Here is a 72089-nt window from a genome sequence, read left to right as displayed (position 1 = left end):
AATAAGAACTCTTCACCTATACTTCCAGCAATTATCAGTACTGTCCAGGCTGACTGCAAGGACAGTCCTTCAAGCCTTGGAGTTCATGGCATCTTGCATTCTGGTACTTCCCAATGCCAAACTGCATATGAGGAAGCTACAATGGTATCTCAAAAGTGTATGGACTCAACACTGCCACAATTTGGACACTGTCATTCAGATAATACCTTGCATCCAGAAGGAATTCTTGTGGTGGGCACAGGAATGTCACCTAAACAAGGGACTCTCTGTGACCCGACCACAGGCGAGTCAGATCTTAACGATGGATGCCTCAGACCTGGCTTGGGGAGCACACTTCAATGGGCAATGGATTCAAGACACGTGGCCTCCCAGACTACAGCATTTGCATATCAACATGAAGGAGATGTTAGCAGTCCAGTTTGCCCTGATGGCTTTCAAGGGCTTACTTCAACCAGGACAGGTGTTGATACAAACAGACAACACTACAGTCATGTGGTACATCAACAAGCAGGGGGGAACCCATTCTTACCCTCTTTGCAGACAAGCTATGATATTGTGGGAGACTGCTCTGAGTTTGCACATCACTCTTCAAGCACGGTTTCTGCCAGGAGCACAGAACTCCCTAGCAGATGTACTGAGCAGACAAATTGTGGACCCCCACGAGTGGAAATTGGATCCTCAGGTATTCCAACAGTTGACAGTGGCTTGGGGAACTCCAGACATAGATCTGTTCGCTTCTCCTCTAAATTTCCAACTACCAAAATTTTGCACAAAGATGTTTCACCCAAAAGCTTGGAAAGTGGATGCTCTATCTTTCAGTTGGAACAACCTTCACGTCTATGCTTTTCCTCCTCTGCCTCTCCTTGCCAAGGTACTCTTGAAAGTCAGGCGGGACAAGCCTTGCATGATTTTAATAGCACCAGATTGGCCACGACAGCACTGGTATCCTCTGCTGAGGAGTTTAATTCAGGAGCCTCCTTGGCCTTTGCCACAGCTTCCTCACTTGTTGTCCCAGTCAAGCAGTCATTTGCTCAATGTCAGGGTGCAGTCCCTGCATCTAACGGCCTGGCGTATTCTGTTTTAGAGCCTGTGGGTTCTCAGCTTCCTCAACAGGTTTTAGATGTCATTTTGGAAGCTAGGGCCCAGCACTAGAAAAGTTTATGCTGATAAATGGAAGAGATTTTTTCTTTGGAGCACAACAAAGGACTTTGATGTCTCGGTACCTAATTTGAGTTTTACACTGCAGTACCTTACTGAATTACTAGACAAGGGTTTGTCATTTTCCTCTGTGAAGGTTCATGCTGCAGCCATTTCTGCTCACTATGATTGTGACCCTCCTTTATTTTCTCACCCTTTGTTTAAGCAATTTCTTAGAGGGCAAAAATATAAGACCCCACGTAGAGCTCCTACTCCTTCCTGGGATCTCAATTTTGTGTTGGAGAAGCTTACTTTGCCTCCTTTTGAACCTGCAGCTACGTCTGAATTGAAGTTTTTGTCTTGGAAGACTGCCTTTTTGTTGGCCATTACTTCTGCTAGAAGGGTATCTGAATTGCAGGCTCTCATGGCAGTTGAACCCTTTCTGATATTCCATAAGGATAGAGTTTCTTTGCGTACTAACCCTACTTTCATGCCAAAAGTGATTTCTAATGTGGCCTTGAACCAGTCTATCCATTTGCCTACCTTTTATGCTGATCCCCAAAATAAGGGGGGAAAAAATCTTGCATTCTTTGGATATACACAGGCAGTTACGTTACTATTTGAGCAGAACTAAGGAGTTCAGACAGACTCAACAGTTATTTGTTTCTTTTGCTTTGAGTTCACAAGGGAAAGCTGTTTCAAAGCAGACTATTTCAAAGTGGATTGGTAATTGTATTGCTTTTTGTTATTCTCATCATGGGAAGAATGTTCCTGCTGGGATTAGACCTCATTCCACTAGGGCTACTGCCACATCTACTGCCTTTTTAAGGGGTGTAGCTACTAAGGATATTTTGGAAGCAGCTACTTGGAGATCAGTTCACACTTTTACTAAGCATTACCATCTCCCTCTTTATTCCAAGTCCAGGGCTGGGTTTGCCACTGCAGTCTTACAGGGCATGTTAGCAGCCCCTAATGCTTTTTAGTTTGCCAGCCTCCCTTTTCCTTTGCTTTGGGATTCTACCCACAGGTTATGACTGCAGCAATGTGAGACGAAGAACATAGTACAGTTTTGTACCTACCATAAATGAAGATGTTCGAGGATCCACATTGCTGCAGTCCTATTTTCCCTCCCTCCTTCCCCTCTATGGTTTGGGGTTGTTGTTGTTGTTCCTTGGGGATAATTGTTATTTTCTCCTTTGTGGCTCTGGCCTTTCCTTTTTTAAGGCCTTCTGACATCTGGGGCAAGAAAGACTGAGGATATGGCGTCGGTCATGTGCTTAAGTACTACTACGTACTGACGTCAGCTCCGGGCGCCCATGACCGACGCCAGCCTAACTCTTTGGTATTCGGGCCGACCGAGGACAGCGGACTACCCACAGGTTATGACTGCAGCAATGTGGATCCTCGAACATCTACATTTATGGTAGGTACAAAACTGTACTTTTTGCTAAATGAAAGCTGTCTGTGTATTTCTGTCATGGATATTTGCAGTCATTGCAGTTGTGTTGGTGACTGTGTCCATAGAACATATTTGTAATAGTGTATTGGCATATACTCTTCATATGTTATGTTCATATTGTTTGGAGGGGGGGGCAGAATGTGTGATTGCTATGGTGCATGTTTTACTCAGATATGAACACTTTGGATGCTGTCTACACACATGTATGTGTGTGTGTTTGTGTGCATATATATATATATATATATATATATATATATATATATATATATATATATATATATATATATATATATATATATATATATGTATGTATGTATGTGTGTGTATGTATATAGATATACTATATAATATATATGATTGCATACATTTATCTGTACCTCCATAGATGTGTAGATGTTTTAACCTATGTATATATTTACATATATATGTAGATCTGTATATATCGACATGTCTCTATGTATATCTCTCTCGCTCTATACATATATCTCTCTATATATATATATATATATATATATATATATATGTATGTATATATATATATATATATATATATATATGTATATATGTATATATGTATATATATATATATATATATATATATATATATATATATATATATATATATGTATGTATATAGATCTATACAGGCATACACCTTTCATTGGGTACATGGCGGGTTGTCCTATTTCAACACATTCCTCCCTTTTGTGTTTTAACCTGTCTGCATACACAACTGGGATAGGTACATCTCTGGTAGCTTAGTGGTAGGTTACTCTGAGGATGGAGTACATGGTTGCGGGTTCTAATCCTGGAAGGTGTTATTATTTTATCTCTGAGTAGGCACCGTTAGGGACAGTGTGAATAATGCACATGTAAGCGGTTGTAATCAGGTTTGCCCGTGGTCTGCGCGACATTAAGCAAAGGTTAAACCTGTGAAGTGCTTCCCCATTTACCACTTTTAAGCACAGCTTACCATCGCACAAACCCGCTTACAACTACTTAAAAGTGCTGTAATCTGCCTGCATCCGACAGCCCTTGTTCTGGCCCTCAGAATAACTTAACTGCCCTTGCAGGGCTTAAACCCAGGACCATGAACACCACAATCACTGACTTTACCACTAAGGCATCTGAAGATATCTACAAATGTTATGGTGTTTAGAATACACATTTTACTACAGGCATTCCTCACTACTGAAAACAAATGTGACAGTCAGTTTGTGAACATATGTCTGATACATGTTAATGTTCATATGTTTGTGAGATTAGGTGTTGCAATGTGACATGACAGGGTGTATTATGAATGAGAAAGGTTCTTGTTTTGTGTCCTTTTTATATTGTCCCCGTAGTCCATGTATACCCCTCCAGTTCACTTATTGAACATCCGACCCAGGCCCTCCTTGATGCATGATTTCATTACCCATCATTCCTCCCCCACCCCAATCTTCACATACACAACAACCATCCCTTCTATGGTGAATTAGGTTAATATTAATAGTTATAATACCAGAGCTGCATGTGTTTTGTGTACACTTCAATTCCTTTGAAGTGCTTCTGTGTCACAAAGTGTGTTCATAGATGTTTATATATATGGCTATTGATGTACCTGTATTATATATATGTATATATTATTTATATCTATGTGCATACATCACTGACATGTATGTATATATATATATTTCATATTAATTTGTAACAATAATACATATGTAGACTTGAATGTGTTGGTTCACAAACTACAGTACATTACAATGTACTGTACATATGTACACAAAGTGACTGTCCCATTTGTGATCATTACAGTGGAATGCATATGGTATAAGGTGCAGTCTAAAGACCATGAAACATGTATACACCTCAGATGGCTAAGTGGTAAGTCCCATGACTATAGTGTGCATGGTCCAGGGTTCAACACCTGCAATGCTTTAAAAATGTTTTTTACTCCAGAATAAAGCTCATTTAAGCAGTTGTAAGCATGTTTAAAAGTGTTTGTGTGACATTATAGCAGCGGTTAAACACAGTTAAACAAACTTTGTAATGTATAACCTGTGCACGCAAACATGGTCACATCCACTAACTACTCAGGATATATACATTTCAGTGAAGTATCATCTCACTATGTGCTTACATAACATTACATTCTCTGTTGACTTTATGCTCCAGCACACATGGGTTTATATGGGAGTTTCGAATGTTTATTATACAGACAATTACTACCTATATATGCAAGCTGTAGTTGAGGTATACATTTTAACATGATAAACATTCCTGACTTTATTGGGATTGGGATTTCGAGTGCACAGATACTATGCAGGTGCTGCAACCATTACACTATTGACATTAACATTGCTTCTGCCTATTTCCTATTTAGATGATTTCTATGTGTAAGCTAGGCTAAGCAAAGGGTGGAGGCCCCCAAACCCATTGAGCTTCACTTACTCTTGAAATAACAACATATAACAAATGTAATGTGAGACAATACATTACATTCCTAACTATATTAGGCATAGCCCCTCACTGACACACTTCAAGGGAAACCTTGTTGTGTGAATGGGTAGCCAAATATACACCCCTGGGATCATGTGTCCCAGAACCATACAGTCAAGGGGTGGGGGAGCCTGTCCAGTTTGATAGCTGCAAGACCTGTTGGGGAAATTGAATGGTGTTGAATTGTCACATTAACATGCCCTCTTTAGATCACCAAGTGCCCCTATCATCCTCTACCACCCCAGTCTTCAACAGCTTCTGGCAACTCTGCCTGGAATTGCTTCATTGGCTATGCTTGACAGAGGCTCAGTTACTTCATCAATGGTGCTGAGAAAGCCAACACACTGTAGCTATGCTTCTAATTGCTGTTGGGTAGGAAGGTAGTAGGTCATCTGTGAACCTCTAAAGTGCAGGCTATCACAGCCGTAACATGTGAATAAACAGACATTCAGATCACAATATACAGTGAGAAATCACCATGTAGTCAGGAAACAGTTAAGTACAACAAGAACATACAGAACACTGATAGTTAGTCACTCCAAAAGCCTATCTTGTCAGCTAGAAGACTTTTATAAGTTTAAGGCTTTCTGTTGCTTACCAGTAGGTTACCTACAGAAGAGATGAGAAACAAGCACAGATGGGAAACATGCATGCAACAATACCATACCGGCTTATTTGTCAGCCTTAGGCATTGGAATACTGGCCAAGGGTATTGGCTCACCCATGGTGCCTGTTTTAGGAGAGTATCAAAGGTGAATACCTTTCCTATAGCTAAAGTTACACTACTAGTGACAGGGGTGGGGGGTTTCGCAGCCCCCATGCTAAGGGGAAACACTGCTCAAGATACAAACAGATTTATAAATGCAATCTATAAGCACCTACATGGATGTATGGATAATGCCATCACTGGTAAACCAAGACTCACTCCTCCTAGACAAGGACACCAGTCTGGTGGACCTCTGCAATAAACAGGCTATACTACAGAAGTAGGACAGTGTTCCAGACATCAGCAAATCCCACGAAGGGCAGACATCTTTGACCACTATTAGTATGATATGTAGGTCCCTCATGACATCATCCAAGGCTAACATCAGCATAAAAATACGCAAGGATTCAAAAGATAGCCACAAAGCCTTCTTTGGCTATGTCAAGGATCTAAGTGGTGACACACAGATTTGCACTGTGTCGGTGAAATATAGCATAAAAGATGCTGACCCTACTGGTATCGCCAACATCCTTGCAGATACATTCAGTGCATACTTCACCCCCTAAAGAGCCCACAACACTACCCGAAAGGTACAGTATCCCACACATCAGAGACACACAGGTGGAAATGGGCCTTCTCTAACAGCAGAACACAGCATCAATGGAGGCAGATGTTGTCCCAAACTGCATCTTGCAAACTGTACAAGACAACCTGGCTCCCCACCTAATTAAGCTTTCCAACCTCAGCCTCTCCACAGGCTACATGCCCATACAGTGGCATGTGGCAACGGTTATTCCACTCCATCAAGGTAGAATAACAACTGACCATGGTAACTACCACCTCATAAGCCTGACCTGTCTGGTCTGCAATGGTATGGATCGCATCCTCATGGCACTCATTCACAAAGACGTTGGTAACCTCCGAACATGTGACCTAACCCAGGTCAGCTTGGTTCAATGCAGTTCATGCCTACTGAACCTGTTTGAAATCTTACATACAGTCACCAAGACATTAGATGACAGGAGAGATGGTTCACACATACTACCTGGACCTCGCCAAGGCTTTTGACACCATGCCCCATGCAGGTATTATTGATAAACACACCAGCCTGTACATACACCCATACATCACAGGTTGGGTTGCCAACGGGCTTATACACAGAACCCACATAGAATGACTAACAATCTCCAGGTCCAACTCTTGACCAGTCAAGACTGGTGTCCCACAGGACTTAGTCCCGGGAGCCCTACTGTTTGGCATATACTTCTTAGAGGTACAGACAAACACAGGTGGACTATGGCAGACCATGTATGGCAATGACGGTGAACTGGGAGCCGTGATTGATAGTCCAGCTGATACAGACATCCTTCAAGGGGCCTCACAGAGACTGACACAGGGTGTCAACATCATGGCCTCCAGCTAAGTGCCACTAACTGCATGGTCATTCCATTGTGGTATAGTAACCACCCACATATTAACACATAAGTGACAGCCACTTTAATATGGATGAGGTAATGGGGTATCTGGGGACTAAGGTAGATAGTAATCTCCCCTTTGACAATACTATCTCCAAAGTAGTTAGGATATCCTTCTATGTAGGCCATCTGATTAGCAAAGGGTTCCCATCTAGACATACTGGGGTTATAGTGCCCCTTTAGTCATCACTCATTAGTCCCATCATAGGGTATAATAACCCATTTGGGATGTACCTCAGAAGACACTTCCAACAGCTGGAAGGTCCATGAATGTCCCTTATCAAGGGGATTACTGACCTCAAACATATGCCCTATGCAGCCAGACTGAATAAACTCCTACATTACTCAGTGGCATCTCGTTTAGCCAGAGGTGATCTCTGCTGGCCAAGTTACACAGCCATGTCAAACTCAGGCTTAATGGATATGCTCCACCTTTGGGAATCCGTGTCACAGTGAGCCACACACTGTAGTGAGCTGAACCTTGCCACAGCAATAACTGAAAGATGCTGGAGGGACAGATTCCTGTCACAGACACTCCCCATACTTTGGAACAATATCCCTAACTACATTATACAGAGCCCCTCACTAACACTCTGCAAGAGAAACCTTGAAGAGTGGATGGGGAGCAGTAGATGATGCACCCCAGTGATCCCGCCATTGGCTCTGCTCCACAGAGGGACAGTTAATGAATCAATGGGGTGGCAAAAGCTGACACATTTTGGCTAGGCTTATGAATGGCCTCTGGCAGTTGGCCAAGTACCTGCCTATGAACCTATACATACAGTATCAACACATGCTGATAGCTTAATTTACTGTTCAGGTGTTGACTTACCTTGTGTCAATGGCAGTTGTGTGTGCAATGGTTGAGGGCTGCCTGTGCTGGATGTACACAGTAGACTGTCTATACATGACAATTTACTGGTAGTCTTGTGCGTGTGCCATCCATTTTTACTGTGTGTGCAGGTGGAGAAAAGTGTCAGTCCCTAGGTGCCTACACTGTCAGTGTGTGTGCTATATGTTCCCTCCTTGCCAAGGCATGGGCATACTGGGCATGCCTCCATCTGCCTACTGGGGCTGTCTCAGGTCTGAGTACCTCTGTGCCTGTGGGGCCCTTGGCAATGGTGGTGGGTTGTAAGGGCCTTCACCATTCTGTCCCAGCTGCAGCTGTTTCCGCAGGATCATATTGTGTAGCATGGCACATACTATGAAGATTTGGGCATACATGCCTGGAGAGTACTGCAAGGCTCCACCAGATATGTCCAAGCAACGGAACCTTGATTTTGGCATCCAAAATACATGCTCTATGATGATTCTGATGTGTGTGTGTGCCTCATTATGGCATTCCTGCATGGGTCTGTGTGCACTTCTGATGGGAGTCATCAACCACGGTTCCAGTGCATAGCCAGCATCCCTCACCAGGTGACCATTTGGGATGTCCCCCCTGACAAATAACTGATACAGCTGTGAGGCATGCCAGATGTGGGAGTCATGACAGCTTCCAGGGCTGCCAGCACACACATCCATGATAATACCCTGGGCATTACACATGACCTGGCTGTTGATGGAGGGGTATCCCTTGTGGTTTATGTAGCACCTACCCTGCTCACTGGGTGGTGACTTCATGTGTATGTGCGTGCAGACTATTGCACCCAGTACCTCCGGGTATTCTGCCACATGGTGGAAGAGATGCATATTGCTGGTCAACTTCTCCTGCGTTCAGGGAAAGTATATGTGCTCATTGGCATGTGGTAACATGGCATCCAGGAACTGGTGTAGTACCCTGGATGCTGATGCCTGTGAGAACCCCATGATATCCCCAGTTGGTCTTTGAAAGGTACCTGCAGCTAGTATTCTCAGGCTTACACATACCTTTGTATCCACTGGGATGGGTTCCCCTCTGTTTGTTCTCGCTCTGAGGTGTGGCCAGCACAGCCCAACAAGTTGCTGTAGGATGTCCCTGTCCACCCTGTAATGCTCTACTTTCTCCAGATCATGTAGCCCCTGGTAGGTTACCCTGGGTCTAAACATTCTCCTCCTCCTCCTCCTCTGATGCCTGAGGTGGCCGTGTGCATCATCCTCCACACCATCTTCAATCTCCAACACATGCTGGTGGATCAAAGCTATGGCAGCCCCTAACATGTACATACTAAAAGTTCCCCGTCTGTATACACCACTGGTGCAGAGTGTATGGGAATACACAAATGTGTGTGAGGTGCTTTCACAATTTATACTATTGTGCTGTGGATGCTGCTGATGTCATTGGGTGTGTATGAGCTATTCCAGCTGCAGTGTGTCCTAATTATGGGTTTTACTATGAGTACTGCAAGTGTGGGGCCTTTACTGTGGAGATATGCTTGCCTGCCTTGATATCTGTCGCTCTTTAATTCACTTTTAAACCTGGATCCCCTCCCATTATCAGGCATGCATCCACCTGCCATCTTTCTTGTTTTGTACTTTTCCTACCCAGTCATGGAAAAATGTGTCTTTTAGCTGATATTCTGCAAATTGGCTTTGTTCTGCTTTGACACTTTACTGTTTTCTTTGCAGTACAGCCCTTCCCCTTTCCTGTTCTACAGGTAGCTGCTTGCAGCCTTGTTAGCTGTTGTCAGTGGGCCACTGTAGGCTCCTAGGTGTTAATTAGTCATTTGTGCTCCAATTTCCCTACTGCAGCATTTCCTTATTTCTTTCATATATCCTTCCTGTTTCTGCTGCAGTGCTCACCGCGCAAACCCATTTACTGGGTTTACGCGCATTTTCATCTCCGTTCACATGCGTACTCTGTTACCTTGTGTACTCTCAGCTATGCAAAGCTATGGCCAGTTCAACACATCCCTATCCTGCTGCTTTGCCTAGGTAGGAGAAAACCGGTCTAGCAATGCTTCAATGTGCTTACAGCAATGGTGACGCACTCCTTTCTTGATGTCATCTTTATCTCAAGGGCACACGTCAGTGTTATAACGCTATGCTATGAGGTGCATCCTTACACCAGCGGAGAATCTATGATTCACTATTACTCCTCTCATTTGCATGGCATTTCCTACTAATTCCTAACATAACACTGTCACAGCCCCTTAGCAACCTTTGCACCATAGTATGGTGTAGCATGCCTGCCATTGACTATTATGGGGAAATCGTGATACATGTTACATTGCAGTTTTATTCTATATTTTTATATTTTCCTTGCGATCCCTTTTGCGTGCCGCTGCCCTGCGCTGCCACGTCACGATAGAGTGACTATATATATTAAATGTTAATTTTATATTTTGTACATTTTTGTTATGCCACTTGCTGTATATTTAGCCAGTGGCATATATTAACAGTATAATACATGTGTTTGGTCGGCTGTCATGGCTCCGATTTTATGTTTGCAAAAATGTAAACTGTTTTCTACGGTTTACATTTCTGCATGCTTACACTACGCCTGCACCACTTCCTGGATCGCTACATACCTTCATTTGCATGCTACACTACTGCACATGGGGTAATTAGCATACAGGGACCAGGAGTTGTGCGGGTGTAGCGTACCCAGGTAGTGCACATGGGAACAGCTTGTACCTGGATCACTCGGTGGCCATATTTGGTGTTAGAACGCTGACACTACGCCTGCACCTGGCACAAGCTTTATGAATCCCGGGGTCTATCTTTTTTTCTTCTGACAAGAAGTTAAAAACTATTCTAAGATATGACTCATGTATTTTTGAAAGAATTTATCTTCTTGATTTATTGGTAAGTACTTTTTTGTGAACTTTGATTATTAAGCTTTGAGCCCAATTGATTTCTTCTTGAAAGAAAAAATAAGACTGGATTTCTTTAGTCAAGATTTTTGTCCAGGCCATAATTGTAATAAAAATCTTGGGGAAGAATCTTTAAAGTGTACCTCATATCATCAGGAATTCCAAGGTTTCTGAGGCCCAATTGGCATCCAGACTATCAGCTTAATTTAGTTATTTCCTCCACACTTATTACACTGCAGTCTTGCTTATTTAGGGAGAGGTGAAAGGATACAGGAAAAAAATGAAAAGTAATAATGAAGTTCTTTCTCTAGCACAATTTTTGTTCAGGCAATCCTTGTCTCAAAAGGTTTGAAAAAAAATCCCCTCTAAAATATACGTCAGATCACCAGGGGCGTGGATGAGACCTCTGGCTCGACTGATTGTTTCATCGTCATTTATTATGGTGTAATCATGGACAATTAGGATATATTGAAACAATGCAGGAAAAATCGGAGGTATGCAACAAAGTATGAGAAAACAAGAAAGAAAGTAATCCAGATGGTGTGGCAAGGCCAGGATGGGGGAAAGGGGGCACACTGGGGGATAAGGGACAGCAGGAGGCCCATGAAATCCTTTTCCAAGGGTATCATTTCACCAAAGGCCAGAGTCAAAATATTCAGTACTGCCAGGGACTTCCAAGTACATCACACAGCTTATCAACAGCTTACTTTCCACAAAACATTTTGTAACACTATAGCACCTGGATAAAAAAAAAAAAAAAAAAAAATATGCAATGTGATTGGTTTTGTCAGATTTCTGGTATGACTATCCTTTTGATTGTATCTTTATTTACTGCTACACATCATATACCTAGTTGCATAATAGTGTTAAACATGTCCTTGCATACACTCTTCAAGATGTTTAACTACTGGCTTTGTCCCTCATGAATGGTGCACTGTAGTCGTGAAGCCCCTACATGAGAGTGGCCTAACAACTGACTTGGCTGTTTGAAGTCTTATCACAAACCTCATAATCTGTGATATCAAAACTATTGTTAGACTTGACCTCAAAAGTTTGGTTTTGTGAAGAGTTTATCCTTTTGAGTTAAACTTCTTCAAAAGAGTTACAGTCTTTAGAAATGGTGGTCATGTAGTGAACATAGTGTATTTTGACCTGCTGAAGGTATTTAACACTGTTCCTCATGCTGGCATCATACTAAATCTAATTACTTTTGAAATTGACCCATACATGGTAAGATGGATAACAAACTGGCTGCAAGACAAAACCCATGTTATGCAAGTTACAGGTGCATCATCAGTAAGTATGAAAGTGACCAATAGGATCTCATATGGTTCACTGCTGGGACTTCTCTTTGTTTGGTATTTATTTTTCAGAGCTCCAAGTGGAGAGCCAAGACCTCTAGATGAGTGCAAACTGGAGGGGGTTGTTAATTCACCCTATTATAACAAAACTCTTCTGAATGAAGTCTGGCAGTTGGCTTAGAGGATTAAGTAGCTGTAAATAAGCTGTTTACTGTGTTCCAGTGTTACAAGGTTTGATTCCCTCATCTTCCATTGCCTAACTATATGATTCTGAGTAAGTCACTTAACCAGATACTGTTCCATGGCTGAATCTGAAAAAGGTCCATGGAGATCAGTGCTCTACCCTGGAAAACAAACAAACATAAATAAATAAATAAACACTCCCTAATAAATCCTTGGTGTCCTAAAAATGAGCTCAAACTAAATGCTAAACAGTGTACTGTCACTTTTGATAGATAATCCCTCCCTTAATTATATTGTACAGCCAACACTCCACTACAAATTTAAATTTTTTTCAGGGACCTAGAAACTTGGGACAATAACTCTCTGTTTTTTGATATCATGTGACAAACGTGATCAGGAAATCCTTTTATTTAGCCCAGCTAATTGCTAAGGGAATATCTACATGATCTAAAGAAATAATTTTTCCCCTTATAGTCAACATTGATCTGGCCAGTTATCAAGTACAACAACCCCTTTGATATAGATCTCACTAAAAATATAAAACAATTAGAAAGACCCCAAAGCTCCTAACCAATAATCTCAAGCCTAAAGTCTCTGAGCTGCCAAGAGAGGCTAGACACCCTTCCCCTTTATTCAGTGTCTTACAGACATTTGATGGGGATCTGTCTTGCTTACAGCACCATTAGAGACCCAGTTGTCCTGGATCTTCTGCTTCTCTGCAAGTCTAATATCTCCTCTAATATTAGAATGAGTTACCGGAGTATTCATTACCTTATAATACTGCACAGGGAGAAGCATGCTTATAAGTAAGCACCACTCATTCCTTTGGAATAAACATCCCCTACATGTTAAGTGGTGCGATTCACTATCTTACTTTAAACATAATCTAGTGACTAAATGGGTAGCTGCACATTTATTCTGTGTGTTACTGGGATGGCCCTCTTGAAGAAAGGTGTTGCTGCCTGATGGAGGGTGCTGCCAGGAGGTGAATGGTCATAAGATTCATTGGCCTCGTAATATCTATGAATCTAAACTTTTTTTTATGGCTTACTCCTGTAGCTTTTCAGGAAATCTCTGCTTATACCCATAATAATCCTGAATAACATAAAGTGGGTGTAAGGAAATAAATTAATGAATAATTAAACACTATAAAATGATTACTACATTGCAAATTAGTCTAGTTCCAGTGAAATGTACATCTTTGGAAAATTCCACATAAAACAGGCTATTGGGCAGGAGAGTCTGTCCTGTCCTGGTACTCAGTGGGTGAAAGGCGGTAAACATGCAGACCTGCAGTAACTTATTGAAATCAAACTTTATTTGTAGAGCATACTACTCAACTGTATAAACTTTATACATGAATGTAACATCTTATTGCACTTAGGTAAAGTGTTGTCTTTACTGCTGTTGACCACAGGCTGTGTCTGAAAAGGGTCAACAGACCAGCCCACTCACTTGTTAAACAAACCGCAATCACTCAGTCAATCAATAAGCTGTCCAGCATTTTGCAGCATATTCCTGATCTTGCCTTATTTTTGCCCTGTCCCTCATAAAATATTTGATTTTCTGGTAAATTTCTCAAGATCATACCTCCCAATTCTGCAGAATTTCATAGAATGTGTGGATTATTGCCTTATATTTTTGGTCTGTTCTTCATAAAATCTGTGATTTTCTAGCAAACCATTGAGGATGGTGTTCACTAAATAATAAGACATGTATGTCTGAGAATTTGTATCCTTTGGAAAATGCATGCAAATGGAAAAAAAATTGTTATTCTAGCAGTTTTTTTTTAGTTGATAGGAGCAATATTTGAAATCTGTCCCTGATTTTGGCCCTTTATCTCCCCGTTCTTTTTGGCTTTTTCCAGAATTCGTAAGCAAAAGATAAAAGGTATGCAGAGGATTCTGTCTCTAATGTAAGAGATTATTGTTCAGAAAATTCATGTGGATGCAAACCTGGTTTGTTTAAATTCTAAATGACTAAGCAATAGCTAAAAAAATATCCCAGTTTTGAGCCTTATTCCCCTGGTATGTTTGGCTTTATCCAAAACTCTTGGCAAAAGAAGTTGGTCAGTATGCCTAAGAAAGACTCATGTAGGCATTTCCTTTGAAACTGCAAGCTTGTCGCCACAGTGGAACTCCAGTCTGCTAATGATTGGCAGTTGATTTTTATGGTGCAGAGGTGCCAGCCCAACCTGCAACGAAGGCACGCCCATTCACGCATGTCATTTGAACGCCACTCATCCACGGGGAGGCTATGCAGACTCCACACATAAAGCGCTCCAGCCCAGAATCAACTGGGAGAACCTCTTGCTGTGAGGCGACAATGCTACCGTTGCATACAAGACCATTTTTTCAGCCATTCAGTATCCATATTTCTGGACTCATTGAAACAGGTCCCAACATTTCAAACCATAACCTGTGCAGCAGTTGTATGTGCCAAAAAATTCATATGCTAAAGCAGCCATGACTGCTGCTGACAGTTGAGGTTACCATGGTAACCATAGCAATTATAATGCTGCTATAGTTGAACTGAAATGAGTGAAGGCATAAGACTGCGGTACTCACTACAATAGGTAATCACATACATTTGGCAGATGATATTGGCAACAGAATTGTACACGGAGAAGCTGTTTGGATATTTTTTGGTTACCTTGCTGCCAGTACCTATAAACTAGCATACATCCAGGCATACATTTTCCTGTTGCTATCCTTTTATGCTATGAATTCTACTGGAAGGGTGCCCATCTGTGTCAAGGTTGAGAAACACAGCTTATCACACACTCTGAGAGTAGTGTTCCTTCTTGGCATACCTGTTTAACCAAATAATTTTGATATTCCTCCTTGTAATGCTGTCAATTATGCAATGTAGCTTCAGAAATCCATGCAGTGTGGCTTCAGAAATCCCTGCATGCACAATGAAAGCATTCTATAAAGACTCTGATTGTTTCTACCTCTTAGCAAAGTACAAAGCCAGCTTCAGTCAGATGTCATTAAAGTCCGTAAATCTTTTGTGATGGTACACTTGCAGATAAGGCACAGCCTGCTACTTTGCACATCTGAGAGCCCAAGGCTGTGTGCCCATGCTGAAGACCTGTGGTGGTCCATATGTCATGCTGCTACATCAACAGTCATGGTAAGTAAATTACACTGTAGGTGTGACTTACAGACCACCATCTTGCTCTTTGTGAAAGTAACACCATTTTTGGATACGATTGGGAGAATGCTATCTTTTTCTGCCGTTTGCCAGAAATGGTCTGCATAGTGCAAGAAGGAAATCAGTATGATGCTTTATCTCCTTTGTAGCTATTTTATGGCGCAAACCCCATCATTGTGCATTTGAAAAAGTGGATTCCTGATAAGAATTGGCTGAAGAACTGTCCTAAGTCAGGGGGAAACAAAGGCAGGAGACCAGTGCAGGCGGCATTTGATGACATATGGTGCAGGAAGTCTGAAGAGCTCCATGTGTGAGAAGCAGAGGTTATACAGGAAACTCCAAATCATGTATAAACTATTTTTTTATTTCCTCTTTTTTTATATGTATAAGTTTCCTCTTTTATCCTGTTGTACATTTGGAATTGTTGCTGCTACTAGCAAGTATTTTTCATGCCCATACTAGGAATTAGTTCTGCTACATTCAGTACGTAATAGTCTTACTGCATTTTCTGTGAATTTCTGAGGGACCCATTTCTCTGGTGGGTACCACAATACAACATGTGACAGTTGCTGCACACTGCCTGGTGTGCACCCATGTAGGTGTGTAGAACACTCTTGTTGTGCATAATAACATATGTGTAAGGAATATAGACTTGAGTGTGTCTGACTTACAGTAAAAGGAAAATACTTAATGGATAGTATCTGTTAGTTTTGCATCTCGCTATTTAATTCTCATGATTCTGTTATATACCATTCCTTTTTCAGCACAGAGTGTGATGCAGTTTTTGTCGCCTTCTGCAGGAAGAAATAAAGACATATCGACAGTCATAGTTAGTTCCCTTCACTACAGCTACAGTGTTAAATTATTCACTCTTTTTTAGGATAGATTCACTTATGACTAATTGCCCATTTATTTTCTTCAATGCTGATCTATACAATATAATCATTCTGCATGTGCCCTGACCATGTTTCACCATTAATGAAGTAGTAGAAGAGGTGTCTAAGGCCATTGAGGCTGGGAGAGCTTTGCTGATGGGCCCCATTGACTTATAACTTACCTGCTTATCCTAACATGACCTTGTTGCTGGTGGAGAAGGTGAAACAGGGTGCAGTGGAGAGACTTTTGGGCAGATGCTCTTGTCTATGTAAAAGGAAAGATTGCAAATTTGCTTGACCAGCTTGCTCTTGCTACTGGATTACCAGAGTAGGATGTGCCATGCCATATGCCAACCTCACATGGGAATAAATTCCTGTAGTGTCTGTCTGAGCTAGGATAGGACATGACATCACCTGATTATACTCCATTTTGTAACAAGATTGGTGCTTCCTCTTTCTTGCACCCTATCCCCTAATTATTCATTGCCTAACAAATTCCATCACAATTTATTTGCAATCTGCTTCTTTCTGCTCATAATATATCTCCCCATCCTTTTGTGTGCATGTTAACCCTTTTTGTTTATGTTGTTCTTTGTCTTTCTGCCAAATGAGTCTATCAACTTCAGTGTCATATTTACTTTAGTCCTTATCAGCTTATATACTCTACAGTTAATAATAACAAAAAGCAGGGTGATAAACTAGTGAAAAAGTTATTAAAAACAAAAAATTTTAACAAAGAATAAGATGGGAGATGTGTACAAAAAGCTATGAGCCAAGTAGAAAAGGCAGTTTGAAAAAAAGAAAAAACATATCCCAGCAAACAATGCCCAGTTCAGTCAACCAAACCCCCAGATCAATGGCCAGTCTAGTATAACCATCAACACATGGAGTGCTGGCCACTTAGAGACCCCTAAGAGACGGCATTGATAGATATGCTTCATTGCTGAATTTCTGCTCCCTTGCAGCTGTCAGCATCGGTGTCTTATCTGATCAAAATGATGTCCTCAAAAATATATCAGAGTAAACAGTCACAGAAAAGGGAAAATAAAAATATAAATAATAATAAAATAAAATAATGAAAAACAATAACAAAAAAATACTAATAAGAGTATAAGTCGGTTTAAGCAGAGATGGATATCACAGGCTGAGAAGCCGATCATCACCGTCTTGCCCACCTGACTACTATCCAGTCCTATTTTCCTACTCTGCTTTCACTTTTACCTTTCCCATACTTCTTTTATTTCTGGAAAACAGAATAGGTCTCTATTCCTGCAAAAAATGTGCCCTAGTTTACTTAGCTCTTTGCACTACTATATATCATCCTCTTGTGTCACCTTCTGTTAGCTCTTCCCTTTTCCTGTTTTTCCTTGCAACCCTTTCCTTTTCGTTTATGAATCCAACAGACTTTCACATACCTGAATAAAGCAGTGCAACTATAAATAATATTTAGTTACTTAGCCCTTTGTGACACACTAGGCCATCCTGCTGATGGATGCATTAACATCTGTACCCTACGGGCTGCCAGCACTGTTTTATATTGGCATAAATGTGCCTGAGTTCCCATTTACTGATCTGACAAAATAGAACTGTGCAGTACATTAGCCAGTCTAGGATGGTTTCTTACACTGCTGTTTCTATATTTCTCAAGCCTGCTTCGTCTATTTACACAATTGTATCTTACTGAACCCCCTTGCAGTGGAGCTCATTTACATAGAATGAATCACCAGCCACATGTGATGTATGCTTTCATTTGGATATTCAGTGTATCCCTGGGTCACCATGTAGTACCAACTAGAGACAAGGCTTGCATAAAAGTATAGAATATCTCTGCAAATTTCAGCTTATATGTTTTAATCTTTCCTCTCACTTTACTATTCTGATATGTGATTTGTGTATGCTCTCAAGCAGTTGTCTTTGTATTTGATGGGAAATAATTGTTTTTCAGCTTTGGATATTGCCAGGACTGGTAGCATAGAGGGATAAAACCCTTTTTGTGGTCCAGGTGAACTGAGTTCGGTTAGTGGTTCAGGTGATTGATGATACTAGCAAGGGAGGACCTGCATACACCTTCTGGTTGAAAAAGGAAGACAAAGCAAGCGTGCAAACTGACACACTGCCAGAAAAAGGGGGCAGTGCTGCAAGAAGCATCCTGTGCGCAGACGTTTAGCACTCCATGCCATCAACTGGATGTAGTCTTAAACAGCATGAATACAGTAGCATGCACTAGCAATGGGGAAGGAACAGTGGGTTTTACCTGAGAAATGCATAATTTGTCCCCCTTGTCATGGAAGGGGCTAAGACTATAATTATAATGCAGAGTATCAAAGATGCCTGTGATGGCACAAGCAATCCTCATGAATGCCTGCATGATGGCTGTCTGAAGATCCCTTACCCATATGTTATGGGTGTATAGTTCCTGATATGGAGAAAATGATGGGTATTACTTGATGGTCAGCACACATGAAAATAATGATTTAAGAAAAACGCTGAATATTAAGCCTTGGAGAAAACAAATTACTTCAGTGAAATGAATATATGTTTTAATTAACTGCATTTCTAAATCAGTAGCAGCACATTTCTAAAGTTCTTTTATGTCTTCTTCCATCACAGCTAACTACACAATTATCAAAGAAAATTCTAGTTTTCAGTGTAACAGCTGATTCTTGTTCGTTTTCAGATTATTATTCTTTAGATTAACAACATTTTCTGCAGTCATGGAAATGCCTTACAAAAAGACATTTAACTGATGGTCTTAGCAAAAAGGTTTGAATACGCTTTGAAAAAGTTTGTGGCCTATTTCTCCCTGAAATATTTACCACTGAGATAATGATGGAATTTTTCACAGCCATAAAATGTTTCTATCAGTTATTTTTCTCTTTGAAAGTTGCTCTTTTGTATATTTGTGAATGCCCTTGTTCCATTAGCAACTTGTCTTTATCTCAATAATTCACAGCTTTTATAGAATTATGAAGTACATCTACCAGCAAAAAATCTGTGTCTTCACATTATTTTATTGTTGTGTCAACACCTCCATGACTATTTTTTCAGCTGTTTAACTCCCCCTTTCCTGCACATAACCAAATTTCCTGGCTAACCTTTGTTCTGTTTGTGTAGAATCAGATTTATCACATACTTTGTAGGATAATTTATCTTTTACTAAAAACTCTGTAATTCCTTCTTATGTTTTGGAATTTGACAGAGTTATTGTTTTATGTATAACATACTTTTTTGATATTAGAATATGCCCCATATGTCTCAGAATTGCCACTTGCTTTACATTTTTTCCTTTAATGCAAAACTATGCTTTCTTAATCTATTTGAAATCAGTATTGGTTTATTGCCATGACCTTGTAGTATTTCTCCAAGTTGCTCTACTTTTTACTGTTTGCAAAGCATTTGATCTGTTTGTTTTGCTTTCCCACCAAGCAGTGTTTCAAATAACTAATTTGTTTGCTGTTTAAAACATTTAGTGTCTCCTTGCTATTTTTCTGCTGTTTAAAACATTTTTAGTGTGTCTCTGCTGTTTTTAGGCTATTTAAAACAATTGTTAATGTTTTCTACCTAAATTAGTGTAGTTAGTAGCTGTAGCATAGTTCAGTTACAGGTTTGCTGCATCTGGGTCTGTTTGTAGTGGCTGTTGTATTCTGAGCACATTTTCCAAGTCATCTTTGATTGGAAGGGGCCCGTCTGCACCCTTGTGTGCTGATTGGAACCTGTCTGGTGAAAGGTGATTGGTCTAGGGCTGGGAATAAGCACCCTCATTGGTTTTTTGGAGGTTTTCTTTTTTTTTAATTTTTTAAAAGTTTTTAGCATTTAAGACCTGTGTTTGAGAAAGTTTCTACTTGTTTGTGCATTGTGCAGCACTGTACACTACCTCGCAATTGTGCACCACAACCAGACAGACAATTTCAACAAAATTTTCCTTAGATACAGCTGTAGTACATTAGTATAGTCCTCATCTTTAGTACATCTCCAGTCTAAAAAGTATTGCTAGTGATCTGTGACCTATTAAACCACCAGCAAAAAAAAACCATCAGAAATATCCATCTATAGTGCACCTCCTAGATCAGCCCTGTAAGCACCCCCTTTGTGATAACAGTTCTTCAAATGTAGCATTATGGACAGTTGGTCTATCCTTGTTTCTCCTGCCAGCCTTGTTGACTTGGATCTCCTGAGGCACTGTCACAACTGCCTCATGTACACTGATAACCCTTTACAAATAACTCACTCTAGTAGAAAGTGCAAGAGATGCATCAATGTCAAGAATCTTGAATCCCTGCTCTCTAGCACTTGCAACAGTAACACTGACGCAGTTCTCAACTCGACCACTACCACTCATACACATGGTACCAGTACTCATATGCATAGTATGATAAATCAACATATGTGGAGGTTCTCTCAAAAAACTTCTCAAAACACCAGAGACCTCCAAAACACAAGACTGCTACAACTAACACAGTTCCCACAGCACCCATGACACATAGCAACACCAGTGTCTCACCTACCAAGCTCTCAAGGCGTAACACTCATAAACCAAATTTTCTTGTCATTGGAGATTCCATAGTGAGACACATGGATGTCCCACTCACCAGGTAAGATAAGGAAAAACTCCTGGTCAGCTGGCTGTCCAGTGCCAGGATTCGTCAGATAATGTATGGACTCTAGTGTCTCGGGGGAAAAAAACTACCATTATGACTCTGTCATAACTCATGTTGGAGTGAATGACCTGAGATCTACCTCACTGGGCTATATAAAGAGAGACATGATTGTGCTCTCTGAATATGTGTCAAAGGCAGATATGTTTCTAGCCCTGAGCAGCATATTACCCTCACCTAGAATGATGCCACAGTATAAACAAAAATGATTGATTTAAATAATTGGCTTAGTTTTTAGTGTAATTCAAAGGGGATCCAGTTTCTCTCAGCTTGAGATGACATGGTCAACAAACCTCACTGATTTGTCAGAGATGTTTTGCACCTGATACCACTAGGCTTTTCACTGCTGGGAAAGACTCTTGCCTTCCCCATTGTACCTTTTTAGGCATGGTCTCCAAAACTTAATTGCCAATGCGAAAATTGCTTATCATAACAAAATAAGAGTTCTGGTGTTAAAACTGCACACCCTGGAAGCACTCCTATCACTGGAGGATGTAGATGTCTGTGCATTTACAGCAACCTGGTTCAAGGCCTCAGAGAGTACCCCGACCTTGCAAGGCTACAATGGCTTCCACACTTTCAGACCTCAATACAAACAAATGAGAACCGATGTAAGCAGTGTTTCTATCTACATTAGAGATAAATTCATCTCACGATTATTAGACATAACAACTCTATGGAGTTACTCCAAGTTCAGATCACTGTGACTAAGACCCCCATTCAAGTCCTAGCTAGTTATAGATCCATTTCCATGTATTGTGATGTGCATGAGGCCTACTTGACCAAACTGGGGTCAATCCAAGTATTGCCATACACTCTGGTCATGGGGAATTTCAATTATCCCACCATCAGCTGGGAAACCTACTTTAGCCCTAACTCACTAATGTAAACATTCTTTGACTTTGTTATCTCAAATGCCCTGGAAGAAATTGTTGAAACCCCAACAAGAAGAATAAATATACTAGATGTGGTCATCACCAAGATGACAAACAAATTCACCCTTGCAGCTGTCGCACCCTCAGTCAGATCTGACTACAAATCAGTCACCTTCAAACTGGCACTAACACCAGAACTCACAAAGGGTGAAGTCAGGCTAAAAAACATCGCAAAGACAAACTATACACTCCTAGGTTAAGGTATAAATGCATTCCAAGCCTCACACACAGCTGGAAGTGATAACTACACCAATGCTTACACTAAAGCCCTGTACAATCACTTGTATAATGTGGAATCCACCTCCCTGACTATAAGCAAAGGAGCATGCTCTCTCTCATTCATTATATTCAGATCTTGCTGAGCAAGGCAGGCTCCGGAGAGCACCCCAGCACTACCAGGCTATTATTCATCATACCACACCTTTCAGGCCCTTAACCTGGACCGAAGCACTAAAGACAGTGGTATCTCCATATTCATAAAGGATATGCACATCTCCAGACTAGTAGTCCAACATAACACATCAGCGATACCTCCGCTACAACTAACACTGGGTAAAACTGCAATCCAGGTTGTAGCCTGCAACAGATTCCCCCACCATGTCCCAAGACTCCCACTCCACATTCCTAAATACATTGGAAAATATTAGAGTACAACCCAATACCCTTATACTGGGAGACTTTAACTGCCCCTCCATTAACTGGGAAAATTACATACTTGCTCAGCACTTTCTGGAATTCATTAATTTCAATGCCCTGGACCAACTCATTCTTACCCCCACCAAGGGTAGAAACATCCTTGACTTGGTCATTACTAACATGGGCGACCATTGCTCTACACCAGTAATCAACTCCTCCCTGGTCAGATCTTACCACAAGCTAATCACCATGGATATCCACATCCCACTCTCACCCCCCTAAAAGAAACCACTGTAAAAACTTCTCCAAAGCCAATTTTGGACTTCTAAAAACAGAGGTAGCTAACTTCACGACACCCATGCAAATGGAAAATAGGTGCATGACTGAATCATACACCAGTGCACTGTATGAGCACATACACAAGTGCATGGAACAGGCCATACTAAACAGAACAAGACACTCTCCTCCAAAAAAGGAAGCCAATCTGGTAGTCCCTTACCATAAACAAAACTCTACAACAGAAGGAAAAAACTGTTGCAGAAATGGGTGAAGTCCCAAGACTGGAAAAACTCCCTTGTCAGCGTCTGGAAAAAACTGAGATCCATCATCAAATCCTCTAAAGCTAGCTATGAAAGCAAAATTGCTGCAGATTCTAAAGACAACCACAAGGCATTCTATAGTTATGTCAAGAATCTACATGGCAATACTCAGATCTGCTCTGAGTTACAGCACAATGGCAACACATATACAGAATCAACTGATATTGCCAACATATTGGCCGACAGGTTCGAACTTTACCCCCCTTTCACCCCCTAAAGGGCCTATCACAATATCTGAGGAGTAACAAGTCCCTATTATCATGGCTACACAGATAAAAAACACACTGTTCAAAGCCAAGAATATAGCTTCCATGGGACCTGATAGTATCCCTGGCTGTGTTCTACATGAATTGCAAACTGAACTGGCATCACACTCTGAGTACCCTGTTCAATCACAGCCTCATTTCAGGCTTTGTTCTTACCGAATAGCGTACTGCTATGATCATCCCACTCCACAAAGGGGGAGCAATTACAAACCCTGGGAACTACCGTCCCATTAGCCTGATGAGTCTGATATGTAAGGCTATGAAGTGCATCATCATGGACCTTATACATAAAGACATAGGGAATCTCCAAATTCTGGACCCCATGCAGTTTGGGTTTGTGAAAGGTAGATCATGCCTGCTCAACATGACAGACTTCTTCGAGTCTGTCACCAGAGCTGTGGTTGAAGGCAATGCAGTTCACACAGCCTATCTAGATCTTGCCAAGGCCTTTGACACTATCCCTCACTCAGGAATCATAGATAGACTCGCTAAACTAGGCATAAACCTCTCTGTCATAAGATGGGTTGCCAACTGGCTCACTGATAGAACCCATACTGTGAAAGTAGCAGACTCCAAATCTGACTACCGACCAGTTACAAGTGGTGTCCCACATGGATCGGTCCTAGGTCCTCTTCTCTTTGGCATCTACTTCTCTGAAGTTAAAAGCCATCACAAAGGGACTCTGGCTGACCAGGTTTGTAGATGATTGCAAACTGGGAGCCATTATTGATTTTCCAGCTGATGTAGACATTCTACAAAAAGGCCTCACTGACACCAATAACTGGTGCCAGAACCATGGCCTTAAGCTCAATGCCAAAAAGTGTATTGTCATTCCCTTTGGGAAAAAATTGGTGCCCATGAACTACCACATAGGCAGGTGTCCACTAAACAACGAAGGTGTGATATGAGACCTGGGGACACAGGTTGACAGCAGCCTCTCCTTTGATAACCACATTGCCACTGTAGTCAGAAAGTCCTTCTATGTGGCACATCTCATTACAAAAGGTTTCTCATCCAGGAAGAAAGAGGTCATAATCCCTCTCTACTCGTCCCTTATTAGACCTATTATAGAATACAATGCCACATTTTGTATGTACCTCACTAGATACCTACAACAATTGGAAAGGCCTCAAAAATATATCACTAAGAGGATCTTAGGCCTTAGACAGATGCCCTATATGGACAGACTAAAAAACTCCAGCTATACTCTTGTCTCTTATCGCCTATTTAGAGGCAAACTCTTCTTGACCTACAAAGCCATGTCTGACCCAGAGCTGCTAGATAAGCTACACCTAACGAAATTCCAATCCCTCCGTGCCACATACTCCAAGGACCTAAACCCCATTACCACAATAAACAGAACATGCTGTAGGGACAGGTTCCTAATCCAGAGACTTCCCATACTCTGGAACAAACTTTCCATTCACGTCAAGCAGAGCACTTCACTGGCCCTCTTAAAGAGAAATCTTAACAAGTGGATGGGGAATAGGAAGTTCACCCTGGGGATCACTTCAGTGGCCTTGCTTGACAGGAGCTCTGGGAACTAACTTTGGGCAGCATGATGCTAGGGAATCTTCTTGGGCTAGGCTTATATAGGATCCAGGGCCGTTAGCCTAGTACACACCTATGAAGCTATGTGAAACTTGCCATGAATCACAATATTTTCCTTACTCTTTTTTGCTGTTCTTTTGCCTGTCTCTACTTTTTAGTGTCACCTAAGCTTCATTTTATTTATTTCTTTTATATGTTTTTATCAGCAAAATCTGTCTGGGTAGGTTGCCTGTTTTCAGCAGAAGCCTGGGGAGAAGAGCTTCATTGTTAACAATGCAAAATTATAAAAAGCAGGAAGAATGTATTACAGTAGGTGTACAATAGAAATCATATCTTACTACATTTTAAAATAGTTGTAATACAATATTTGCAGTGGTTACATTTAGTGGTAGTTGTATATAGAAATATATAGCACATTATACAGTGGACTGAGATACATTCAAATACACAAGACACACTGGTGACATTGAGGTAAGAAAGGATAACAACGTCTGATAGGAAAGAATAAAAAAAAATAGTAGTAAAAAAGCTGAGAAAAACCTGTATATGTTAATGCTGAGTAGCATAGCATAGTTTTCAAACAAGGTAAGTGAACATGAGAGGTGTTTCATTTAGTACTATATAAGGTTGATGTAATATACAATAACAGGATTTGATTTTAGGAGTAGTGAAATATAATAGGATAGTGTACATACAGTGCAAAAAAGACATTATTATTAGACACAAGTGTTATTGTTAGCCATATGTAAATAAAATACTGGGTATGACTTCATGTGTAGGATACATGCATTGCAGAATATCAGTATGTACTGTGTAAGTAGTTTAGCTCTGTTTACCTCAGACTTTGTTTTACATCTGAGAACTACTAATACATTCCTAGGAACATGCTTTACTGGCACAGCATATGGATTTATTTGTATGTAATATTCACACAACAGACAGCCTAAGCCTGTAAATAAAACAGCATATTCTTGGAAGATGCTACTGCTCTGACTCTGCACAATATCAGAGAGGTATTTGTTAATATGTGACTGATTCAGTGCAGTTGATATGTTTAATATTATGGCAACAGTTAAATCTACCATGTCTGTGTTCTTTGTAAGCGACATGGGTGGGGAAATCATTTTGGACAAGTTCTTTTCTCTACTTTCATGTCAGCAATATTTGAATTAGTAACCCCACCAGTAAGCAATATTTGTTAAAAATGTGCACTTATCTTTGTATTCAGTGCCATCTATTTTCTAAACATTAAAAAGTATTTTTGAGAAAAAGTGTTCTCTACACCAATGACTTGTTTAAATTAATATATAGTATCATTCATTTTTGGCATTTCCTGCCACTAATCTAACATGTTCTTTTCCCTCAGTGTTTCTGTAATATTTTTGTGCTTCACAGAGACAGCATTTTTCATTTTTGTAATACGTGAAAATATTTTTTTTATCCATTTGTGTTTGATACAGTGCCTATTTAATAGAAACTTGCCTTTACTTTTCCACACTGTTTGAAAATATCCCTTCCTAGCACAGATCATATAGCACTTGTTAAATTCCAAGCAATGCTTCCTTTTATGCTTATAACTAGGCCTTGTCTCTATTTGTCCCTAGGGCATGAACTCATAAAAGATAATCTTCTCTCTGTTCACCAGTTGTTATAGTGCAACAACAAAAAGAAAAATTCCTGCTATCCTTCGAAGTCTCAGAAAAACTCAGTGTGCAACCTATACTGTGTCAAAAGCAAACCAAGAAGAAACTTCACAGTGTGGAGGGTGTGATTTTCACTTTCTGAATTATGTTATGCACCTAGTTCACTTAAAAAAGTTAACTTATTTGTTACATTTGTTATAGTACATTGCAACATGGCTCTTCTTCATATGTTTTTCTGTTGCAACAAACCCTCATTTTACTTTGTATTTTTTTATTTTTTTACTTTTTATTTGATTCATATTTTTCTTGCAAAAACACTTTGCTTTATTTTATATTTTTAACTTTTATTAGTAATTTCACATGCTCTGCAGGCATCTGCAGTTGATAAAAAACGGCATGTTTCTTGTAACTGAATTCCCCTGTTTCAACATTTCTTACACTGCAATCTATTCTGCATGCTATTAATGGATTTCACAGCTCTTCAGTTTCACTCAGCACCATAAACATCATCAGTCTTTATAAAAGCTTCAGTCTCTCTAAAGACAAAATAATGAATAAATGGCACATTATTTTTAGGATCTGAATAAATCCTAAATGTCTCCTTAAATTATGCTATTTTGTTTTTTTTTTTTCTTATTCAAGAAAAGTAAAAAAAAGTCTTCTCAGCTAAATGGTCGCAGATAGGCAGAAATCTAACTACTGGACCTAAACTTTGAGTTTCTCCTAAATTTCCATGTAGTGAGAAAAGTTCAAAGTGGTCTGGTCATATTTCTATTGACAATTATACTTGTGTACTTCTGACCATTTAAACTCTTTTAAAGCACATTTATGCCTTCACTTCTGCATATATATTCTTTCACTTCTGTCAAATATGTCCAAATAGACCATTGATTACTTAGCATTCCCAGTGATGGGCAGATAGCCTGGAGAAATACAAATGATGAGGGATTGCATGCCTACCTCTCCTAGGATAGGAGGGCTTGAACACCTTTATTATGGTGGGTACATATTCCCCATTATGCTCACTGGTTGAGACTGCCGAGGTACAATTGGTTTACAAGGGAGTCGGTGCTGCATGAGTGTTTATATCAAACTGAGTGACAGTTCATAGAAAATGCGTACTGCATGGCCATCTCTTGGATGCTATACAGCATGTGTAAGAAGAAATGATAGGACTTAAAGAAAATACCATCCTAATAGCTACCTGGGTACTTGTAGCACTGTTGACTTATTATTTCACTTCTGATTGCCAACAGGTACATGGGAACAAAAAAGTGCATTTTTTTGTTTTTTAGCTAAAGATCTGAGACCAAGTCACATCATGATGAATAATAATCAAAAGTTAGCCAAGGGCATTATCTAGTCTCCTTGTGATTTTTGTATTCAGACACAGCTTTCTAGAATTATTGTTGTACACATGACATCCAAATCAATGCAGTTAGCTCATCAGCATTTAAGCTACACAGCTAACCTGTAACAATGTGTCTGCATCTTGCTTCCAAGATTAAGTGAATTTAAGAATTAAAGAAAGGTCTGCATTCCATTCTTCCACACAACAGCAATTGTGGTGCTCCTCTGCACTGCTATTTTCTATTGTAAATTGATTTTTTCATTCACTTGCAGATAATTGAGTGTAACACTATTTTCTAAAACAGTAAAACAACACACGCTGATTCATTTGAAATTTCAGATTACCTTGTCTACGAGGGGTCTAACTTGTGCTTTATGACACTAAATCTTTTTGCAAGGAAATACCTTCATTTTAAGCCTACATTTATATGATTTCCCTTCGGTAAAGCAAACTTTATAATTTCTTTAAATAGGCAAAATTTTACCTAGATTATTCTAAATTATCAAAGCAAGATTTCCAACTCTCTTTTAAGAGGAAGGCAAAAATAAACTTCTACCTGCACAATCTATTTTGTACTAGAATAGCACATCATTAATCTAGTTCTGCTTTCAGTCCTGAACTTCTATATGTGTATTTTGTAAAGCTGACTTGTGAGGTTGAATTTCGAATGGGCAGTCACATGTCCAAGGTTGCCATTTGACAACTGAACTTTTATCACCCTTCTAGATCTTTATGCTGTGTTCACATGTAGTTTTATTCTATCGCCGTTTTGAGCAAGTAAGTGGAGTTTGAATATTAGGACCTTTTTTTCAGCCACTGCAGACCTCCACAGTGATGAAATAATAGTGATTATGAAGTATTTTTAATGGGTTAGTTGTTATAGATATTATATCATGATATATTAGGAAAAGTAGCAGTAAGAAAATTTAAGTAGGTGAAGAAAGGTTTGTAATGGGGATGATCAGGTGTTTAAGTTTGCAAATAAATTCAAGAAGCAAAGAAACAGAAAAGATAAACAAGTTAGGGGTATCAGTCAGTGATACTAAGAAAGATAAAATTAAACAACATATGAGGAGAAGTACTAAGACACAGGTACATGGTACATATCAAGACAGTCATTTAGGCAGGGGTTCATACTTTAAGGCCATGCATTATAAGGACATTTTATTGCAAGGTAAGAAGGAAAACTACTGTGAAGCTTTTTTTGCTAATGTGCTTCCTTCTGACGACAAGCACTTTCTTTACTTATTTTCTTATATTTTGGGAATGCACCATTTCTAACTAATCAAAATGCATTGCTAACACAAAAAAGTCCTTTAAAACATATCCCACCAAGAGATTGATTTGGGAATGCATTTACGCAGTTTAGCATGGTTTTCAAATTAACCCACAGTGGTGGTGCTGCAGTAGCGTTGTTGCCTCAAAGTAAGACGTTGTCCAGTTCGATTCTCAGCTAGAGCGTCTTCTGCATGGAGATAAGCATGAATGGGCGTACCTTCGTTGAAGGTTGTGCGTCAGGGCTGGTAACTCAGCATGTAAAAATCAACTACCAATCATTAGCGGACCTGAGTTCGGCTGTGGCGACCCCTAACCGGGAAAAGCTGAAAGACACAAACAAACAAGCATGGTTTTCAAATTACAAACAACTTAAGTAATTCAAAATATCAGTGTGCAATATGTTGCTCTGAGTTGTCAATACATTCTCCATTTCATTGCAGTTATATACAAAACCAAATCCCAGAATTATGAAAACAATACAGTGAAATTACTAGGGATCTGTAAATATTGAATCTTGCTGTTTGTTTTTGATTTTTTTTTTCAGGAGGAAAGCCTCCTTGTATCCCCTAATGTGGAGGAGTTGCGTCCATCTACTTATATATATATATATATATATATATATATATATATATATAGATAGATAGATACACACACACACACACATATATATATATATATATATATATATAGATAGATAGATAGATAGATAGATCTTGACTATGTGATCATTGTACCTCTGAGAATAAGATAGTGACCTTTGAGTTATATACACAATCATTTCCATCAAAGCTAAGTATTAACAGTATTAAATACTGTCTTGCAGACCTGTATCTGAATCTATTCAACATCAGCCTCTTTAATGGCTTTGTGCCTCACCAATGATTCTGGTGACTGTAGACCAATAACCCTCCCCAGCCTTGTCTCTAAGACATTAAAATGCATCATCATTATTGACCTTATAAACAAAAATATTGGACGATTACATGTATTTGATGCATACCTGTTTTAGTCTGTGAAGGTAAGCTCCTGCCTTCTTAACATAGCATTTTAGAAAATATTAGACTTGGTTTGAAGGCAAATTGGTATACATTATGCATCTTGCCCTGGCCAAGGCTTTGATACCATTCCACCCTCAGGATTTACAAACCAATCAAACTAGTTATGAATTGCTATGAAACCCACTGGATAACTTAGATGACAGGGCACAATGTCAAGAAAATGGCTTATTACCAGTAGGGTCTTCCTTAGGTCAGTAGTGGATCTGGTCCTATTTGGTATTTATGTCTCCTACATCCAAGCAGATGTCATGAGTCTCTAGGTGTTCAGTTTTGTAGATGATTGCAAACTTGGAGCTATTTCCAACTCTCATGAGGATTCCCAGAGCATAGAAGAGGGTCTGATGCAGGCAAACAAATGATGGCAGGACCATGGTATAGGGCTAAATGATGAAATGTGCAGTATTGTGTCCTTTGGAAAAGATAAGCATCCAAGCATCCACCAGGCAGAAGACAAAACCTCAAAGTAGATACAGTTATTAGGGACAGGAATACTTTCATAGACAGTGAGCTGTCCTTTCACCATCATGTTTCTATGGTCTTTAGAAAATCCTTCTACTTAACCTAGTTGATTACTAAGCCTATATTTTCCAGATTCATGAATGGTATCTCTCTCTTCACCTCCCTTATTAGGTATATACTAAGAATAATGTGCCCTTCAGCACATATTTGCTCAAATACATGATCCAACTTGAAAGACACATGTGCTTTTTCAATTAGGATGTCAAGATCCTGAGTTCCATGTTTCAATCAAATGTCTTAAAGTTGTCCCGCTGTTTCCCATCTCATGCAGACTCCTGCAGGATGACATCTGTCTAGTTTACAAGGCCTTAAATGCCCCTGTCCTGTGTGACTTTCTACTCCTTCACAAAACAGGTAGCACAATAAATACCAATTCTAGAGACCTGCACTTCAACTACAACATAAACAAGGTATAAATCTCTGCCAAAAAATTCCTGTCCTCATATTAAACAGATTAGCTACATTTTCCTGTATACAGGCATAATACAGATGAACAGATATATAACTAAAATACACCCTGGGGATGGGCCCGCTATTTCTTATGGATAGCAGTAACATGTATTGGATAATGCATGGTCTAGGCAGAAAATCCTCTTTCCAGATCAGCTGCTTAGCAATAACATACAAGCCTTATGGAAGGTTTTGCAGTTAAACTATTTTAAGTATATTTGAATTAACATGTGTAAACCATGGTAGCAAATGGAGACCTCGTGTACTCAGTGGAAAATAAATAATTATAATAAGTTGTACTTGGACCATAAATTGTGCTTCAGCTTTTCCATTTCTTTGCAGAGAAACATAAAGATATTATCAATGCTGTTCTGCAGTTTTAGGCAGTTACTGGACTTTATGCTTGGGCCATCAGAGCAAACCATAGTCAAAAGGAAGAGGAGAAGATGAACATCTTTGTAATGAAATGCATATATTTTTTTTTATTTTTTCTTACTATTGATTGTCCCGATGGAGTTACATTTTCTAATAATAGAAGCCTGTTTAAAGTCAGGACTAAAAGAAGACTGAAGGTCAGCTCAAAATGAACTGGTGGTTATCTACAAAAAGAGAGGTTTAAATTTAAATCTGCAAGGCAGCAGTGTTTTTTTGTCTCTAAAAGCAGAGTACACGGTTCTCATATTCTACATTTATGATGACTCTGTTTTTCTTTTGCAGTGCATTAACAAAAAAGTTGGCAATTCTTCTATACTTGAATTTCACTGCGCAGAGCAATAAAGCATCCTTGCATCAATAAGCTAAAGTGACTGTCATTACAAAACTAATTTCTGATTGGGCCTATCTGTTTTTTTTTTTACTGTAATTTTAACCTCCATGAACCTTGATTATTTTAGATCTGCTGTCATCTGCCGAATAACTACTGTCAGACTGATAGTACTTGTGTACAATATTACACTGCTATAAAACATTCAAAAATGACTTGGTTGCATTTTTGTGAAAAAATGTTACTCTTTAGTTAGCAAGGCAACCTTTCTCATGTATTGAAAAATAAGTTTTAAGAACAGTTTATCCAGCTTTGCTTGTGAAATTCATAAAAATCACACAAATATTCCCATCTTAAATACTTAGAGATGGTACAAGGCAATAGTCTTATGTGTACTATATAAACACAATAACCAGTCATCTTTCAGTAGCAAGTCATACTGTTTGTTAAAGATTTCCTAACATATAGCAAACATTTTTTTCATATATGTTTAATACTATAAACATTGTAAGACTAAGTTAGTCAGCAGGATCTGAATTTTGTTTGTTTTCAGATATACTGCCTTATTTTCTAACATACTTTTTAAAGCATGCAGCTCATAAGCAGTAGCAATGAAACATTTCCTACTGTAGAAGTGATTTTAGTATGAATTGCTATGCTCAGTAATGTTTCAGTCATATTACAAAAATGTATAGTTAGGTGTTGAGCAGAAATGAAAGCGACTGACAATTGCATCTGCTATAAGATTCAAACAGTTGATTAACTATTGCTTAGTTTGGTTACAGTTGCCAAATTAAATACAGATCCATGCCTAATAAAGATTTGGTTCATTTTTCTCATTTTATTATACATTCCTTTTAATAACTGTTACTCATGATTAAAAGTAATACATACGTTGCAAGTGGCTTTGAGCTGTGAAAATAGTATTTGCACAGGTTAGGAATTAAAATCTGGACAATTATCCAAGAAAAACTCTACTTCACTTATATGAAGTAACCACAGAATAGTTGTGCTTTGAGTTTCTGGTGGCAACACAGTGGATAAAAGATTAGCTATAAAAATACCATTTATTGCAGTCGCATAGTTCATAAGACAGTGCTCCAAAACTACTACATCTGCTTCCACTGATGGAATGACTTTGGGGTCGATTATACTTCAATGTTTCATGAAGGCATCTTTTCTTTCATTGGAGTGTTATGGGGATCTTTGTTTTCCCATATAGAATACAGCTTTGTTTCTTAAGTGCAGAGATGACCTTCATATATGTCACCATACAAAACTCTTCTTCAGGTACTGCCACTTTCTTTAGTTAATTATTTTCAATAACAAATTAAAAGTTCTGTGTCTTATTTTATATGATATTTCATAATATAAAAAAAATACTAGTTACAGACTCTTGTCAGCATTAAAAGTGAAAGGCAATAAATACAGTATTGAGCTGAAACAGGGAAAGCTGCTTTCTAATTTTCAATTTACATACTGATGTTGGTTTAAGAACGCATTCTGCTGATTATATTGCAGGTAATAACTAAATAATTTCATTGTTTTCCTCAAAGTATCAAAATGATTCTGTTATGATCCTTTCTCATAAATAATTATAAATAAATTTCAAGAACATTTTTTTAACTTGTTAAGGAAGTAAAAAATGCCTGTTGGTGCATGACCAGATATTTGTACTAATGGATTAATTACTTAATATATGAGAAGAAATTGCATGAATTAACTCTATATTTCTGTATAGGGTTGGCAACATTTTTGTGCTTATTTTTCTGCCTTCTTTGCCTGCTGAAAATTAAGCTACAGCAAAATTATCAACATTTAGAGGAATGGGACACCTCTGCGTCATAATCATTATCCAGGTAACAGTGACAGGTTGTTTTAATTTTTTTCTGGCCCAACCCCTTCCCTATTGGCTGATATGATGGACTGCTATGCCATACTTGTGGGTGTGCATGCGTCAGGCTAGAGTCCCTAATGTGTGATAGCTAGGCAGGGCAAAGAATATACCCCTTGTCCATGCTGTCACATGTTGTGCATGTCTGTCTCATGGAGGTGTCAGTACTGCAGCAGTACATGCCATCTGTACCCCTCCCAGGGTGGGCAAGTCAGTGGTAGATACCCACTCCCACTCTCCACTGCTCAGACCAGTAAGTGTCAGAGCCATGACTCAGTTATTGATCATTTGTGGTATAGCAAAGCCTTCATCAAGTAACATAATGAACTTCATCCTTTACATAACGGACCCACTTTTTGTGCTTTTTTGCATATGAACATCAATAGTAAAATACTGTTGTCCATTAAATTAATTGTTCTATGATTTCCATGCAATACTTTTCTAGTGTATGCCACAGAGCTATCCACTTATGATTGGATGTGGCCTTGATTCTCAATAATAAAACAATGGACCATATTGCCCAGGTGTTCTTCTCATCAACTGCTCCAGTTTTAATGGCTATTTCTTCTTCTTATCCACAGGCCATAATTATGTATATTGGTGTTGATGATGTCATTTTGGACCTTTACTTCAGTACATTATGCACTGTGCATAGTCCCTGTTTTTGTACATCTGATATGGAAACTTAGCATTTGAACAGATGGATTCAAAATCACTAGTTGCATAGTTAATGAGTCATCAGGCAGGTTTTAACAGAGAAACAAAGTCAAGAGTGGGTTGATTCAGAAAGCTTATGTACTGGTGAACTACATAGTATTACAACCAAAAAAATAAATCCAATTCAGAGACAGTTGCCCCCTGTATCTTTGTTTAAAGAATTCGGTGCCACCATAAACCCATTATTAATTTGTATTACTCTAAGGTAACACTTGCAATATCTGCATTCAGAAAAAAATCAAAGTATTGTACTCATCTCAAGGATATGCAACTTCTGTATCAAACTTGAGTAGCTCAGATGTGTGGAGAGGCAAGGGAGATCTCTTTCCTTTCATATACCTAGTTATGCTGATTGATTTGTTTAGAAGAGTATTTTCATGATCATATTCACTATTTAAAAGGGAATGTTATTATTTTGGTATTTTGAGTTGCAGGATTTATTTTCAGGGTTTTGTGATTCTTCGAAGTGTGTGGAGCAATCTGGAGTGAATCTGAATGGCATTATATTATTCAGAGCCCAAACAAATGCACTAGTAGAGTGAAGAGTGTTGTATCATTTATTGGGATATACAAAAGATCAGCTTTTGCTAAGTAAAGATTTGTCATCAGGATATGCAGCAGAGCTGTGTACCCTGAATATTAATACCATAGTGCTGCTGTTTTTAAGCTGGTACCCCACTTCTGAGTCATACAGTGTACATATAAACATACAAGCAAATTCTTAATGTGTACAGAAGTACACCACTGCATGTCCTTTAAAGCAGTGGCACAGAAATGTGGTCAGAGGAACTAGCCTTTACACACAGTATGGGGCAGATTACAGCAAAATTTTGCATGTTACATAATAGTGGACACACAAGGGCAAAAGATCACATGCAGGTAAGTTGAACAGAAGCCCTCCCTCACCCAAGCACACACACTTGTGACCACACATCTAGGCATGTATTAGTACAAGTGCATGATATAAAATACTGAAGATGGTATGCAAGATGAATCACTAATGTTGCAAATGTGAATAGGTAGAGCAGTTCCACACTGCAGTGAAGTGCAATTTTGTTTATTGCCTATTCCAAGTGACTAGCATTGAAAAAGTATGGACTCTTGACAGCTTAGGGGAACATGTTGGACTGTAATTAAATTTGACATACATGGTAGAACATTTACATAACTACTGGCACCATCCTGATGGTGACATAACAGAAACATGATTTACTCTTCGTACTGCACACACACACCGATATGAATGCGTGTGTCTGTCTTTCACAGAGTATGTTGGTTATTGGAGTAAATGAATTTGGGCTTTAACTCCTTCACCAAAACCGTCAATATTTAATTTGAGATAGAACCAAAGGTTTGTGGTTTAAATCTTACAAGTGATACAAGTTACAATTAGTAGACAAAGAAAAATTGCTTTGAAGGGGATATGTAAATTTCTATAATGCAACCTTGGGTAACAGCCATGCCATTCCATATCAAATTAGGTATACACTGTACAGCTAGAGATCAGAGTTATAAGCTCTGGATCCCCAGGATTTAACCTACCTTAGACTGAGACCAGTGCCTTTCACTGCAACCTTACAAATATTCTTTGAAAATGTTCCAGAATATTCTGCATCCACTAACTCACAGAATGTCTTCCAGAATGGAGACAGGCAAGTAAAAGATGAAACCGGGGTGTTTTTGAGGCTAGTAATGACTTAGAGATAGAAAAGTAGCAATGTAACTTAAACATTGTTAACAGAAATATGAAAAAATATGGAAATCAACAGGAAGATAAATGGATAGAGGAGGAATTGTAGTTACTGGTGGGAGAAGATGGAAGCGTAAGAGTTTAGGAAATTAGTGGAGTATGTGGAGGAGAGATAAGGTACAAAAGCTTGGGAAGCAAAGTGTCTGTAAGAGATGAAGAAAAGCAATTTGAGTAAAACTAGTCTGGTGAGCAGGAAGAACAGAGATGCCATTTAAGCAAAGTTTTGAAACTATTTGCGTTTTCTATTTGTTTTAACTGTGTGTGCGGATTTCATTCCAGACTTTTGACACATAATGGGAGTAGAGAGAGAGTACAGCAATGCTGAATGTCTTACAGATAAGTAGTGCAACAAACACTGCTGTACAGATGCAGAATAAAGATGAAACCAACCGTTGAGAAAAAATCACCTTTATCAGACAACAAAGCTTTCAGGCAAAAAAACCCTTTCTCAATGTTTAACAAAAGGTACATTAAAATCGTATGTTTAAATACAAGCCCAAAGAAATCATATGACCCGCAGCCATGGTCACATGATTAATTTAATACAAAATCTTACTAAAATGAAATAACACAAACATAAAACTTATTATACAAACATGTATAAAACTCTATTCCTTATAGTATATAAAGAATAGAATGAAATATAAATAATATACATTATAAATATAGCCATTCATTTCAGCTTAGTGTGTTGTATCTTAACCAAAACAGGTTTTAATGAAACACTCGCATTTAGGCCTGGGGGCACATCTGCTGATAGCCTTATAATCCAATCATATTCCCTAAGATCTAATAGATTACATAAATCCCCACCCCTGATAGACACACTAACAGTATCAATAACCCTGAACTTAAATCTATGGGAGATACCATAGCATTTAACATGTTTAGACAGGGCATTGGTATCACTTCCCTTCCTTATGTTGGATTTGTGCTCTATAATCCTATCCTTTAATTTCCTTGTAGTTTTTCCAACATAAAAGGAAGGACAGATTTCACATGTTGCCAAATAGACAACATTGCGTGTTATACAAGTGGCCGAACAATAAAAAATATAAGCTTTTTTAGTAACAGGGTGAACAAATGTGTTCACAGGGCTAAATCCACTGCTCTGTTGTTGAAAGATGTCTGCACAGCAACTACAGTTATGACAACAGAAAGTACCTTTCCTTAACAAACTACATGAGGTAGACCTTGTATTATCAAAGTCTTTATAAGCCAGCATGCTCTTTATGGTCCTCATATTCCTGTAAGCGAAACGAGGTCTATCACCTACAACTAGCTTAACATCTTCCTGTGTTAAAAGAACTTTCCAATATTTGATAACTATATTCCTAATGGTTGTTGACATAGTATTATAGGAGGTGATGAACCTTAAACCAACCCCACCCAATAAAGTATTCGACGTTCCATTCACCTCCTGACACACCCCCACAAAAGTAGGTTTATATAATGTGTGTCTATTAGATATAATGTGCTCACTAACTTGAAGTAGCAGGTTAGATGGATACCCACTTTCTTCAAACTCATTACAAGCTTCATTTAATTGTTTTAAAAACACAGCATCTTCAGTGTTAAGTCTACTGATACGAGCCAGCTGTGCTTTGACAATGCCTTTAAAGACATGAGGCACATGCATACTAGATGCAAAAAGATATCTACCGGATGATACTTCTTTCCTAAATATTGTTGTATTAATTACATTATCTTTCTTGGTTATTGTAATATCAAAAAAATAATAATACCAGATGAATATTCAACCTTAAACTTCAAAAAGCTAGTTGTATTATTCAAAAACAAGATGTATTAGTCCAATTCATAAAGTGAGCCTTTCCGTAAAAGGAAACAATCATCCACAAATCTTTGATAGAATATCATCTGGTAGATATCTTTAAAACAACTGGGTGGGGTTGGTTTAAGGTTCATCACCTCCTATAATACTATGTCAACAACCATTAGGAATATAGTTATCAAATATTGGAAAGTTCTTTTAACACAGGAAGATGTTAAGCTAGTTGTAGGTGATAGACCTCATTTCGCTTACAGGAATATGAGGACCATAAAGAGCATGCTGGCTTATAAAGACTTTGATAATACAAGGTCTACCTCATATAGTTTGTTAAGGAAAGGTACTTTCTGTTGTCATAACTGTAGTTGCTGTGCAGACATCTTTCAACAACAGAGCAGTGGATTTAGCCCTGTGAACACATTTGTTCACCCTGTTACTAAAAAAGCTTATATTTTTTTATTGTTCGGCCACTTGTATAACAAGCAATGTTGTTTATTTGGCAATATGTGAAATCTGTCCTTCCTTTTATGTTGGAAAAACTACAAGGAAATTAAAGGATAGGATTATAGAGCACAAATCCAACATAAGGAAGGGAAGTGATACCAATGCCCTGTCTAAACATGTTAAATGCTATGGTATCTCCCATAGATTTAAGTTCAGGGTTATTGATACTGTTAGTGTGTCTATCAGGGGTGGGGATTTATGTAATCTATTAGATCTTAGGGAATATGATTGGATTATAAGGCTATCAGCAGATGTGCCCCCAGGCCTAAATGCGAGTGTTTCATTAAAACCTGTTTTGGTTAAGATACAACACACTAAGCTGAAATGAATGGCTATATTTATATTGTATATTATTTATATTTCATTCTATTCTTTATATACTATAAGGAATAGAGTTTTTATACATGTTGGTATAATAATTTTTATGTTTGTGTTATTTCATTTTAGTAAGATTTTTTAGTAAGATTTTGTATTAAATTAATCATGTGACCATGGCTGCGGGTCATATGATTTCTTTGGGCTTGTATTTAAACATGTGATTTTAATGTACTTTTTGTTAAACATTGAGAAAGGGTTTTTTTGCCTGAAAGCTTTGTTGTCTGATAAAGGTGATTTTTTCTCAACGGTTGGTTTCATCTTTACAGATAAGTAGTAGCATTTTATTGCTAGAATGAAAGTCTCTAGTGGGTGAATAGTTCAGAAGTATTATGTCATGCTGGGCATTTGTCGGGAGAGTACAATAGGTCATGGCAATGAATAGTTACGAGTATATCAACTGGTTTTGGGAGTCCAAGCTGGTATAATTGTTTTAATGCAAGGCAGTGATGTGTTTTATAAGGCTGAGTGGTTGCAAATTTAGCTGTTTTGTAGCAGCAAGAGGATAGATTACTTTTATACGCAGTGTTGATATTTGTTAGAATAGGGCATGCATATAATAGAGAAGGAGGAGGTGTGTTGCTGCTAAGGTAATCCTTGCTTTGTCTGTCAGGTAGTGTTTGGCCCTATAGAGGGAGATGAGATTTTGGTGAGTTTTCTTGATGGAATGAAGTGTGTGGTGATCAAATCTGAGGTTATTATCAGTGGTTTAGTTTGGCTTATGGTTTCAGTTTTTGTGTTATTTGAAATAATATGAAATGTGTGTTTTTGGTTAAGGTGTTGTTTTGGTGTAAATAGTATAAGCTTGTTGTTTTGGTGTTAAGCCACAAGTTAGAATTTTTAGCTATATTTCAATGTCAGTGAAAGATTTTTGAGTGATTTCCTGTAATTTTGTTTTGTTAGGGGTAGAGCAGATAAGGGTTGAATCATCTGTGTATTGTACGAGAGAGGAAAGTGTTGTAGCTGTATGATTTTTTTTAAGAAAATATTAAAAAGATTGGGACGAGTATTGACCTTGGGGAACACCAACAGAGGTTAGTTGAAATGCTCATAGGTTTTATTGCCATTTAGTTGCCTGTCAATGATTGCAGCATATTAAAAATTGTGAAACCAGGAGAGAGGGAGGGGTAAGTGAGCTGCACAGTTGCATGTTTATAAAGGGGTTTTGGTGGGTTGCTATGACACATGCTTTGGAAAGGACAAGGAAAAGCGAGAAAGCAAGGTCACCCTCATTTCTGTATTAGTCTGTTATGTTGGTGAAGTTGAGGGCAGTAGTAGTACTGTGGTTGGGCCTGAAATCATGCTGGGTGTTTGAGAAAAAGGTTATGTTAGGGTATGTTTCATTAGCTGGGAGTGAATACATTTCTCAAGAATTTACAAAAAGGGTGTTAGAATATCAGTAGGTCTGTTGATTGTTAACTCTGTTGAAGTACCTCCTTTGCGAAGGAGTATAATAATGGATTTTTTCTATATGGGTGGGACATAGTTTTCAGTTATTGGCTGGTTGATCAGAATGGAGACAGGGAAGGCTATTGCTTCATAACCTGTTTGAGGAACTCAGTGTGAAAGTTATTGGCAGTTGAGGTTGATGCTTTTAATTTGGCTGCTGATTTTTTTTTTTTTTTTTTTTTAATGGTTAATTCTGGGACAGGCTATGTTCACTGAAATAGAAGGACAGGGTGTACTGTTATGGCCAGGGTGCAATAGTTTATTTAGAGTGGACCAAAAAAAGCTTGGGATTGTTTTGGTGATGTTTTAAAATTTCTGTCCATTCTGAGTATGCTAGAACCTGGGTGAATTATTTTCTTGCCAGTTATTTCTTGTTTTAGCCAGGTTTCAGTGCTGACTAGAATGTCTGGGGATTAAAAGACTCTATATACATGCATGGATATCATATTTTATTTGTAGATACTTCTGAGGTTAATGTTGAAAGAATGAGGTTAGGTTGATAACCTGATGGGAAAATTGTTTGGGGAGCCTTTGAAAGTAATGAGGAATGGACTGCAACAGGAATTGACAGAAACTGGAAGAGAGTTTTTAATGTATATGTATTTAAGGGGTGGGAATATGTACTAAATTGCGAGTGGAGTTGAGGAATAAATGTAATGGTTCAGGGTTGGCTGGGAGTTATTAATTTCTCTACTGTTGTATTGTATATTATATTTTTCTGTATTGTCTACATTTAATTCTTTTATAGTAACTGTGTAATTTTTTGGACCTTTTCTTTGCTTAAAAAATGTGTCTTGTATGGCACATTTGGATCATCCTAGTAATTAAACACATAAATAAAGAAAAAAATAAATTAAATAATGCCTTTATTAAAATACACTTATCACAGATATACGAGTCTGATAATACCTTGAGATGCTTTCTGATAATCATTTTCAGATTTATGCATAGTCATAGATTGTTACTAGGCTAATGACCTGGAGGTCTTTCTAAACATAGCCAAGTTTTCCCGAAAAAATAATAACCTGTATCCAAATAGGATACTGAGGGCCAGGCATTTATAAGCTACCTCTATCTATAAGGGACTTTGATGCCAGGATTGGTGTAAATTTTGTTTTCCTAGTCTACTGGTCTAAGTTGCACTTAAATTGGGTAATAGACAAACTCAGCTTTACATGGATGAGAAGCTTGTTCCATGGGAGGGGCAGTCTTTGGGACAGATATCTGTCTGTTTAGCATGATTTGCTTAAGTCATATACAAAGTTTATGTCCTTAGACCTTATATTTTTGGTACAGTTTGACTTCAAAAATATTCAGGAAATTCATGGGCGTGGGGCTTGTGGATGCCTATTAAGTCAGGTATAAATCACTACTTAGCAATCTATAGGAGACTGAGTAGAGGGAATGCACTTGAAGGCACTCTGTTTAAGGTAGGCTTGCTGCACCTTGTATTCTTTTTGTAAGGAACCTCTGAGGTCATTCTAGTTGCTGTATCTTCCTGGTCAAGTACATACCTAAGACAGCATTGTAATCTATGAATGGTCTGATAAGGGCAAAGTACAGTGGCATAATAACCTCTTTGGACCTTGATACCATGCCCTTACTTATAAGTTGTGCAACATGAAAGAATTTCCTCTCCACTGTGGCCATTGAAGTTAAGGTTACTGTCTGTGTGTACCTAGATCCCTGACCACCAGGTCGATTCTTAGGGGTGGGTTATCAGTATAATAATTAGCCAGGATGGTTGACTTCCCAAAGGGTGCAATTATACATTTCTTAGCATTTGGTTTAAGACCTTGGCTTTGGCAGCATTTATTAATCTGAGATCGATCAACCTGAAGAATGGTAATGCCTGCAAGAGAGTCAATGATAACCCCCTGCTTACAATCATCTGCAGACTTAGTCAGCCATAAACCTTCAGCATTTATTTCCATTTCAGAAAAATAGATGCTGGAAAGGAGCAGGCTGAGTACCGAGCCCTTGGGGACTCTGCTAGTGAATGGCCTCTTGTTGGAGATGGCCTCACCTATTTTGACCTCCTGGTTCCTATAAGTGAACCAATTGGCTATCCAGAGGGTGATGAAATTGTTTATACCTAATTTAATGAGCTTTTTTTTTTTATAATGCCTGAGTGGAGTATTGTATCAAACGATTTGGCTAGGTGAAGGTAAGCTGTGTGCACAGTCTAACCTTCATCCAGTGCTTTGGCAACCATCTGAAAAAAGTCCTCCAAATTTAGTAGGCATGACCTTCCTTTAACAAAACTGAACTGTAATGGTCCAACATTCTCAGGTTACTTCTGTCCTCATTTATCATGTCCATGATGATTTTTTTTTCCCTTGGCCTTGCATATCAGGCTGGTCATACTTGTGTGCCTATAATTACCTGGATTGGTGGCTGGACTTCCTTTGTGAATGGAAATGACTGTAGCCATCTTCCATTCCTTGGTGACTAAACCTGACTATAGGGTCCAGCTGAAAAGTGATTCAAGTGAACCAGAGAGGTCATGAATCATGCTCTTTAGCAAGTATTCCAGGAAGTTGTCGGGACCCATTAATACAGTGCTGTTGGCCTTGGAAAGTGCATTCAAGACCTGTTCCTGTAATGGTTTGGGGGATTGAGTTATGCTGTATTTCTTTTGGACTATCAAGGAGGCATGGGGATAGAAATTTGCACTAAACCTGACAGCCAACAGTTGGAAATTTCATCCAGTAAAGTGTGGGTGATGCCATTTACAAAAAGTTTTTTACATTTTTACTTTTATCTCTTGAGACTATGGACATAGCTCTTAAGCTTTTTGATTGACCCTTGGGTGAGAATCTATTTTTTGTTCAGATTTAACCATTGCAGTACTAATTAAACCTATTAGCTGCCTGTTTATACTATTCAGGATGTTTTAATATGTTGGGCTTTTTTCAGCCTATGCTTGGCCAAGATTTTTTTTCTCTTGTATAACCAATTGATATTGTGATTCCATCAGGATGACTCGTCTTTTGGGTTTGTCTTATTCTTGATACATTACATTTGGTGAGAAACATCACTCCCCCGTGTTTGTGAGTACAAGGTCACTGATGTTTGTGCCCCTGGTAGGAAAATGGGCCAAGTGTTCCAGGATGTTGGAACTAGCAAAGTTTAGGCATCACTGGGTTTGTGCATTAGAAGAGGTGTATGATTCCAAATCTACAGAGGGGTTGTTGAGATTTCTGATGAAAAGTGTATTTGGTTGAATGGGGATGGACTCTAGTACACTGAGACACTTGGTATAGGTTACCTGAGACATGGAGAGGGACATATAGGTTGCAAGAATATGATACAAAACCCTGTTTATAGTAAGTTGCACATGCATGAATTTCAGTGGGTCATGCACTTTAGTGTAGATGTGAGGTTGTTTTTAATGTAGACTGAGACTCCTCCCACATTTCATTCCCTCCTGTGCAGTAGCTAGTCTAAAGGTGTGAAAGGCATTATAGCCTTGCACTGCCATGGTGGTATTTGTGAATTTAAACCTTGTCACGATTACTATACAGATGATGTTCTTCATCTCACATTGCTGCAGTCCTAACACTTGGGTAGTCCGCTGTCCCAGTCGGCCCGAATACCAAAGTATAAGGCTGACGTCGGTCAAGGCGCATTTGACTGACATCAGAACGTCAGGGTACAAATGCACATGACCGACGTCATATCCTCAGTCTTTTTTGCCGCATGGTCCGATGCAGAAGCAGTATTGCGAGTGCAGGTTGGCGTTCTGAAATTTTCTGAAGTCGGAGTTTCAGACTGAATCAAAGTTGGCTAAGTACCCCGTTGGGGAATATTTTGTTTTTTTCTTGCCTCAGTATTTAACCGGATGTCAGAAAAAGTGAATAACTGTATTTCTTGTGGGAAACAGATACCTCATAGAGATTACCATACATTGTGTATACCTTGCTTAGGGCCTGAGCACGACGTTGTTGGCTGTCGCTCTTGTGCTAGATTTAACAAACGCACTATTAAGAGAAGATTAGATTGTGCCAGGTTAGTTTTGGGAAGCGTTGTAATTACAACATGCCGCCGGATGCTCCGGCGCCCGCTTCTAAAAAACGCAAGGACAAAGCGAAGCCTAGGGTGGAAGAACCGTCTGTCCCGGACGTCGGTTCTTTAGAGGGCTCGGTGGAGCCGGTGGTTCTACCAGAAGTTCCTTTGGATTCTCAGGGTGAGACTTTACTGTTACAAGATGTGTCCTCTCAGGAGGTAGGCCAGGCTGAAGGGGCTTCTCAGGTAGCTGTTCTCCCCTCCCTTCCTAAGGTGGTTAGGCCCTCCCCTTCTGTTTCCAAGGTTCCTTCTAGAGGTAGGCCAGGGTTAACTTCAGTGGGGGTTTCCCCTAGTTCTTCAGGGTCTCTGCCTAAGAAACATATGCTTAAAATGGCAGAAGATTTGATTACTATGATTAGAGGTTCTTTACCCCCCCCTGATAAGAGGCCTAGGGTGGAACCTGAGCTGGAAAGTTTTGAGCAGTGTTCGGAGGCTTCTGAGTCTTCGGCTGAAGACTTGCAGGAGTATCCTCCTTATTCTGATTCTGATGTAGATGACTCTACACCTTCGGCTTCTCCTCCTGAGGATTTTTCTTTTTCAGAGACCCTTCATTCCATGAGGGAGCATTTTAAATGGGAGGGTCAAGATTTCTCTGATTCTAGGAAAAGGCTTAGGGAATTTTTGTTTCTACCCCAGCATAGGCCTTTAGCTATACCTCCTGTTCTGGATGTGGTAGAGGATGTTTTGCAGAGGCTTCCCTGAACCCTGATTCTTTGCCTCCTGCCCCAGTTAAACCGGACAGGTATTATAGGGTGCCTGAAGCTCATAAGTATCTTTTAAGAGTCCCAGGGCAGACCCAGAAACTGTTTCTCAGGGCCCTAAAGGTGTTAAGGCTTCTGTTGTTAAAAATCCTGTTCCTTCTGATAAAGAGGCAAGGGCTTTGGATAGATGGGGGAAAAAGGTGTATACTTCTTCCACTTTAGCCATGAGGGCTTTGAATTGCCAGTTTCACATGTTGAAATACCAAAATTATCTCCTTTCACAATTGAAGTCTAAGGTAGATGCTCTGGTGGAAGGTATTGAGTGTAAAGAGTTGCAGGATTTAGTTCATGTTTCTGAACAAGTGGGTAAGCATTCCTTGCAATGTGGTTTTGATGCTGTACAGGCCTCTTCGAGGGTGGCAGCCACTGGTTCTGTTCTTCGCAGGCACGCCTGGCTCAAGGATCAGAATTTAGCTGAACATGTAAAGACAAGGATTTTAGATGCTTCTTTACAATCTGATGTGTTATTTGGTGAGCCTGTGGACGCAGTTTTAAAGAAAATGGAGGACAAGGCTAAGTCTATGCAGACTGTTAAAGATTTTTTGCAGGTTCAGCCTCCAAAGTTTAGTAGAAATTGGCCTACTAAGGGGTGGACTTATCCTTCTTATGATTCTCAGTCTAGGGGTAGATCTAGACATGGTAGGGGCAGAGCTCAAGGTTCTTTTAGGCCTAGAGCAGGCAGTTCGCCTGCCCAGTCTTCTGGTGAGGGCAGGGGTCAGTCCTTTCATAAGCAGACCCAATGACTTGCCTTTTCAGCTGCCAGAGCCTTCTCGTCTGGCAGCACCTTTGGGAGGAAGGCTGGCACTTTTCAAAGAAAACTGGAGTGTTATTACCCAAGACAGATGGGTATTGGATATCGTTCACCATGGTTACAGGTTTTATTTCCATACCTTGCCTCCTTTCAAAGGCATGCCAGACATTCCTCCTCTACAAAGAAAAGAGGCTCACAAGCAAATTTCTCTGTTGCTCCAGATAGGGGCCATTCAGCCGGTTCCTGTGCCAGAAAGGGGCCTAGGATTTTATTCTCGTCTGTTCCTAGTACCAAAAAAGGGGAACACGTGGAGACCAATTTTGGATTTGTCTATCCTCAACACTTATTTGGACATTCCCAAGTTCAAAATGTTGACGTTACAACAGCTTTTACCTCTGCTGGGCAAAGATCACTGGATGGTAACTTTAGATCTCAAGGAGGCTTACCTTCATGTGCCTATCAGACTCAGTTGCAGGAAGTATCTGCGTTTTCGAGCTGGAAATTCCCATTATCAGTTCTCTGCATTGCCCTTTGGCTTATCTACTGCGCCCAGAGTATTCACAAAAGTTCTGGCTCCAGTTGTAGCGGTGTTCAGGCTAAAAGGAATACAAATCTATCCTTACTTGGACGACTGTCTGATTCTGGCTCAAGAAAAGGACGAGCTTCTTCAGCATCTGGATTATGTGATAGCAGTGCTAAGATGCCTGGGGTATTCTGTGAACGAAATAAAGTCCAGTCTAGTACCCTCTCAAGACATGTGCTTTCTGGGTGTGAGACTGAATACAGCAGCCCAGATGGCCTTTTTAACCCCGGACAAACAAAAGAGTCTATCCCTTTACTTCCATCAACTATCTCATCAGTCCGTGCTGACTGCAAGGACAGTCCTTCAAGCATTAGGGTTCATGGCATCTTGTATTCTGGTGCTTCCCAATGCCAAACTGCATATGAGGAAGCTACAATGGTATCTCAAAAATGTATGGACACAGCACTGCCAGGATCTGGACACTGTCATTCAAATAATACCTTGCATTCAAAAGGAATTTTTGTGGTGGGCTCAGGAATGTCACCTAAACAAGGGACACTCTGTGACCCGGCCAGAGGCGAGTCAGATTCTAACGACAGATGCCTCAGACATAGCTTGGGGAGCTCATCTGAATGGAAAGTGGATACAAGACAAGTGGCCTGCCAGACTACAGCATCTACATATCAACATGAAGGAGATGTTAGCAGTCCAGTTTGCATTGAAGGCTTTCAAGGAGTTACTTCTTCCAGGGCAGGTGTTGATTCTAACAGACAACACAACTGTCATGTGGTACATCAACAAGCAAGGGGGAACACATTCTTATCCTCTATGCAGGCAAGCAATGATTTTGTGGGAGACTGCGCTCAGCTTGCAGCTTACTCTTCAAGCAAGGTTTCTGCCAGGAGCACAGAACTCCTTAGCAGATGTGTTAAGCAGGCAAATCATGGATCCCCACGAGTGGAAACTGGATCTTCATGTATTTCAAAATTGACAGTGTCATGGGGAACTCCAGACATAGATCTGTTCGCTTCTCCACTAAACCACCAGCTGCCAAAGTTTTGCACGAAAAGTTATCATCACACAGCTTGGAAAGTGGATGCTCTTTCGTTAAGTTGGGAAAATCTTCATGTGTATGCCTTTCCACCTCTGCCTCTCCTCCCAAAGGTACTCCTAAAGGTCAGACAAGACAAGCCAAGGATGATTTTGATAGCTCCAGATTGGCCTCGGCAACACTGGTACCCATTACTGAGGAATCTGGTAAGAAAGCCTCCATGGCCTTTACCTTTGATTCCACACCTTTTGTCTCAGAGGGACGGTCATCTACTCAATGTCAAGCTTCACTCTCTTCATCTAACAGCCTGGCATATTCTCTTTTGAACCACAGCAGGTCTCAACTTCCTCAACAAGTTTTGAATGTGATTACGGAAGCCAGAAGACCTAGTACACGTAAGGTGTATGCAGAAAAATGGAAGAGATTTTTATTTTGGAGTGCAGCAAAGGATTTGGATGTTTCTGAGCCTAATTTGAGTGTGGCTCTTCAATATCTTACTGAGCTATTGGACAAAGGTTTGTCTTTCTCTTCCATTAAGATTCATGCTGCAGCAATTTCAGCTCACTATGATTGTGACCCACCATTGTTTTCTCATCCTTTGTTCAAGCAATTTCTTAGAGGGGCAAAGAATATAAGACCCCCACGAAGAGCTCCTACTCCTGCTTGGGACCTCAATTTTGTGTTGGAGAAACTTACTCTACAACCTTTTGAGCCTCCGGCTACTGCTGAGTTGAAATACTTGTCATGGAAGACTGCTTTTTTGTTGGCCATTACTTCTGCAAGAAGGGTTTCTGAATTGCAGGCCCTTATGGCGGTGGAGCCTTTTTTGATTTTTCATAAGGATAGGGTATCATTACGTACTAATCCTTCATTTATGCCTAAGGTGGTTTCTAGTGTGGCTTTAAACCAAACTATTCATTTGCCTACTTTTTATGCAGATCCCCAAAATAGGGGGGAAAAGATTTTGCACACTTTAGATGTACACAGGCAGTTGCGTTATTATTTAAGCAGGACTAGGGATTTTAGGCAGTCTCAGCAGTTGTTTGTTTCTTTTGCTTTGAGTTCTCAGGGCAAGCCTGTGTCAAAACAAACTATTTCTAAGTGGATTGGGTTTTGCATTGCATTCTGTTACTCCCATCATGGCAAAGAGATTCCAGCTGGGATTAGGCCTCATTCCACTAGGGCTACTGCCACTTCAACAGCATTTCTAAGGGGGTGGCAACTAAGGATATTTTGGAGGCAGCTACTTGGAGTTCAGTGCATACTTTCTCCAAGCATTACCACCTTCCTCTCTATTCTAAGTCCAGGGCTGGTTTTGCCACTGCTGTGTTGCAGGGCATTTTGGCAGCTCCTGCTTCATTATAGCTTAGCCATCCTCCCTTACCTCTGCTTTGGGATTCTACCCAAGTGTTAGGACTGCAGCAATGTGAGATGAAGAACATAGTACAGTTTTGTACCTACCATAAATGTAGATGTTCGAAGATCCACATTGCTGCAGTCCAATTTTCCCTCCCTCCTTCCCCTCTGTGTTTAGGGGTGGTTGTGTGGGTGAGGTTCTATTTTTTGTACATTTGTATATATTGTACATATTTTAGGCACAGGAGTGTTTTGGTGTTTTTTGGTTTTGGCCTTATCTTTTTAAGGTCTTCTGACATCTGGGGCAAGAAAAGACTGAGGATATGACGTCGGTCATGCGCATTTGTACCCTGACGTTCTGATGTCAGTCAAATGCGCCTTGACCGACGTCAGCCTTATACTTTGGTATTCGGGCCGACTGGGACAGCGGACTACCCAAGTGTTAGGACTGCAGCAATGTGGATCTTCGAACATCTACATTTATGGTAGGTACAAAACTGTACTTTTACACTCTCCAGGGAGAAAGAGTTGATTGTTAAGACCAGGAGGTTTATCATTTTGGTATTGCCAAGAAAGGCACAATGAGGATGAAAAAGGTCATCACCAGTACCTGAAAGACTAAAGAGGATATGTGCAGACCATCCTTGGCAAATCAGCATGGTCTGCCAACCATGTCCTTCCAAGCTGTCAAATACTGTACCCCCTTGAATTGATACCAGAAGCTAAGCCAGTTGCTAAAATCAATAATGTTCTGTTGGTAATGTGGCATCATCCTTGGAGAAGGTAATATGCTGATCAGTGCTAGGCATATACCTGCTTGAGACACATAAACAGTGAGCTCAATCATGTCTTGTTTCGTACAGTCAAGGGAGGTACATCTCAGGTCATTGACACCCACATGGACTATGACAGAGTCATACTGGTCCCTGGGGTTCAATGATCTGACTGCCTGTCTGACCTGATGAATCTTACCCCCAGAAAGACGCTAACTGTGACCATCTCCTTACTCAGTCTGGTAAAGGAGACATTAGTGTTCCTCACTGTAGAATCACCAATGACCAGGAAATTTTGTTGAGCGCTGGTTTGCCTTAAAGGCTTAGCAGTAGAGGTATTGGATATAGTGTTGTTATGCATAGCTGTGGGTAGTGTTTTAACAGAATGTTTATGTGATGGCTGAGGACCTTTTTTATTGTACTGTGCTGGAAGTCTTAGTGTTTTAGGAAGGTTAACTGTAAGTGCCTCAACATAAGTAGATTTATGTGTAGGGTCTTTACCTGTACAATAGGCATGGTGCATGTGTCACTGACAACCTCAAAGATTAGTTTTGGTTGTGCCAGAGTTTTTCCTCCAGAGTTAGTGTATATACACCTTTCACATACTTTATCTGTTTTATTAAGAATAATTGGGCCATCACTGTACAGGCTACAATTGCTCCAATGCCTTAGAATTCCATTCTCAACCAGACTGGCCACAGACAGGGTTGGCAACTGCATATACATGGCTACTGATCTACAAAAGAGGTGTGAGGGAAATTTAAATATTGAATAGGTCAATAACACAAGGAACATGATGAGCATTGCTCAGGTATGTGCAATCTAGATGCTCTAGTAGTTAAAAAAGTTCTGTCTAGACAGGGTATTTTTAAGGAAAACATACACTGTGAGAGATTGGTGTCTATACATATTACAAGGGGAAATTATGCTGGGGGTCTGTACAGCGGATATGGTAATGTACGTTAGCTTGGTTGTAGGTTATGAGCCAAGCATTGTGCAACTCTGATAATTAAATAGCATTGGAAATTCAATTAAAAAAAAACACAAACAATGCCATGTGGCCAATCATAAGCAGAAATATTTTCTTTCTTTTTCATAATACTGGGCTAGAAAATTACCCTGGTTCCTTCTGTCACTAAAGTGGAACCAATGCAGTTCTAAGTAAAGGCAGTAAGAAAGGTCAAAAAAACTGCAGATATTCAACACAGAAACCCTCAATTAATGAAGTGAAAATAAAGTACCAAAACAATGGATATGGTAATGTAAATCTTAGCTTTTGTAGAGGTTAGAAAGCAGTAGCAATTCTTCTTCTCAAGTAGTGTGGTTGCCAAATGTCACCAAATGCCTCAGACACAGAAATTCAAATTTTAAACAAGCTCGCCTTCTTGCCAATCAAATAAAGGCACAATAAGTACATCAGCAATTCCTAGCTCAGAAGGGTGTAGGCTATCCTTTCCTCCCAGAGGAGTCTAGACCACAAACCTTCCTAATGTGAAATAACTGGGTTTGGGCCCAGGTGCTTAAACTAGAATGAACACAGTTAGAATAACAAGTACAATAAGCCTTCACTACCTCAGTACGGTGGTGGTTACTGTCTCCTCCCACAAGAGAGTAGACAACAAACCTTCTTAATGTAAAATTACTGGTTTGTAGCTCATGTGCTTAAACCAGAACAAAGGCACTTAGTATAACAGACATTATAAGCCTTCAACAAGCAATTCCCAACTAAAAGGTTTGCAAGCCTCCTCTCCTGTCACAAAAGTGTAGACCACAAACCTTCCTAATGTAAGATGACCAGTTTGGAACCCAAGTGCTTAAATTAGAACTAAGAGCCTTAAAATAGCAGTAACAATGCAATCAGGCTACGAACAAGCAATAATAAATGCAGCAGATTAACTGTAGCTGACCATTTTTAAGAACATCCAGCAAAAAGCTAAATAGGGTAGGAATAAGCCCAAATATAGTAAAAGCAGCTGAATAAAGTGATTTTTTTTTAGTAAGTGGGAAGATAGCAAACAGGAGATAATTCAAGTTTAAAAGACTAAAGGGGGAAGAGGCTTCCCAGTTGATCTCTCAGTGCTCAGTCTGAAGTCACATTAATAGTAAAGCCGACAACTCAAAAGCAACAAAGTTTAAATTCAAAACAGGAGTAAGATGAGTGGGTGAGAAAAATACTTAGAGAATAGCAAGTCACACACAGCTACAGGTAAAGATGCCACAAAGTACTTGTACATAAATGAAGAATGATATTTCTCAGCTACTCCCATTAATTAGCTGAATTTTATTCACTATGTACAACATAATTCTTTTCTAATTGACCTTAGCCAAGACTCTTTAAAACTCCAAAAAAAAAAATTAATAAAACCTAAAACAAAACAAAATGCAATACGAGTAAAAATAAAAAAAAAATGTAAGCAATCAAACCTTAAATAAGTCTAGTCCAAAATCAAATGCACTTTTTTGAACTGTATTTTGATTAATTTCTGCTTCATTATGCTGTTTTTACTGCTGTGACTGTTTTTTCTACACTGTGAATTTCTGGTACATCTGTATTTCATAGCATAGGCTACATTCAGATTTGTTGAATCTAGGCAGTTTGGTATTCTCTGAGCACTAAAACCAGCCATCCTACATTAAGAAGGCCTTCCTGTACCCTTGTGGGAGAAGTGTGCAGCCCAGGACACATCTGAGATGGGGACTGCTGGAAAAAGGCTCCATTTTGGGTTTTCCTATTGGTTAATTTGTGTTAAAACCTTTTAACTTTGCTTGTATTTTAGCCCGAGATCTGGAGTGAATCTGAACTACATCCAAGGCATTCACTGTGTTCAACAATAAAAATAAGTATATTTTAAGCTTGTATTGCATTTTTGTGAATTGTATTTTGCTTAATTGCTGCTTCATATTTGCTGGGTTTTTTTCTGCACTTCAAAATTCTAGTACTTCTGTATTTCATAGCATAGGCTAGATTCAGATTTGCTGGATCTAAACTGTATGGTATTACTTGAGTACTTGAACACTAACTGGGAGCTATTATTGAATCCCCAAATTATGTCAGTATACTCCAGGAGGGTTTTATGCAGACCAACAACTGGTATCTTAGTTACAGTCATAAACTGAATGCAAAGAAATGCATCATCATTCCCTTTGGCACAAACAAGGTCCATTCACATTATCAGATCAACAACAGTATCCTAAGGTCCCACAACTGGTAAGGGATTTGGGTTCACAAGTTGACCGCAGCCTTATCTTCTACCACCATGTGTCTACTGTAGTAAGGAAGGCTTTCTACGTGGCGCACTTGATTATTAAGTGCATCGTCTTGAGAGCAAAAGAGGTTATAACCCTTCTATACTCGGTACAAATCTGGCCCATAATTGAGTATAATGCCAAATACAGCATGTACCATACAAAGCACCTGCAGCAATTGGAGAGACCTCAGAAATTTTGAACAAAGAAGATCAAGGGACTCCAGCACATGCTATACACAGACTGGCTAAAAAAACTGTCACTTTACTCTGTATCATATAGACTTTGTAGGGGAGACTTATGCCTGGCATACAGAGCAATCACAGACCCAAACCAAATGAACTTGCTGCGTATCCTGTATATCAAGTGGGACGATGGCCACCCTTTCCCGGGACCTAAATATGGCCTGTGACTTAAATAGGGCATGCTGGAGGGACAGATTTATCTCTCAGTGACTGCCACATTTTAGAATAGGCTACCTGTTCATGTGAAATAGAGTACTTCTTTGACATATTGTTCAAAAGGAACTTGGACAAATGGATGAGCACCACAAAACCTTAACAGAAATAGCACCCAAAACCCTCCTGGACATGGGCAGCCATTACTAAATGCAATCTTGGGTATTAACTAACATTTCTATGGCACTACATTGGGATGAAACAGCTAGGCTTGAAATGAACTCTGGGTCGATAGCCTAGTAATCTCCTATGATACTAGTAAAACCACCCATCCTACATTAAGAAGGCCCTCCTACACCCTTGTGGCAGAAGCGTGCAGCCCAGGACACTTGACTCCCCCATAGTGCCTTTATTAGGCAATGTCCAAACAACAGAATGTCAGATGAAATGAAATCCAGTAAAGATAAATTCCAGGTCATGCTGCTTAATGCTAGGAGGTTAAAAAGTAAACTGTACTCCCTGGAAGCACTCCTCATCTTGGAAGATGCTAACATTTGTATGGCCACTGAGACTTGGTTCAAGGCCACTAAAAGCACCCCGTCTGTACAAGGCTACAATGCCTTTCATACGTTCAGACTCCAAAATGAATGTGAAAGAACCAAAAGTGGAGGTGTATCCCCTCTTCATTAAATCCAAATACACCACGAGACTGGTGAAACAGTATGATTCTGTTGAGCTACTCCAGGTCCAATTAACTATAGGTAAAATACTTGTCCATATCGATAATAGTTACAAGTCCCCTACTATGAACTATGAGAACATACCGCCTACTTGGACTTGCTAGAGTCGCTCAGTATACAGCCAAACACCTTGGTCATGGGAGATTTCAACTATCCTTCCTTTGATTGAGTGACTTAAATGACCACAAACATGATCGCTACAAGGTTCCTCAACTTTGTTAATTCAAACGCCCTGGAACAATTTCTCTACCCCCACAAGGAGCTCAGATGTCCTGGACCTAGTACTCGCCAGCATGGGGCGGGGGGTTAGTGCACTTTGTGTGTTGCCCTCATTGGTAGGGTCAGACCATAAATATGTCTTGTTTGAAGTAAAGATCAAACCCAACAGCCACACAGGAGTAAAAAAAAACTGTCAACTTTCTCAAAGCAAACTACTGCCTATTAAGCAATGGTATAAAAAGTTTCGAAGACCCTGCCAACATAGCCAGCAATGACTCCTATGCAGAGGAATACACAGATGCCCTAGTCAGTCACTTCAACAAATGCATTGACTCAGCTGACCCAACAGGAACAAAACTAGGTCTTCTGAGAAAACAATCCACTCTGGTGAACTGTGAGTATAAATAAGCTCTACAACAAAACAAATAAACTGATATCTATGAACAGAAGGTAACTTATGTACTCAACAGAGGAAGAATACATGCAAATCAGATATCTTGTTAAGTTCTCAAAGGCTTGCTACGAGTCTTGCTATAAGTCTAAATTAACATCCCTAGCTAAAGACAATCATAAGGAATTCTTTACCTATGTCTAAAACCTAAAAGAGAATGCCCAGCTGTGTGCTGAACTTATAGTGGATGGTACCACTCAAACTGAACCTGAGGAAATTGCAAACCTGCTAGCCAACAGATTTGGCAATAACTTCACCCCCCTGTCCCCAACAGACATACCTCAAAGCATTATTGACAACAGTCCTCTACCAAGTATCTCCAAAGAACAGGTCATACAGGCACTCTCCAAGGCCAAAAACACATATTTTATGGGACCAGATAACATTCAAGGCTATTTACTAAACAGTCTAAAACAAGACCTAGCTGAACCACTCAGCACTGTCTTTAACCATAGCCTGAGAGATGTCCTTGACTCAGCAGAGTTGAGAGCAGCAACAGTAATCTCCCTGCACAAAGGGTATCCATCAACTGACCATGGGAACTATCGACACATAAGCCTAACCAGCCTTATCTGCAAGGCCATGGAAAGAATCATCATGGACCTGGTCCACAAGGACATAGGCAGCCTTCAGACCCTTGACCTGATCCAGTTTGGTTTTGTCAAGGGAATATCTTGCTTATTAAACCTAGTCAACTTCTTTGAAAATGTCACCAAACCCTGGATGACGGCAAAGCAGTACATACCACCTATTTTGATTTAGCCAAGGCCTTTGATATAATCCCCTTTCAGGTTTAATACAGAAACACTCCTAGCTGGGGATTAAGCCATACATTACTAGATGGGTCACAAACTGGCTCACCAACAGAATGCACAGTGTCAAAGTTGGGGAGGCCACCTACACCAGTAGAACAGTTACCAGTGGGATAACACAAGGATCTGTAGTGCTGTTTACTGTTTGAAATCTATTTCCCTAAAGTCCAGAAAAGGCAAATGGCCTGTGGTTTACCAAATTTGCAGATGATTGTCAACTGGGCACAATCACAGAGTTCCCCCAATGATATTAACATATTACAGAAAGGGCTGGCACAGATAAATGATTAGTGCCAAACTTACAGACTAAAACTTAATGCAAAAAATGCTTCATTATCCCCTTTGGCAAAGAAGTAGCCCCTGCTAATTATGAAATTGATAGCACCCCTCTAAGCTCAAACTCAGTGGTGCAAAACAAGAGTACACAGGCCGGTGACAATCTAAACTTCAATTGCCATGTGTCTGTAGTGGTAAGAAAAGGATTCTACATTGAGCATCTCATAAATAAGGGCATCACATCCAAGACCCAGGGAGGTTATAGCTCTGCTGTACTCGACCCTTATTAGACCATTAATTGAGTACAATGCTCCCATCTGTATGTACCTCACCACACTCCTGCAGCAAATGGAGAGACCACAGAGGTTTCTAGCCAAGAGAAACCACGGCCTCCAAAACATGACATATATGGAAAGAGTGAAAGTCCTGTCACTGTACTCTGTATCATATAGACTTCTTAGGGGAGACTTATGCCTGTCTTACAGAGCAATCTCATACCCAAACCAAATGAACTTGCTGCATATCCTGTATATCAAGCGGGACTATGGCCACCCTTTCCAGGGACCTAAATATGGCCTGTGACTACAATAGGATATGCTGGAGGGACAACTTTATCTCCCAGTGACTGCCACATTTTTAGAATAGGCTGTCTATGCATGTGAAAAAGAGGACCTCTTTGACACTGTTCAAAAGCAACTTAGACAAGTGGATGAGGCACCAAAAAATCTTACAGGAATAGCACCCAAAACCCTCCTGGACATGGGCAGTCATTACTAAATGCAATCTTGGATATTAACTAACATTTCTATGGCATTACATTGAGATGAAACAGCTAGGCTTGAAATGAACTCTGGATCGATAGCCTAGTAATCTCCTATGATACTAGTAAAACCACCCATCCTACATTAAGAAGGCCCTCCTACACCCTTGTGGCAGAAGCATGCAGCCCAGGACACATGCCTCCCCATAGTGCCTTTATTAGGCAATGTCCAAACAACAAAACTTCAGATGTAAAGAAATCCAGTAAAGACAAACTCAAGGTCATGCTGCTTAATGCTAGGAGCTTAAAAAGTGAACTGTACTCCCTGGAAGCACTCCTCATCTTGGAAGGTGCTTACATTTGTGTGGTCACTGAGACTTGGTTCAAGGCAACTAAGAGCACCCTGGCCATACAAGGCTATAATGCCTTTCACATGTTCAGACTACAAAATGTGTGAAGTGGAGGTGTATCCCTATTCATTAAATCCAAATACAGCACAAGACTGGTGAAACAGTATGATTCTGTTGAGCTACTCCAGGTCCAATTAACTATAGGTAAAATACTTGTCCATATCAATAATAGTTACAAGTCCTCTACTATGAACTATGAGAACATATCGCCTACTTGGACTTGCTAGAGTTGCTCAATATACAACCAAACACCTTGGTCATGGGAGATTTCAACTATCCTTCCTTTGATTGAGCGACTTAAATGAGCACAAACACAATCGCTACAAGGTTCCTCAACTTTGTTAATTCAAATGCCCTGGAACAATTTCTTTACCCCCCCCCCCCACAAGGAGCTCAGATGTCCTGGACCTAGTGCTCGCCAGCATGGGGGGGTTAGTGCACTACTCCTTGTATGTTGCCTCCTTGGTAAGGTCATACCATAAATCTGCCTTGTTTGAAGTAAAGATCAAACCTGCCAGTCCCACAGGAGTAAAACAAATGTTAACTTTCTCTAAAGCAAACTATTGCCTACTAAGCAATGGTATAATAAGTTACAAAGACCCTGCCAACATAGCCAACAATGACTTCTATGCAGAGGACTACACAGATGCCCTAATCAGCCACTTCAACAAATGCATTTACTGGGCTGTATCCAACAGGAACAAAAGTAGGTTTTCTGAGAAAACAAGCCACTCTGGTGGACTGTGAGTATAAATAAGCTCTACAACAAAACAAATAAACTGATATCTAAGAACAGGATGGAACTCATGTACTCAGCAGCAGAAGAATACAAGCAAATCTGATATATTAAGTCCTCCAAGGCTTGCTATAAGTCTAAATTAACATCCCTAGCTAAAGACAATCATAAGGCATTATTTAGCCAAGTCTGAAACCTAAAAGGGAATGCCCAGATGTGTGCTGAACTTATAGTGGATGGTACCACTCACACTGAACCTGAGGAAATTGCAAATCTGCTAGCCAACAGATTTGGCAATAACGTCACCCCCCCATCCCCATCAGACATACCTCAAAGTATTCTTGATGCCAGTCCTCTACCAAGTATCTCCAAAGAACAGGTCATATAAGCACTCTCCAAGGCCAAAAACACATCATCTATCAGACCAGATAACATTCCAGTTTATTTACTAAACAGTCTAAAACAAGACCTGGCGGAACCACTTGGTACTGTCTTTAACCATAGCCTGAGAGCGGTCTATGACCCAGCAGAGTGGAGAACAGCAACAGTAATCTCCTTGCATAAAGGGTGTCCATCAACTGACCCTGGGAACTATTGACCCATAAGCCTAACCAGCTTTATCTGCAAGGCCATAGAAAGAACCATCATGGACCTTGTCCCCAAGGACATAGGTGACCTTCTGACCCCTGACCTGACCCAGTTTGGTTTTGACAAGTGTATATCTTGCATATTAAACCTAGTCAACTTCTTTGAAAATGTCACCAAAGCCTTGGAAGAGGAAAAAACAGTACATACCGCCTATCTTGATTTAGCCAAGGCCTTTGATATAATCCCCATTCAGGTTTCATACAGAATTTCCCCCAGCTGGGGATTAAGCCATACATTACTAGATGGGTAGCAAACTGGCTCACCAACAGAATGCACAGTGTCTGAGTTGGGAAGGCCACCTCCACCAGTAGACCAGTTACCAGTGAGATACCACAGGGATCTGTGTTGCTCTCTACTGTTTTGAATCATCTACTCAGAAGTCCAGCAAAGGTAGATGGCCTGTGGCTTGCCACATTTACATATGACTGTAAACTGGGCACAACCACAATGTCCCCTAATGATGTTAACATATTATTCAAAGGACTGACACATAAATTATTATTGCCATGTTCACAGACTAAAACTTAATGCAAAAAATTGCCTCGTTATCCCCTTTGGCAAAGAAGTAGCCCCTGCTAATTATGATATTGATAGGACCCCCTCTAAGCTCAAATTCAGTGGTGCAAGACTTGGGTAGACAGGCTGATGGCAATCTAAACTTCAACTGCTATGTGTCCGTAGTGGTAAGAAAAGCATTCTACATTGAGCATCACATAAATAAGGGCATCACATCCAAGACCCAGTGAGGCTATTACTCTGCTGTACTTGACCCTTATTAGACCACTAATTGAGTACAGTGCTCCCATCTGTATGCACCTCAATACACTCCTGATGCAAATGGAGAGACCACAGAGGTTTCTAACCAAGAGAATCCAGGGCCTCCAAAACATGACATACATGGAAAGACTGAAAGCCCTGCCACTGTACTCTGTATTATACAAGTTTCTGAGCTGTGACATGTGCCTAGCCTACAGAGCAGTCTTGGACACTGCCCTAATGGAAATGCTGAACATCTGAAAATCAAATGGGCCAAGAATACCTTGCTCTGGAGATCTCGATATAGCCTTTACCATTAACAGATGATCCTGGAGAGACAGATATATATTCCAGTGATTGCCACTCCTCTGGAATGTGCTCCCACTCCATGTGAAGCAGAGCTACTCAATGACCCTATTGAAGCGTAACCTTGACAACTGGATGGGTGACTATAAATTCACACCAGGGGTGGCACCTATGTCCCTCATGGATAGGTGCTTATCACAAAATCGCTTTGCTAACAATGACTATCTCATTATGATCATTAAGGCTACTCGGGTTATTACACAGCTACGCTTGTAAAGGCCCTAGAGCCATTAACCTAGTAACCTCCTAAGAACCTGTGGCAGAGATCAGGGATATTTAGGCAAAGAACAGCAAGTCACATGGCACTACAGCTAAAGATGTCACTAAATGCATCAGAAGTTAAATGGTCATATGTCATGAACATGAGTGTGTGGGAGCTCCTTCATCATGTCTTTGACCTTCTTTTGGCTATCTTGCATCAGACATTCTCGCTCTTCTGAACTTGGACATGCTCCAGCTTGGGTATCATACTCTTAGACAGGACCTTGTCAGGTGATCATCAGGCAGTCATCTCTCCTGTATAGCTACTGTGGACCAGGCCCCTTTCTTTGTCGCCCTGCAGTTGCTTTCCTCCAAGAAGCAAAAGTATCTGTTGCTACCAGCTTTCATTCAATTTATACAAGAGAAATGGGGTTACTGAATGTGTGTCTGTGTGTGTGTGTGTGTGTGTGTGTGTGTGTGTGTGTGTGTGTGTGTGTGTGTGTGAGAGCACAGAGATAATAGGATGATTTACCAACAGCATTTGAACTAAGTGCTGTTTCAGTCACTCAAAATAATCAAGAACAGGCTTCTGTACCTCCTATGTTTGGGACTGTGTCCCTTCACCTGTGAACATGTATATACACTAAATCTGGGACTGCACAATAATGTGGGTAAGAGAATATTTCCTTAAACCCAATATTCCTAAACTCTCACTATTCCAAATACAATCTGATTGATAAGCATGTTAGTTGATAAAGCTTGTCTTTATTTTGGATTGACTACATGCATTTGATGGGAAGGCAAGCCCTTTCTCTCTCTCTCTCTCTGTATATATATATATATATATATATATATATATATATATATATATATATATATACACACACACACACACACACACACACACACACACACACACACACACACACATACATACACACACATACATACATACATATGCGTGTGTGTGCATATATGGGTCTACTTCACTCTACCAAATTTTTACATAACAGAAAATCAAAATATCGAGAAAGAAGAGTAAAATCGCCCAACACCAAACCATTACATTGCTAAAATTAAGATCAACCAAACAACAGCTGCGCATGTCACACACCACTCAGAGCTTCTGAATAGAGATCATGGTACAGTGAGGATCAGGAAATTCACCCTTTTCCTTATTGTAGTATGATCTCAGAGTTGGTATATATGCCTCCCTGCAAAAATGTAACAAAAGGAAGACTTTTGCGTTGACTTGGAGCAGCTGGTGTTTCGTTCTTCTGAATTTTGCAATGTATAAGTTTGGTGTTGTGTGATTTTGCTATTCTTATCTCGTTCTTTTTATTTTAGGTTGTGTGAAAATTTGGTAGTGAAGTAGGCCTATATATCTATATATATCTATATATATATATATATATATATATATATATATAAATAAAACATGCTCAAAAACACTAGGTGCACAGTGAGGTGTGTGCACGGACCTGCACTCTACACCACTACACTGTGCCCAGCACCAACAAAACAATCAGATACCCATATAGGTATAAAAGTAAAAAAATAAATAATAAAACAACTCTATATATAGATATATATATATATATATATATATATATATATATATATATATATATATATATATATATATATATACACACACACACACACACACACACACACACACACACACACACACACACACACACAGTAGAGAATCAATTATCCCATTTAATTGGGAACTAGGGTAGTTTGGTTAATCAAACTGTTAAGATAATCAAATATTCATTTAACGGGGTATAGAACGTCAAAAATCTTGTTTTTTTCTGCATGCTTTTCAACCATTCAGTGATTCCAGTACACAGTAAAGAATATTTTGCATGAGTGGGCTACAAACCTCAAAAAATGCACAAGCGAATATGTATAAAGTTTACATAGTCAGACTTTAATATATTTCCTACCCCAAAACATTTGAAGGCTGCATTCAGATAATTGACTTTGTCTCTCTACTATAGATATATATATATATATATATATATATATATATATATATATACACATACATAGAGATATCTTTACTAATATATAATGGTCTAATTGGTCCCATCAAAATAACACTTCAGTGTGGTTTCAAAAATGTGCATTTCTCTTGAAATGCACTTTTGCAAAACTAGAGATCACCGAAGCATTAAAAAAAAAAAACAAATACACTACAGTAAATTATGCTGTGCCCCCCACACCCCTGCTACTAATATATACCAACTCCGAGATTGCATTACAGTGGGGAAAAGGGAAAATTCTCTCAGCCCCCTGTGCCGTGATCTACAGCAACAATGTTGGTGGTGTAGTTTTGCAAAAGTGCATTTCCAGAGATTATATATATCACACACATAACCAAAAGCTTAAACTGATAAAGTAAACAAAAAACTTCTGTCACCCTGTTGAAAAGAACTAAAGAAAAGAACTAAGCTAAACCGGTGCTGACTGCTTTCATTCTTTATTAGTGTCAAGAACTTCTTCAGAAAAAAAACTGTAATGAGTGAGTACATAGTATGTGGACCACTAAATATAGTAAAACAGTCAGTAAAAACAGCCAATAAATTCAATGATTAAGTAAATATAAAAGCAAATATTTTCTGCAACCCATGGTTAAAGGAATAAAAGTTTAATAAAACTGGTTAGTGTTAACAGACAAAGCATGGTGGAATTTAACATAGACACGTTACTAGGATCAAAAAGGAAGTGGCTATTTGGGGGTTACCATAGGCTACGTAGTGCCTTTTATTGTTTAGAGTATTATTCAAACCAGTGATTTAGTCAGCACCCTGAGAAAACTGCCATGTAATTTCATGTAGTATTGTTAAAATTTGATAAAAACTGTAGCAGAAGGAACTGGTGGCAACATAAACTGAGTAAACAAAAAACTAGTGTAATTCCTTGTCAAAAAATATTGCTCACTGTGTATTGTAATGTGGCTAAAAATGATCTGGCTGGTGAAAATAAAGTGGAAGCAAAAAGAATGTTAGTCCATTGGTTAAAATAAAATAATGGGAAGGTAGTCCTGACATAGCATTGAATTAAAAAGACATCAAGAATCAGAGTATTTGCATTCATATATTAAAGATGATGTACCTGATCTGTTGGGGAATGTTACTTGTGGCAAAAGCAATAATTCTGAACACTTAAATGGAAAAGAAACTGTTGAATGCTAAAAAGACACACACAGTCTTCTGGTGTACCAGGAACAAATCACCATAGTTAAATGCAGACACTAAACATAATGAGAATGCTGTGATTATAAAAAAATACTTCCTGGATCTTGTGGCTAAAGGCAAAAACATATCATGAAATTGTTAAGAACTAATGAATGAGCCAAGTGGAATACAGATCAACTCAGAAGACAGACAAATTAGTAAGTGGCTATTCAGGGGTTAAATGAGTGAATGTAGTGCACATTTAATGTTCAAAGTTTCATTCAAATCAGTGTAAAATTCCACTCCAAGAAACAGCTGCCACTTTAGTTTTCATACCTCAAGTAGAGTGTCAGTATTCCCAAAAGAGTATCTACCTGCCCAATTACAAAAAAAAAAAAAAACTACATTTTGGAATTGGTGCAAAACAAACTGTGTTTACCAATAGCATTTTTTAAGTCCTTGTTACGAATTGCTGCATTTTGCTCTTTAATGTGGGTAGACAGTTTCCTGCTAGTCTTTCCAATGTAGAAGCTATCGCATATACCTGCATAAACATTGGTGCTGGGACAGTTAAACAATCTACGGAAAGTAATCTTGACATTACAGTGCTTAAAATATAATTAGATCCTATGTATATGAAATTGCATGCAACACACACCAGAAGATTGTCTTTTTAGCATTCAACAGTTTCTTTTCTTCTTTCATTTTCAGAATTATTGCTTTTAACACAAGTAACGTTCCCCAACAGATCAGGCACATCATATTTAATATATGAATGTATACACACTGATTCTTAGTCTTTTTAATTCAATGCTATGTAACGACTACCTTTCCTTTATTTTAATCTCTGGACTAACATTGTTTTTGCATCCACTTTGTTTTCACCAGCCAGATAATAATACATAATCAACACTGGTTCAGCTTAGATAGATATAAAATCACACACACACACACACACACACACACACACACACACACACACAAAACAGCTTCAGTGTTTTTCTGCCTTATTTTTTTTTCATGGAATTTTTTTCATTCAGTTGCACTAGTATTTGTAGTATTCTACCTCTATTCCCCCCAAAAAAGAAATATATATAATTTAAAAATGGAGTGTAATTTATACATTTAACATTTTATTTTTATTTATTTTATTTATTTATTTTACATTTGTTGACCGGGCTAGCCTAGCTACTATTGCCCACTCCCATCTCATATCCACTCTCTTTTATGCCTCTCCAATCTTCACCAACCTCAAGAAAACTAACCTAAACAAACTTGCAACTTGCTATAATAACATTGCCCGCTTCGCCACTGGTAACCCCTTCAAAACCCATCACTGCCTTAACATCATAGCTTTAAAATGTTTGCCCTTTTATGAAATTATTTGCTGATATTGCTATATCAACCATTACAAATGCAACTGTATCCTGAAAATGATATTATTTTTGGAGAACCCTCTTTCTTTACCAAATTACATAGTAAGAGCCAGCAAAGATGGCAAACTTTAAAAAAACTATAGGCCCCAACAGGAAATCATCACTATGCATGAGGTCACTGCATTAAGTAATTCATTTATTTCATTCTCTTCATTCTATAGGCTTCAAATGTCACAATCATTGTGAAATTTATTCTGCTTGTCAAACATTTTACCTTCAACTGTGAAAAAATAAATACATACGTACATAAATAATGGTATATTGCTACAACCTGGGAGTAGAAGAGGCCACACAGGGAAATACAGTATCTTAAAATGTTTAATTTTTTTTTTTCACCAAGAGATGTCCATATAGATCAGCTTTCAGGAAAGATGTACCTGTTCATAAAACAGTAAATTCCAAATGCAGTTTTTTTATGGTTGAAATTGGTTTGTGGCTTTCAACCATAACTGCAGTGATGGTGCTGCAGTAGCATTGTCGCCTCACAGTTAGATGTTGCCCATTCGATCCTCAGTTAAAGCGTCTTCTGTGTGGCGACATGCGTGAATGGGCGTTCCTTCGTTGAAGGTTGTGCATTAGGCCCGGCAAGCCAGCACGGAAAACTCTACTGCCAATCATTAGTGGACCGGAGTTCTGCTGTAGCGACCCCTAACCGGCAAAAGCAGAAAGACAAACAATTGGTTTGTGGCTTTGATAATAGTTCTGGCTTTCTTTTCATACTCTGTATAAAAGCTGGCAAGCTGATTTATAGTGCTGAATTCCACATTACAGCTCTGTGTTTTTATACAGTCGAGATTCATGCATTCTTACAATTCAGTTCAACATGAACTGTATCAGCCTTTCAATGCATACAATATATTCAGTGCATTTTAGATAATGCAGGGATATACAGTTAAAAACAACAGGGAATGGAAAATGAAAGCAACAAATAAAAACATTCCTCTTTCTTGATTGTTTATGGCATAGTGCTTCACAGCTAAAACAAATGTCAAATCTTGGCACTTTGCTCCTTCTTTGAATTATTTAAGCTGTACTGCTTGTGTAGAAGTACAGACTCAGTTGTTTCTGGCTTGCTTTGATGTATGCTGACAGACTAGTTAAACCTGAGATTTCGAGGAGTGTCTGCCACTGTTAGACTACCCAAATAAATAATTTCAGAAAGCATCTTGATCTATTTTTTTTCCTTTCCCAGATAATGTTCATATCTTAAAACCCCCTTATACACCAGTGATAGTTGTTTTAAACATACGTTTACATATGTTCACATGTTTTAAAGAAAATATAAGAAAATGGGCGGTAACATTTTTCTGAAATGATTGCTTATTATTGTCTTGCTGCAGAATAATACATTATGGTCCTCTCTTCTGCTTGCCTTTTACTTGAATGAGGCATTACTTCACAGTGTTTGATGCTCTGTTTTGCAGTATTTTCTTCAAAACATGGACCTGTCTAATAGCTTTGGAAATAATTTCTGATGCATTTCCCATTCTTTCTATAGCACATGTCCAGGCTGAAAGGTGTCTTTGAAAGACAGCTCCCCTACTCATTTAGCAAAAAAAAAAACTCTCGTTCACCTGGAATTTTTCTTTACTATCCTAACACCCAGATCATACCCAGTTAACTTTCTTCTGGAAAGATATGCAATCTACATATTTCATTCACTTTTGTTGTTGATATAAGCCCACAAATAACCCATCTCCTGAAATGAGCACATTGTATATGTTACCTCTATTTCCTTCTTGGAAATTGGTGCACTTTCTATGCCCCCAGACATGAGACCTACCCCATCTCCTGAAAGATGAGAGCAGCTTTAGCTCCTTTGCTCATTTTCAACCTAACGCCCAATGCTAACTGAACTCAAATCACCATGATCATATGAAAGCGTTATTCGTCGATGTGTATAGATGCAAAGTGACAACATGAGTGCAGAATAGATGAGAAAATGATGGAATATTTCAGGTACCTAGAGTACACAGTGATTGACAGACAAGTCTTAATTATGTGTCCCCTCTGTTGTTGTTCTCTCCGTACATGGTCATTTATTTATTTGGTATTTATTTATTTATTTACATTTGTTTACCGGGAAAGTTCAACTGGACTAGAAGCCCATTTTCAGTGGAGGCCCGGGTTGAAAAGTTCCACAGGAATACAAGCAATATATAATAATTTGATAGAACAGTAGAATACACACAGTAAGATGCAGAATACATATATTCTAGTTAGTCTATACAAAGTCGTATTCAATACAGTTTTCTAGTAGATACAGGATAAAAAGAAAAACACAAGAAATTCAGTAAAGATCATTGTGAGAAAAAATAAAGTTAGTAGTGTGTACATAATAAATAATAGTTATGACCAAATGACATTTCCTTGATATATATTTATTTTTGAGCAGTAATGAACACTGAGGAGAGGGAGAAAATAAGGTAAGGACTGGACGGTGTGTTGAGAGAGTTGTATATATATATTGTCAGTCAGGTTTGGTGCAGGAGCAATGCCAGTTCTTGGACAGATGTTCAAATAGTAGTTGTTTAAAACTGGTAGATTCAGGTGTGTTTTGGAGGGTGTGGGGTACAGAGTTCCATAATTTGGCTATATGATTTGAAAATAGGGCTTCACCGTAAGTGTTGTTAGCTTTGTTTACTGTGAAAAAGTTTCTGTCTGTAGATCTTAGACTCTGTGGTTGAGTAGAGAACAACAAGTTGTAGAGAACAACACGTTCCTTGATGGATGGGCAACTGTCAGGATGGAAGATGATATTATGTGTGAATTTAAGTTGGTAGAGATGAAGAAGGTTAGGTAGCTCGAACCAATTTAATTTATGTAGAGCAATGCAGTGGTGGGTTTGGTGGGGAAGGTTGGCTGCAAAATGAGCTATTTTGTTGTACCAAGTTTCCAAATTGGTTAAGTCTGATTTTTTTTAAGTTGTTAAAGAGGGGGAAAGCATATAGGAGTGTAGAGAGGAGGAAGATTCTGGATATGGCTAGACTGATATTGTCAGTGAGGAATGGCTTGCTTCAGTACAGTGAGCCAAGTTTGATGTGAACTTTTTTAATTGTGGTGGATATGTGTTGGTCAAATTTGAGTTTGTTGTCACTCCAAGGATTTTTGTATGCTCAACTGGTTGGATGACTGTGTTTGCTGAGAGAATAGTGAAAGGAGGGGTGATTGGTGATTGATTGCTGCTGGTAAATAGCATTAACTGTGGCTTTCTGGGGTTGAGGATTAGTTGGGATTTACTTAGATATGTTTCTATATCATTAAAAGCTTGTTGGGCTACTATTTGGAGGTCTGGTAAGGTATCTGATGAGCAGCTTAAAGCTGAATCATCTGCACACTGAACTACTTTAGTGTGTGCTGTGGATGAGGATAGATCATTAGAGAAGATGGTGAAAAGAAGGGTCCTAGTATGGACCCTTGGAGGACTCCAACCGAGACAGGAAGAAGTGGTGAGAGTTTGGATTTCCATCGTACTGCTTGTCTGTCAGAAAGATAGCTTAGGAACCAGGAGAGGGAAGTCTTTGGTTTAGTGAGGCAAGAGTACTAAGGAGTTTCTGATGGGAGACAGTGCCGAATGCTTTTGACATGTCTAACAAGATGGATGACACTTGCTTGTTTGAATTTCTCATTTGGTTGATCGTGTTAGAGAAATTAATTAGGGCTGTGGTGGTGCTATGTTTTGGTCTGAAACCATATTGGGAGGGAGAGATAAGGTTGTCAGATAACATGTATTGTAGTAATTGAGTGTGGATGCATTTTTCCAGAATTTTGACACAAGGGGGAAGGATGGCTATGGGTCTGTAATTCTTTAATTTTCTTGATGTTCCTCCTTTATGTAGAGGGGTGATACAGGAAATTTTCCATACTTTTGGGACATATTGTTCTGCTATAGACCTATTTACCAGAATGGAGATAGGCAAAGCTATGACATCAGCTGACAGTTTGAGGAACTCATCGGGGAGTTGGTCAGCTGCTAAGGAAGAAGGTTTGAGCTTTTTCAGCATTGTTCTTATGGTGTTAGTTGGGACAGGTTTGAGGTCAAAAAGGTTGTTAGTTTCCACATTGGATGGAAGAGACAGAGAGGCAGAGGGGCAGAATTGTAACTAAGAGGAGGATGGTGTTTATAAAGCATGTGTTGATTTGTGAGGCAATAGTCACGCTTTGGTTATTGGTTGTTGGTTCTGGGGTTGTAGCTTTACTTGGGTGGAGGAGTGAGTTAATTGCTTGTCAGAACTTTTGGGGATTGTTTTCATATTTGTTTTGCATAGTTGTATAAAATGTTTTTTGTCTAGTTTGAGGTTTTTTTTTTTTGTTTGATTGTGGAGCTGCTGGTATGCTAGCACAGTTTTATTGTCTTTTGTTTTTTAGTATTGATACCAGGTTTTGTCCCTTAGTTTTTTGAAGTTTAATGGTTTCTTTTGATATCCAGAGCAATATCTTATTTTTAACACAACATGTATGAGTTGATGCTAAGCTATTTAGAATATCTAGAAATGTGTCATTGAAGTATGTTATGACCTGGTCAAGTTAGAGATGATGGAGTGGTGTCCAGTTGCATTTATTGAGCATGTCTATGAATGCTTTGTTGAAGTTTTTGGTATTTCATAACACTTTGTAAACTATGGTTCTGGGTGAGGTGAGCTGATGATTAAGCAGGTAGGTCTATGGTTGCTTAAATTATTTGGAAGGCATATGGAGAAATAGTTATGGGTGGTACTGCTGATAAAGGACAAGTCTAAGATAGATTCCCTTTTGCTATGTTTATCTATTTGTGTGGGAACCTGGATTGTTTGGTAGAAACCATGTAGATTTATGAAGGTAGACTGGTTGTCACCAGTGCAAGTGTTCCAGTCTAAGTTGATGTTGCTTGTAATAATGGTTTCAAGGGTGTAGGTTGAGGCTGTCCAGGCCGAAAGTTCCTCAATCACAGTGGGAGTATTATTGGGAGGTTTGTAAGTGGCTATTATGGTATTATTTTTCTTTGGGTTGATTCTGAACTATGTTACTTGAACTTCAAAGTTGTTATCATAAGGGCATTTGATGGGAAGGTAGTCTATGCTTAGGTTATCTTTGTAGAAGATTGCAGCCCCTCCACCCTTCTTCCTGATCCTGTTTAACCTGTGTACATTATAACCTTGTGGGGGTATGTCTGGGTCTCTCATATGGGGTTTTAGCCAAGTTTCTGTTGCTGTAAGAATGTCTGGTGAGTGTTGTGCAATGACTGCATGAAAGTCTGTGATCTTGTTAACTAGGCTTCTAAGGTTCATGTTAAGAATGAGAAGGTCTGTTGTTTTAATGTGAGGAAGGGGTGGAATGGTAGATATGATGGTGATGGTATGTTTTGCAGTATGTGGCCTGGGATTGGGGTGTATATCACCACTATGGAAAATCTGTGATAATACACATGCATGTTTGTGTGACAGTTTGGAGGGTATGTGAAGGTGTTTGCTGTAGTGGTTAATGGTATTACTGCCAACTACATGTTTGAAGTGGAAGTATGCAATACGTGTGTGACTGTACAGCTGGGAGGAGATGGCAAGGTAGGAGAGTGAGGAGTGGATGGCATTAGTATTATATAGTGTTGGGGCTATGGACATGTTTTATATGTAGGTGACTGTAGGATGTTAGATAGTACACAGATAGCAGTAGGGTATAGAGTGTGGGCAGGAGAAAGAGCATGGTGTGTATTCTTTTTAAAATGCAGGTTACCTGGACGGTGTGATGAAGATATAGGGAAAGAGGGGTGTTGGTGTAGTGTGGTGGGAGTAGCGTGATTAAGGACTGTTGCAATTAAGTTGTGTGAGGAGAGGGAGGAGTGTTATAAATGGTGTGATTGTCTAACTGATGTGTGACTGGTGGATAGAGGCTGATTCTTGATTGGGGGGAGTTAGGCAGTGGTTAGTGTTGGTATAAGTCTAGGTGATGCAGGGGTGAGTGGTAATGAGGTTAGGGTAGTGGAGCGGAGTGAGCCTGAGCATAAGGGGCTGGCTCCCTCTCACAGAGGGTGCAAAGAAAAACAATCGGTATGAGAACTAGAAGCTTTGGAGCTATAAGGTAAGTGAAAGCAAGGAAGAGATAGAGGCAGAAAGGTTGGAGTATAAGCAGATAGTTGAAGACACACTACATTTATGGCCTTGGGTATGTAAGCAAAACAAAGGAAGGCAAATCTATCTGGGGGCAAAATACACCAAGTAAATGGTACTAGCCTTGCTTTACAGGAATTCTAATGGGGAGGCAGATTTAGTTGAGACTAGATGCAGCAAGTATATTATTAGTTGTGCCACTTAGTGGCAAGAGACCAAGCTATAGTTGCCTGAGGTGGGGGGTGGTGAGCCCTTTCAGGTATGCACGCTGGTCAAATCAGTGTTTAAAAATAACTAGTAAAAGTAGCAAATATGCTATAAAAGGAAATGTAATTCACCAGTCATAATGTTTAAAACATAACTATTAAGGACCAAATCTGCTAATAACAAGAAACTGCAAACATTCAGTCACCTATGCAGACTTGTCTGGTGGCTATCTTTATTCAGAGGTGTTACTCTAGGCTTGCAATAACTGTAGCATAACAGTGGTTCTATTTGCCAGTGCTGTAGTTGCTGGGGGGGGGGCTGAGCTGTGCTGATACAGGCAGACCAAGTGTGCTATGCAGACTTGTCTGGTGGGTATCCTTAATAAGAGGCATTACTCTTGGCTTGCAATAACTGTAGTGTAGCAGTGATTCTATTTGCCAATGTTGTAGTTGCTGGGGGGGGGGGGGGGTGAGCTGTGCTGATACAGGCAGAAGAAGTTTGTTGCAGGCGTGCACACTGAACAGGGGCTGGAGAGAGCTTATGCATCATGAGCAGGCCAAAAACAACTATTTCAAAATGGTGTCACTCAAGAAGACACACTAATATAGATATAACCAGAGGTTCAACCCTTAAAACGGAGAGCATAAGAGAGGGGAAAATGTCTCACTCCGTCTAAATGAGAGATGCTTGAACTACTTGCTTTAGTGATGACAACTGACAGTGAGAATACAGAAATTGAATCCATTCTGCAGAATATCCAGAAAAAAATATAATTTCCAAGGGTAATGCAAATGAATTTTAATTTGAATTTGTCATATTCTTTATTTAACTCTAATATTAAAGTAATTCATGGATTTTAAAATGATTTTTGTATTTTTTACCACTGCACCTCTTCACTCTTCTAAGTATGGTATAATGCAATGGGAGGATGTGTTTCTGATCACCAGAATTTTAGCTAAGAGTTTAGTCCCACACAGCTATATACATATCTGTGCGTCATTCGCAGTATGATCAGACACCATGCTGTATATCTGTGTGCCATTCGCAGTATAATCAGACTCCTTGCTGTATATCTGTGTGTCATTCGCAGTATAATCAGACTCCTTTCTGTATATCTGTATCTGTATGTCATTTGCAGTATGATCAGATACCTTGCTGTATATATGTGCATCATTCGCAGT

This window comes from Protopterus annectens, chromosome 15.part0 (genome assembly GCF_019279795.1).
Source record: "Protopterus annectens isolate FY-2018-M chromosome 15.part0, PAN1.0, whole genome shotgun sequence".
In the NCBI taxonomy this organism is placed as follows: Eukaryota; Metazoa; Chordata; order Ceratodontiformes; family Protopteridae; genus Protopterus; species Protopterus annectens.
Note: the sequence above shows the minus strand (reverse complement) of the source record.